General features: G+C 38.6%; 1 protein-coding gene and 1 long non-coding RNA gene across 2 annotated transcripts; one reads left to right on the forward strand and one right to left on the reverse strand.

The window, feature by feature from the left end:
• Positions 1 to 28,019: 28,019 nt before the first annotated feature.
• LOC125498297 (uncharacterized) lies at positions 28,020 to 29,036 on the forward strand. Its single transcript, XM_057395729.1, has 6 exons — positions 28,020 to 28,024; positions 28,109 to 28,292; positions 28,374 to 28,474; positions 28,567 to 28,636; positions 28,731 to 28,829; positions 28,907 to 29,036. The coding sequence occupies exons 1-6, from the start codon at positions 28,020 to 28,022 to the stop codon at positions 29,003 to 29,005; spliced, it is 558 nt and encodes a 185-aa protein (XP_057251712.1). The 3' UTR covers positions 29,006 to 29,036.
• A 5,113-nt stretch (positions 29,037 to 34,149) lies between these two features.
• LOC125498322 (uncharacterized) lies at positions 34,150 to 36,015 on the reverse strand. The gene is made up of 3 exons (XR_007275236.2): positions 35,576 to 36,015; positions 34,800 to 34,884; positions 34,150 to 34,325 (listed from the first exon to the last, which is right to left on the reverse strand). It is a non-coding gene; the product is annotated as an uncharacterized LOC125498322 (long non-coding RNA).
• Between the last annotated feature and the right edge of the window lie 36,074 nt (positions 36,016 to 72,089).

Raw genomic sequence — 72,089 nt, forward strand, 5'->3', positions numbered from 1 at the left:
GAGGAATCTGGATAGTGGAGAAGGTACCTTTCGAGAAGGTGTCCCATCAAACAACTTTGCTTGCTTAGTTTTCTTTCCGAGTCTACGAGCGGTCTTTGCAATATTCGGATCAAATGGAATGAGATTTGAGGATTTTAGTTTCCTGCTCATACACCAAAAATACTAAAATAAACGTGAGATGCTCGAAAGAACAAGTGTTCTTAAGAGTGAGTCAGTGTAATACTAGAATTCAAGTAAAATAAAAAAAAATCATCTCCTCGGCTACGATGCTAAAATTTGACAGGCTAAAGTCATATCAACTAATCAAATATAACCTAAGGTCCACTATCTAGTAGTCAAGGAAGTTAGGATCGAATCCACAGGGAGAAAGTTATACTCTTATCTCGAAATTCTAATAAACTAACTAAATGAGATGAAAATAGTTATTTTACTGAACTACGCACATAATAGAATTAAAAACGAGGGAATAAAGAACTAGAATTATGGATCACTATGCATATAATTCGGAAAAATCAGAGACGAATGATGACTACCTAATAAGTCAATTTAGCTAGGGCACATGTAATTTCTCTCGAAGATTACCTCCCTCAAAGATCACCTAGCTGCTCTCACATACTAAAGGATCAATCTACCTAATGATTGAAAGCCTCGACGACATATCTCTTCTCGCAGATTCAGTATTGCGATAGTAGAAATACAAATAAAGCCTAATTTATAAATATAGCATGAATGATTCGATCACAGAAAATGTCAATAAGGACTAATATATAAATCCCTCATTACATACATAGATCCCCACAATTCTAGAAATAAAACTACTCACTCACGTTTATAAAAACAATAACAAAATCGATATAGTAATTCATACTTGGAATGATTGCAAATAACTAAGAGATGAATCAAATCAATAATAGGGAAAACAATAAAGACGATTACCACATTGAAGAACTTGATTGAACTGGCATATGTATATGTATATGTATATGTATATGTATATGTATATGTATATGTATATGTATATGTATATGTATATGTATATGTATATGTATATGTATATGTATATGTATATGTATATGTATATGTATATGTATATGTATATGTATATGTATATGTATATGTATATGTATATGTATATGTATATGTATATGTATATGTATATGTATATGTATATGCATATGTATATGTATATGTATATGTATATGTATATGTATATGTATATGTATACGTATACGTATACGTATACGTATACGTATACGTATATGTATACGTATACGTATATGTATATGTATATGTATATGTATATGTATATGGATTAATAAAAAATCGAAGATATTGAAGATCAAAGATATATCTTGGAGAATATACAAAAAGAAACCAGGCATTATCGTATTGGGACAAAGCGAGTATATATGAAAAAAATGTATTATTTATTAATTTTTCATTTTAATATGACTGGTTTAAGGCCCGTCCCTAAGCTTGGACAGGAGGGGCACTAGCCCAAGACCTAAGAACAAAAGGCCCATGTTGTTGGTATCTAATATGGTATTTGGTGGATAGAATAAAATTTGCACTCAGTAAATTAACAGAAGATAGTGTTAGCTCCTTGGTTTATTGTTTGTTATAATTGTTAATTAATGACGCCATCTCTCCATCCATGGTTCAAATCCCACCTCCAACGTTTTATATTTTCTCCAACTTTCTTTTTTTCTTTTTTTGGTTTTCTTTTGTTTTCAATGATTATGAATTTATTTTTTTGAACTTTCTTTTTTACTTTTTTTGGTTTTCTTTTATTTTCAATGATTTAGACTTTGGAACTCATTTAGACTTCAATATTTATAGTGACAATCACAAAGAACGTGGGTGTAAAACTCGATTTCATGTTAAGTCCATTAACCCATGATGTTCCTTCCCCTAAGGAACACGTTTCTCATCATGTCCCATGATCCCATGATCTCAATATGAACGTGGATATATTTTAGCCACAACTCCTAAAGAATAGGAGTTTCTTGAGCTTTATCCGAAAATCAGTTAGCTATAAAAACAGATTCATCATTAAAACTGAATTTTTAATCTTTAAGAAAATATTATCTCTTAAACAAACTCTTTATAAAACCGGATAATTATTTTCTTATATTTTCCGAAAAACAAAATCTCTTCTTTAAACAGATTTTCTATTAAAACTGATTTTAAATTAGATAAAACTAATTTCCTATAATTTAGGCATGACTTACTCAATTGCATAATTGTACCGTTATACTTTTGCACGCCTAAGTCTAGTTCCTTTTATAAACCAAGTTCATTTAACAGATTCGTTTAGTGCCACTTAGTTTGTTCCTTACAAAGGAACAAACTCTCATTCTCAAATAAAACTGCCAATGTTCCTTACCATCCTTACTTTGTTCCTTTACAATGGAACTAGAAAATAAAACGCCTAGCTTTTATTCTTCTTGATCCAATGCTTGCTCCAGTATCAACTTAGAGAAACTTCTTTACTTAGCCTTTGAAATCCTCTCTTGACTTCTTCCTTGACTTCGTATTCTCCTAGTTCCTTTCATTGATACCTTAAACATCATATACTTAAATAACTCATTAGTTCACTACTTAGTTTGCATCTTTGTTTCTTTGTCATCATCAAAACTAGGGTTCAACAGAAGACGAATTTGTTTTAACCTTGTTTCATTGTATCTTATTTTTCTTTAATATATATTGTAAATGTTGGTTGGCCTTCTTGTATGGTCTGAGTCGGATTATGCATAATTTGGTCGAAATTCGACCCGTTGCCATTCCTAGTCTAGGGGATACCCTACCCTCCCTCTCTCTCTAAAACCCTAGCCTCCCTTACCCCTTCTTCATCAGTTAGGGGTTGTTTGAAAAGTAAGACTTTTAAGTAAGGGTATTTGAAAAGAGTTGATAAGAGTTTTGAGTATTAAGGATGAGTTGATAAGAGTTTTGAGTATTGAGGATTAAAGTATGAATCCTGAAATATCTTATATTATACATATGAAAGTGAGGCATGAACATGCACCCGAGTTAGGGCAGGTAGAGTCCCTAACTGTTGCCTTCCAAGAAGCGCGAATTCCTGGCGTTATAGGACATGTCCGATTAAGTCTTGCAAGTAGAACAATTAAAGGTGGGGTGACGACCCTTAACAGTTTGGAGACAGTTGGTACCGCGTGGTACCCCTCTCCATTCGCGTTCATGTCAAACGATTAGATTTTGTGAAACTGTAGTAATTGAGTTGAATGTGATTATTTGTTATCATAATTATGTGTTAGTTTTCAAAATACACCTAAACTTGTATTTTCTATTACACAGTGTGAACTCAGCTTTGCTGATAGTGTTGTCATTTTTGTGGCCTGTCACTTGGTGGGTGGCAGAGTCAAACTTTGTTGCAAGATTGTGTTGGGAGCCAAAATCGAGTTGAGAGCAAAGTTATGATTCAAATTGTGTACTATGGGATAAAGTCCGATATATAAGTTTGTGTATAGAAGAGTTTATTTAGAAATACTTACAATATGGATTTTTGTCATGGAATTTGAGATTGAATGACTATGTAATTGAAGTCTTATAAAAAGGATTTTGTTTTGTGGGCTATAACCCACAGGTTCAGGATCGATTTGTAAGGTTATGTTCCCGCTGCGAGTAAATATTTAATTCGAGGCTTATTAAGCATTGATTGTGATCAGGGAATCTTCAGTGTGTTTAGCTCGCACCTCGGGAATCGGGCTGTTACAGATACACTTCCTCACTAATAGTTCATTGATTCAGCAAATATAAGGGGGCTGCGCTGTATAGCTCGATCGAAGACAAATTTGTTTTAACCTTGTTTCATTGTATCTTGTTTTTCTTTAATATCTATTGTAAATGTTGTTTGGCCTTCTTGTAGGGTCGGAGTCGGATTATGCATAATTTGGTCGAAATTCGACCCGTTGCCATTCCAAGTCTAGGGGATACCCTACCCTCCTCCTTTCTCTAAAACCCTAGCCTCCCCTACCCCTTCTTCATCAGTTATGGGTTGTCATGGATGATTTCATCCATGCATGGTATGCCGCTTTTCCCCTTTTCTTTTCATTATTTAGTTCATTTTCTTGTTTTGTCGAATAAATTAGTATTTCTTTATGAGATTTCTTCAAAACCTGTTGTGCGGTTTTTAGTCTCTGTCGTGGAAATCTCCTTCTCCCCCTACGGAGTTGTGAGTGTCGTTTTTTTTTTTTTGTTTATAGGTATGAGAAATTGTTCTTATTGGTTGATGTTCGAGACTCAGCATGAAAGCATTGAAATCTCGCATGCGGTTAACATGGCTCGATCAAGAATACTCTTCCCAAACTATGTCAGAATGATAGACTTCCTCATCAATAGTTCATTGATTCAGCAAATACAAGGGGGTTGCATTGTATAGCTCGATCGAAGACGAATTTGTTTTAACCTTGTTTTAGTGTATCTTGTTTTTCTTTAATATCTATTGTAAATGTTGTTTGGCCTTCAATTAACGAAATTTCTCTTAAAAAAAGTATGTGCTCACATGGATCATCAAACTGCTAAACTGGAATGAGTTTTTCATGCAATACATCTAATGACTTGGATCCTCGTCAACAAAGTACGAAGATTGGTACCTTATTTCCGAAAGTACGGATGAGACCGTCAAATAATATTACTCGTGAGTAGGTTGTTGGAATGTACGGATGAGACCGTCAAATAATATTACTTCACCAATATTATGACAAGTGCTACATAGTTTAAAGCACTTCCATTGCATATGCATTAGGACAGTGCAGATACGTGTATCTATTATTACGGCACGTGGAATGCCGTACTTCTAGGGTCAAAGTAAGAGGCCAAATGATATATTGCAACTTTTGCCTTCTTATTATCAAGAAGATTATTAACACATTTTAAGATCCTTTAGATTTATTAAGTGTTCACCAAATTTTGCAATGCTATTAGTGATGAGTTCGTTCACCAAATTTCCTTAGTCATGTTTTGTTCATTTTATGAACAAATTTAACATCTCCACTCCACCCATGAACAAAAAAACCATCAAAATTCACTTTATCTCTCCTACTTTTCACTACCCCACCTCAACTTTCTCTCTCCTATTTCTCTTTCCTACGTCAATTAATAATATAATTTACATATTAAAAATAAAAATGGATCATCTTATGATTACTTAAAATTATAATAATTAATTACCAGAAATTAATTATCATTATTGGACAACTAGTAAAATAATAATTAATTACAAAAAATTAATTATTATTATCGCATGATGGGTAAAATAATAATTACTTACGATAAATCAATTATTATTATCCCGTATTAAATACAAAAAAAAATTATTATTGGGTAAAGGTAAAATTATCAATTTAATTATTTTATAATAAAAAAAAAGTTGTGAATATTGAACTCCATTAATTACTCATTACCAAAAACATTTACCAAGATAATTAGTTGCGAACTATCTTTTATTTGTAGATTAAATATTACTCTCATTAGTCGGTGATTAATTAATACTAATCGAAAACGCAACATCACGTCATTAACAACAATCGAAACATGATACACAAACAGAAATTAAAGCACAACTATATTGGATAATAAAAAAGGAGGCAAATCTAATTAAAGCACAACTAACGACCCCTACGTCCATAGCGGTTCCAAATATTTTCAATCAAATATAATTTTAGAGCTAGGTGAACATGTTTGTCACGTTCTGCTTCCCTTTTTTTGAAGTAGAGCTCCATGTCAAACGCGCGTTCGACATTGTATATGAAAGACTCATCTTCTTATGAAGTGGCGCTTGTACTAGCTCTTCGCTGCGGGTGATCGGCGATGAACTCGGGTAGATCAGTATAAATAAGATAATTGTGTCGTTCATCTTCGACTATCATGTTGTGCATGATGATGCAAGCCTTCATGATAATATGCATTACGTCCTCGTCCCATACGAGAGAGGGATGTCGTACAATTACGAATCGAGATGGCAAAACTCCGAATGCGCGCTCTGCGTCTTTACGAGTTGTCGGTTGATGTTGCGGAAATAGTTTATGCTTGTCGGTTTGTAGACGAGTAATACCTTGAATGAAAGCAGCCATTGTGGATATATGCCATAAGTGAGGTAGTATCCCATGTTGTATTGATGACCATTAACCGTGAAATTAACTGGTAGAGCTCGGCCTTGCATGGCATCATCAAAAACATCGGAACGATGTAGAATATTTAGGTCATGACACCGAACCGGGGATGGCAAAGAAGGCGTGCCAAATCCAAAGATCTTGTGACGCAACGGCTTCAAGGGCAAGGGTTGCTTTACCACTTCGGCCTTGGCATTGCGCTTTCTATGCTGTTTGACAGTTTTTCCACTCCCAATGCATGCAGTCAATCCTTTCGATTATTATTATTATTATTATTATTATTATTATTATTATTATTATTATTATTATTATTATTATTATTATTATTATTATTATTATTATTATTATTATTATTATTATTATTATTATTATTATTATTATTATTATTATTATTATTATTATTATTATTATTATTATTATTACTATTATTACTATTATTACTATTACTATTACTATTACTATTACTATTACTATTACTATTACTATTACTATTACTATTACTATTACTATTACTATTACTATTACTATTACTATTACTATTACTATTACTATTACTATTACTATTACTATTACTATTACTATTACTATTACTATTACTATTACTATTACTATTACTATTACTATTACTATTACTATTACTATTCTTATTCTTATTGTTGTTGTTGTTGTTGTTGTTGTTATAACGAAAAATAGAACAATACCAATAATACTAATAATAATATAAAACAACATAAACAACACCAACACCAACAACAACACCAACAACAAGAACACCAACAACAACACCACCACCAACAATAACAACAACAACAACACCAACAACAACAGCAACAACAATAACAACAACACCACCACCACCACCACCAACAACAACAACAACAACACCAACAACACCACCAACAACACCAACAACACCACCAACAACACCACCATAAACAATACCACCACCACCAACAACAACAACACCAACACCAACGCCAGCAACAGCAACAACAACAACAACACCAACAACAACACCACCACCACCACCACTGATGTGATTCTTAATGAAGAATTCACTTAGTTTGGGCTCTTGATGTAGTTTAGTGGATTTGGTTTATGAAAGTTTGTATTTTTTTTGTTGTTTTTATTTAATTAGTAACAAGATATGAAGAACTCAGGTGTATTTTCAGCTCACAGTTCAACTAGGGTTTTGGATTCTCTCCTGAAACAAGGTGGATTCTCTCCTGAAACTTGAATTAACTCAAAATCAATCTACTTTATTCATTATGGCCGAAAATCCCTTATATAGTACAAGATTTTCCTAAACCTACTTGAACTAGTAAAACAAAAAAACTTATTTATCTTTATCTTAAGGATCAAGATAAATAATTATCCTATACTTATCTATATTACTTCACACGCCTAATAAGAATATAATTAGGAAAATTAAAACTCCTACTCTGACTCAATGATAAGGAATTAGACTCCTAAATATAATAGGATTCCTTTCTCATTTAAACACTTAATTAAAATAATGCTAAAATTAAAACCCTAATTTACATAGAATCCTAACAGAATTAGAATTCTATATAATTACTACCATTTCCATATCAAACTCCCCCTCTAGAAAAAAAACTTGTCCACAAGTTTTGTTGTAGCAAGCAATCATCCATGCGCGAAATCCATGATCCATTAAAATTAGGGCACGACAGGCAGCAAACAACCGTAGAAGGCATAATACTCTTTGATATGCGTGGGCAAGACGAACCGGAGGATAACAAAATTCAGTGGAAGTAATGGCATATGGTGGTACCCAACGTTTCCTTGGCGCTTTAGTCTTACACGGGGCAGCAAAGATCGTACCTTTGGTGGTGGGACAAGCCAAAGATGCAAGCGTGAATCAATGGGAACGTCATGGAGAGTGGAGCAAGGCAAAGGTTCCTACTGGATGGGCGTGGTCTCTGACGAAGGAACAATAGCAACCTTACCATCCGAATTTACCTTCTCAGAATCACTTGCTTGACGAACAAGATATATTCTTCCTTAGTCACGTATTCGTCATTGGGACATTGATATTCTTCATGACCAAATCCTTGGCACTTCAAACATCGAATCCGTATAGCAGTTCCAAGGAGGAGAAACTCGTGTTAGAGCAGCCATCTGAGCCATGATCTTGGTGTTCGTAGCCTGAATGGCAGCGAGCATATCGGTTTGATTATCGGGCATCGTAACAGGCGAGGTGATCGAAGGGCAGCAGCACGGCTGGACGTTTAACGCTGCACAGAACTCAATACTTGTCAAAACAGTATGAAATTTGGACACAACAAATTTCAAGATGTTACGAGTCCAACGAGCCAAAAATCATTAAATTCCGATAAGTCACGCTATGTCACGCGCCTTCGCAAGATAGTCGTGTCAAACTAAGCGACGGAAATTTGACGCAGATGTATTCGATTGCTGCGACTTCGTCACAGGTCAAAATATGCTCAAATTTTAACACAATAGAGATCTCTTTGTTAGCTTTCCAACGAACCAAGAAAATCTAAATTCCAACTTGTAACGGAGGCACACGAACAGATTTACCGAACTGGTAGCAGAACTGTATCAATACGAAGGTGTGGAGGTGTTGTGCGAGGGGGTCAAGTAGCAGCAACGGATATGGGGTGAAGTTGGGCTCTTGATGTAGTTTAGTGGATTGTGTTTATGAAAGTTTGTATTTTTTGTTGTTTTTATTTAATTAGTAACAAGATATGAAGAACTCAGGTGTATTTCAGCTCACAGTTCAACTAGGGTTTTGGATTCTCTCCTAAAACAAGGTGGATTCTCTCCTGAAACTTGAATTAACTCAAAATCAATCTACTTTATTCATTATGGCCGAAAATCCCTATATAGTACAAGATTTTCCTAAACTACTTGAACTAGTAAAACAAATAAACTTATTTATTTTATCTTAAGGATCAAGATAAATAATTATCCTATACTTATCTATATTACTTCACACGCCTAATAAGAATATAATTAGGAAAATAAAAAATCCTACTCTGACTCAATGATAAGGAATTAGACTCCTAAATATAATAGGATTCCTTTCTCATTTAAACACTTAATTAAAAATGCTAAAATTAAAACCCTAATTTACATAGAATCCTAACAGAATTAGAATTCTATATAATTATACTATTTCCATATCAAACTCCCCCCTCGAAAAAAATTGTCCACAAGTTTTGTTGTAGCCAAGCAATCATCCATGCGCGAAATCCATGATCCATTAAAATTAGGGCACGACAGGCAGCAAACAACCGTAGAAGGCATGATACTCTTTGATATGCGTGGGCAAGACGAACCGGAGGATAACAAAATTCAGTGGAAGTAATGGCATATGGTGGTACCCAACGTTTCCTTGGCGCTTTAGTCTTACACGGGGCAGCAAAGATCGTACCTTTGGTGGTGGGACAAGCCAAAGATGCAAGCGTGAAATCAATGGGAACGTCATGGAGAGTGGAGCAAGGCAAAGGTTCCTACAGGATGGGCGTGGTCTCTGACGAAGGAACAATAGCAACCTTACCATCCGAATTTACCTTCTCATCGGCAATCACTTGCTTGACGAACAAGATATATTCTTCCTTAGTCACGTATTCGTCATTGGGACATTGATATTCTTCATGACCAAATCCTTGGCACTTCAAACATCGAATCCGTATAGCACGTTCCAAGGAGGAGAAACTCGTGGTTAGAGCAGCCATCTGAGCCATGATCTTGGCGTTCGTAGCCTGAATGGCAGCGAGCATATCGGTTTGATTATCGGGCATCGTAACAGGCGAGGTGATCAAAGGGCAGCAGCACGGCTGGACGTTTAACGCTGCACAGAACTCAATACATGTCAGAACAATATGAAATTTGGACACAACAAATTTCAAGATGTTACGAGTCCAACGAGCCAAAAATCATCAAATTCCGATAAGTCACGCTCTGTCACGCGCCTTCGCAAGATAGTCGTGTCAAACTGAGCGACGGAAATTTGACGCAGATGTATTCGAATGCTGCGACTTTGTCACTGGTCAAAATATGCTCAAATTTTAACACAATAGAGATCTCTTTGTTAGCTTTCCAAAGAACCAAGAAAATCTAAATTCCAACTTGTAACGGAGGCACACGAACAGATTTACCGAACTGGTAGCAGAACTGTATCAATACGAAGGTGTGCGAGGTGTTGTGCGAGGGGGTCAAGTAGCAGCAACGGATATGGGGTGAAGTTGGGCTCTTGATGTAGTTTAGTGGATTTGGTTTATGAAAGTTTGTATTTTTTTGTTGTTTTTATTTAATTAGTAACAAGATATGAAGAACTCAGGTGTATTTTCAGCTCACAGTTCAACTAGGGTTTTGGATTCTCTCCTAAAACAAGGTGGATTCTCTCCTGAAACTTGAATTAACTCAAAATCAATCTACTTTATTCATTATGGCCGAAAATCCCATATATAGTACAAGATTTTCCTAAACCTACTTGAACTAGTAAAACAAATAAACTTATTTATCTTTATCTTAAGGATCAAGATAAATAATTATCCTATACTTATCTATATTACTTCACACGCCTAATAAGAATATAATTAGGAAAATTAAAACTCCTACTCTGACTCAATGATAAGGAATTAGACTCCTAAATATAATAGGATTCCTTTCTCATTTAAACACTTAATTAAAATAATGCTAAAATTAAAACCCTAATTTACATAGAATCCTAACAGAATTAGAATTCTATATAATTACTACCATTTCCATATCAAACTCCCCCTCTAGAAAAAAAACTTGTCCACAAGTTTTGTTGTAGCCAAGCAATCATCCATGCGCGAAATCCATGATCCATTAAAATTAGGGCACGACAGGCAGCAAACAACCGTAGAAGGCATGATACTCTTTGATATGCGTGGGCAAGACGAACCGGAGGATATGTTTCAGTGGAAGTAATGGCATATGGTGGTACCCAACGTTTCCTTGGCGCTTTAGTCTTACACGGGGCAGCAAAGATCGTACCTTTGGTGGTGGGACAAGCCAAAGATGCAAGCGTGAAATCAATGGGAACGTCATGGAGAGTGGAGCAAGGCAAAGGTTCCTACTGGATGGGCGTGGTCTCTGACGAAGGAACAATAGCAACCTTACCATCCGAATTTACCTTCTCATCGGCAATCACTTGCTTGACGAACAAGATATATTCTTCCTTAGTCACGTATTCGTCATTGGGACATTGATATTCTTCATGACCAAATCCTTGGCACTTCAAACATCGAATCCGTATAGCACGTTCCAAGGAGGAGAAACTCGTGGTTAGAGCAGCCATCTGATCCATGATCTTGGCGTTCGTAGCCTGAATGGCAGCGAGCATATCGGTTTGATTATCGGGCATCGTAACAGGCGAGGTGATCGAAGGGCAGCAGCACGGCTAGACGTTTAACGCTGCACAGAACTCAATACATGTCAGAACAGTATGAAATTTGGACACAACAAATTTCAAGTTATTACGAGTCCAACGTGCCAAAAATCATTAAATTCCGATAAGTCACGCTCTGTCACGCGCCGTCGCAAGATAGTCGTGTCAAACTGAGCGACGGAAATTTGACGCAGATGTATTCGATTGCTGCGACTTCGTCACTGGTCCAAATATGCTCAAATTTTAACACAATAGAGATCTCTTTGTTAGCTTTCCAACGAACCAAGAAAATCTAAATTCCAACTTGTAACGGAGGCACACGAATAGATTTACCGAACTGGTAGCAGAACTGTATCAATACGAAGGTGTGCGAGGTGTTGTGCGAGGGGGTCAAGTAGCATCAACGGATATGGGGTGAAGTAGCAGCAGCCACACCACTTGATGTGATTCTTAATGAAGAAATCACTTAGTTTGGGCTCTTGATGTAGTTTAGTGGATTCGGTTTATGAAAGTTTGTATTTTTTTGTTGTTTTTATTTAATTAGTAACAAGATATGAAGAACTCAGGTGTATTTTCAGCTCACAGTTCAACTAGGGTTTTGGATTCTCTCCTAAAACAAGGTGGATTCTCTCCTGAAACTTGAATTAACTCAAAATCAATCTACTTTATTCATTATGGCCGAAAATCCCTTATATAGTACAAGATTTTCCTAAACCTACTTGAACTAGTAAAACAAATAAACTTATTTATCTTTATCTTAAGGATCAAGATAAATAATTATCCTATACTTATCATATTACTTCACACGCCTAATAAGAATATAATTAGGAAAATTAAAACTCCTACTCTGACTCAATGATAAGGAATTAGACTCCTAAATATAATAGGATTCCTTTCTCATTTAAACACTTAATTAAAATAATGCTAAAATTAAAACCCTAATTTACATAGAATCCTAACAGAACTAGAATTCTATATAATTACTACCATTTCCATATCAACCACCACCACCACCAACAACAACAACATACACCACCACCACCACCAACAACAACAACAACACCAACAACAACACCATCAACAACACCAACACCACCACCACCACCACCCACAACAACAACAATAACAACAAAAATTATGAACTTTGGTAATTTTGTTTAGAGAGAGGAGGATTAAAGATGTTTTTTTTAGTAAGAATGTAAATATATTTATTACAAAATATGAGTTTTTTTTTCTTCTTTTTAGGTGAGGATGAGAAGGTAAAAAATTATAGAGAAAAATGATGTATAAATATTTTTAGAGAGAGAAAGATTGATGAAGTGTTTTTTTTTTGTTCTTAATTATGTTAATATGGGTATCATTTTATAGAGGTGAAAAACATGAATTTTGGTTTTTTTTTTTTTAATTAGGGATTTTTTGGGAAATTCTGTGGACCGTGGACCCTGAACAAAGTTGTGTGTCATGCTTCCACCTTTTTGCCATAATATAAATTATAAACTCCTCATTTTCTTCAATGGACCGTGAACAAATTGTTCACATGATGAATAATGACACATTTTGTCATTTGGTGAACACTTTCTTATCACCAATGAGATCCAACTTTTTTTTGTTCATTCCAAAATTTCAAATTTTGGTGAATAAACTCATCACCAATGACATTGATCTTATCGAGAAGATTACAAAAAAAAAATTGTTAGCTCCTTTAGATTTATTTCTAAATTAGTAGCTGCCATGAAACCTTCATTTTGTGGACAAATGAAGTGGGGTGACCAACTGTCCAACCATTAGGTTAATTAATAATATTCTTTGCACGCGATGCGTGCATGGATTATTTTGGCGATCATTCTTAAATTTCTTTTAAATGTAATTTTGAAAAATGTTATTTACAATCATCATTAGTTCTAACTAAATATCATGTGGTGTAAATACATAATATAAAAATTACTTGATGAAAAAGTTGTTTTCTTGGTATTGTTATTATTTCTTAATGGATGTTGGTATTATTATTGCATTACAAAGTTTATGTACCATTAAAATTTTATGTCTATGGAAGTTTTTTTTTCTCCTAAATGCTCTCTAGGTGCACGATAAGGTGAAGTGCTATTGTGAGCCGAGTAGAGGATGGGGAGGAAAAAGAAGAGCTCCAGTGCCGGTGAAGGGTCATCGGAGACCGGAGACTCAACCAAAACCAAGAGCGTGATTAGTAAGCAAGTTATTGGAGCGGATTATGTGGAAACCAATGGAACAATAACAATGGATAAAACGAAGGTTGCTGAGGTTCCAGTGGTGGAAAAAACTCCGGTGCAAGCAACGGAATCTGAGGCTAACTTAAATGAAAAGAGTCAGCACTTTTGGAGAAGCGTAACTCAGAGTAAGATATCTGAAAAAGGTATGGGTCTTAACTATGTTACTCCTATGGTTGTTAATGGTGAAAACGTAGCTAAACTTGATAAAATGGAGGTAGATAGAGCTACGGAAAGTTGGCAAAATGCTTTGATTGTATATGTCATTGGACAAAATCCCAGTATTATGGCCATAATCAACTATTGTAAATCTCAGTGGGCGCCAAAAGTAGAACCTAAAATTTTTAAACATGATAAGGGGTATTTTGTGGTGAAAATGGAAACGGTAGAAGATAGAGATGTTGTGCTGTTCTCTGAACCTCATCTATTTTTTGGGAAAGCTATGATTGTAAAACAGTGGACATATAATTTCAGCTTCAATCAGGAGATTCTAAAAGTTATCCCAATACGGGTTACTTTTCCTAATTTACCTTTGAACTGCTGGAGTATGGATTCATTGAGTAGAATTGGAAGTACCCTTGGTGTGCCCATCTATGCTGATGAATGCACAACAAAACAATTGAGGATCTCGTTTGCTAGAATATTAATAGAAATGGATGTAACAGGGGCAGTGAAGGAGGAAACTAATGTGGAAGATCCAAATGGAAGGGTGTTTAAACAACGAGTTAGCTATGCTTGGCTACCTCCATTTTGTAATAAATGCCATAAAGTTGGGCATGTGTGTGAGGAGAAAAAAAAGCAAGCAAAAGGGAAAGTCACTCAGAAGTGGATACCAGTTAACCAAGCTAAAGATCTTCATGCTACAACTCCAGTCTTAGAGGTCGATATTGGGGATGAAAGGGTTACTGAAATTGTTCCTACAAATTCTAGTAATCCTAGTAATCCTTCTAATGTAACTCCTGTGGTTACGCCAATATCCTCTACTCAGAGACAGGAGTTAGATGAGGAGGGGGCTTGGAAATTGGTCACAAGGAAAACTAAAGACAAGGGTAAACAAGTGGCTTTTCAAGCAGCTAGAACTGCAGGAATGTCTGAATTACAGGCTGGTGGAGGAAGCTCAGCTACTGGTGCTGGGGGTGCTAAGGGACCAAACCCTTATTTGTCATAAATGAATTGCATCTCTTGGAATGTTAGGGGGATGAATGAACCCTTTAAAATAAAAGAGATTAAGAATGTACTGTTGACTCACAAAATAGCTGTGTGTGTGCTGTTAGAGACAAGAGTTAGGGAGCAGAATGCAAGCAAGGTGCAAAAGAAGCTTGGTAAAGAGTGGGTGTGGGTTAACAACTACTCTCATTCCACAAGGGGGAGAAAATGGATAGGTTGGACACCTGGTTGGGTTAATATTACAGTTACTCAAGTGCATGAGCAATTTATGGTATGCACTTTGAAGGACCAAGATCATCAGATTAACTTGGTTGCTGTTTATGGGTTACACACAATTGCTGATAGGAGAGCCTTATGGAGTGGTCTATCTCAATGTATTCAGCATCAGGACCCTATGATAATAATAGGGGATTTTAATGCTGTTTGCAATGCAAATGATAGACTTAATGGCACTTTGATCACTGATGCAGAAACTGAAGACTTTCAGAATTTCTTACTGCAATCTAGCCTTATTGAGGCTAGGAGTATTGGAGTATTTTACTATTGGTCACATAGCAGTGTGGGAAGTGATAGAGTTGTGAGTAGGATTGACAAAGCTTTTGTCAATCAAGCATGGTTGAGGATATGGTTGAGGATGTATACTACAGTAGCTGTTGAATATTTAGCTCCTGGTGTATCAGATCACTCTCCTCTAAAATTTGCTTTGATGGCTGACAATGTACAAGGGGGAAGACCATTCAAATTCTTGAATATAATGGCTGAGCAGGAAGATTTTCTAGTAACTGTTGATAAAGCCTGGTCCTCTGTACAGGGCAGGTCTAGACTTCAATCAATTTGGTTTAAACTTAAAGCTGTCAAGAGAGATTTAAAGGTGATGAAAAAGCAGAAAATGGGGATAGCACAAGACAAGGTGAAAGTGCTGAGACATCAAATAACTGAATTACAGACTCAGGGGGATTATGACAGTAATGCAGAGGTTCAACTCTATGTTAAAGGTCTGCTGAAGGACCTGAATCACTGGTCTCATGTAGAAGAAAGTATCCTTCATCAGAAATCCAGGATCAACTGGTTAAAGCAGGGTGATGGTAATACTAAACTGTTTTTTACTACTACTAAGGCCAGGCATGGGCAAAATAGAATTGAATTGATAGTAGCAGATGATGGGAGAATGGTAAAGGATGCAGGTGCTATAAGAGAGGAAATTTTAGACTTCTATAAGAAGCTTTTGGGAACAAGAGCCACAAGACTTCAGGGGGTGGATCTAAATGTTGTGAGGGAGGGACCAAGTCTCTCTAATCAGGCAAAAGAGTCACTAATGAGAGTGGTTACAAATACTGAAATTGATGATGCTCTTGCTGGAATTGGGAATGATAAGGCCCCAGGGATAGATGGTTTTAATGCCTACTTTTTCAAAAAAAGTTGGAGTAACATCAAGCATGAAGTATATGCAGGAGTTCATGAATTATTTGCTACTAGTAGAATGTATAGACCTGTGAATTGCACTGCTGTTACTTTGCTTCCCAAGATCCCAAATGCAACTAAGGTTAAAGAATACAGACCTATTGCATGTTGCACAGTAGTGTACACAATTATCTCAAAAATCTTGACAAACAGGATGAAGGGTGTGATTGGGGAGATGGTGAATGAAGCTCAATCAGGGTTTATCCCAGGGAGACATATTTCTGACAACATTTTATTAGCTACAGAGCTTATTAGAGGGTATACTAGGAAATATATGTCACCAAGATGTATTATGAAAGTGGATATTAGGAAAGCTTATGATTCTGTAGAGGGGTCTTATCTGGAAACTCTATTGAAGGAATTTGGGTTTCCTAATGTGTTTACTGGGTGGATTATGGAGTGTGTTACCACTGTATCATATAGTGTGTTGGTGAATGGTATCCCCTCACAGCCTTTTCAAGCTAGAAAAGGTCTAAGACAGGGAGAGCCACTGTCTCCTTTTCTGTTTGTATTAAGTATGGAATACCTGAGTATGTGCTTGAATGAATTGAAGAAAACACCTGAGTTTAACTTCCATCCTAAGTGTGAAAGGTTGAATATTACACATCTGATGTTTGCAGATGATTTGTTGATGCTTTGTAGAGCTGATAGGAGCTCTCTGGAATATATGGTTAATGCTTTTCGAAAGTTCTCTGAAGCTTCTGGTTTATCTGCTAGTCAAGAGAAGAGCAATGTGTATTTCTGTGGGGTCAATGATGACACAGCTAAGGATTTAGCTGAGAGAATTCAAATGCAAGTGGGGGAGCTCCCCTTCAGATATCTAGGGATTCCTCTCACTTCAAAGAAACTCACAACAGCTCAATGTAAACCTTTGGTGGAAAGGATAACTAGTAGGGCTCAAACTTGGATGGCTAATTTGTTATCTTATGCAGGGAGGCTTCAATTGATAAAGAGTATACTCAGTAGTATGCAAAACTACTGGGCTCATATATTTCCTCTTTCAAAGGCAATCATTCATGCTGTAGAGAAGGTTTGTAGGAGATTTCTTTGGACTGGTAAAACTGAAGAGTCCAAGAAAGCTCCTGTTGCTTGGGCTACCATTTAGCTTCCAAAAAGTGGAGGAGGATGGAATGTCATCAACATGGTTAATTGGAATAAGGCTGCTATGCTCAAGCTGTTGTGGGCAATTGAATTTAAGAGGGATAAGATGTGGGTGAAGTGGATTCACTCTTATTATATTAAAAGGCAGACTATCTATACAGTCAACCTTAGTAATCAGGTGTCATGGGTTCTAAGGAAGATTATAAAGTCTAGAGAGATCTTGAATGCTGGAGTTGATTGGAGTGATGTGAGTACTGGGGAAAAATTTTCTATAAACAAAGCTTACAGGAAGCTGAATGACCCTGCTACAAGAGTGAGCTGGAAGAGGCTCATTTGTAATAATCAGGCCACTCCGAGAAGCAAATTCATCCTGTGGATGATGCTGCATCAAAGACTCCCTACAGTGGATAGAGTAAGGAAGTGGGGGGTTAATTGTGATACTAGATGTAGCCTATGCAAAAATGAAGATGAATCAGCACAACATTTATTCTTCTCATGTACTTATGCTACTGGAATCTGGAGCCAAATTTGCAGACTTGTAAATGTTGCAAATGTAGGGATGAATCATTAGGAGGTGATCTCAAGAATGAGTAATCATGCTAGGAAGAAAAAAGGGAAGGTGTTTGTTATGCTTTTTACTGAATGTGTATATGCTATCTGGAGGCAGAGAAATAGCCAACTTTTCACAGGTCATTGTAAAGATGTAACAGGAGTCTTTAGGGACATTGTTTTTACAGTGGCTTCGAGGTGTATGGATAGTGACAGGAGTAAGCTGATGCTATAAATCTCCTGGTGTATGCTTTGACTTTCTGTTTCATGTGCAATGTTGTTGATGCACATGTTTTTTTTGGTTTAAATACAATTATTATTTGCCAAAAAAAATTTTTATGTCTATTGTTTTGTAATTGATTTGAAAACTACTTTATATACTTTAGAGTGACAAGTAATATTGAACTAGTATTGTAAAGTGAGAAATGATATGGAATAAGTAAAACTAGTTACATGGACAAATAATATGAAATTGAGGGAGTAGTACTGTGGCTTCTTCACTTTAGTTACTTGTTTTACGGTAATCTTTGATATGTCCATATGACTAATTTCCTACATTGAATTTTAGGCACTGTATTCGCTTATGGGCAGACAAATAGTGGGGAAACACACACAATGCATGTATCTTCTAGTGAACCAGGAGTGATTCCTCCTGCTGTTAGGGAATTTTTTGATATGATTCAGGAGGTATATCCTTAAGTTAATATCTTATGTTCTTTACACTTAATGCTCTAATTATTGGTTTTTTTCTTCTTTTGAACGTTTCTTGTTGGCAAGGGTAACAAAATGCAGTCAATTCTAGATGCTTGTGTCCATACTTCATTTGCATGGTTTTGCTACCTGTCAAATTCCTCTGATTTGATGTTTGCAATTTGTAAGGTTCTTGATCGGGAATTTCTTTTACAAATGTACCATTTGGAGATTTATAAGGAGGAGGTAAATGACATGTTAGTTCCTGAACACAGAAGACTGCAAATCCATGAAAGTCTTGAGGTATCTTTCATCTTTATATCTATTGATATAGAAAACTAATCTAATTTTATAGCATGCAATTTAGCTGACTCAAGGTACTTTTTGTTGCAGTGAGGAATATTTCTAACTGGACTGCGTGAAGAGATTGTTGTCTCACCCGAACAAGTCCTTTATCTTATGGACTTTGGAGAAAGCATGGCTTATTATCTTTAGTTGTTTCTTATCCTTGTTGCCAATCTAATTTGTCATTAAGCTAAATTTGTCTGTCTTTTGTACTGATGACAATGTTTTATTTGCTACTCATCGACACATTGGAGAAACCAACATGAATCTGCACAGTACCTGATCTCATAAAATATTTTGCATGGTACACTTTTGCAGTTTTCAATTGCTTTTATACGTTTTGTACAACTTTCCTGTCTCACTAATTTTCGCTAGATAATTGAGAGTCGTGATAAAGCAGGAGTTGAAGAGCCCGAGAATTCATGTGATGTCGTCCGCGTCTCTGTTTTGGTATGAGCAACGCCAAAAAATTATATTTCACAATCTAATTTTCCCACTCCTCTGACTGTTGTTGAAATAGATTATTGTGAAAGTAGAGGTGCTTGTCCTTTCCTTTGCATATTATGAATTCTATTTGGTTGATGGTTCCATAACCTATTTGATCTTGCTGGCTCAGAACGTGCTGCAAAAACAGGAACAAAAGGTGTACGTTTCAAAGAAGGTTCTCATATTGATAAAAGTTTGATGACGCTTGGAACTGTTATAAAAAAAGCCCAGTGAAGGTGCTGAGAGTGAAGAGTTAGGATCTTCTTGGTTGCTAATATAACTCTATGAGTAGAATCTTTTTACCTAGTGTCATATTTAAGTCTTTAGTTGATTTCTAATGCGAGGCAGTTCTCTTTACTCTTATAATTCTCATTTTCAGGAGTTTATATGTGTCAAAGGCATTGGTTTTGTACGCATTGATGGTAGTGTACTTGATTACGACTTGCAAATTGCTATAAAGTCATTCCAGTCATCAAAAGAGGTTGATGCTCTATAGCTCCCATATGTGTTTTAATTGCTTCTAGAATTCTGTTATCCCCACCTTTCAAGTTCCAATAAAATTATCTCCTTTCCTGTCTTTGTATGTCTCTTTTTCCGTCTGTTTGTCTGTCTTTGGGAGTGCGTGTATGTTTATTCTTCTTATGTTTTCTTTTGAATCTTTACTTCTTGCAGTAAGGAAAGTATTTTAATACTAGGTGATGTTGTGGCTCATCTTATTTTTCAGTCATTAGGTGAGTTCAATGTGTATGTATTCTTATAATGTCCTGCAAGCCAGTGTTCCTCCAACTTTTTCCATTCGGTCTATTCTATAATAGCTATAGATCTGAATTGGTTGATTATTCTGCTCTATAAAAGTTATGATGCCAAGTAAAGAGGGATTTACTGTTCATGACATGCTTTACATTTAGTCTACTTTGGATATATATAGACACATTATCGACCTATCTTGTTTTGGGGGAAATGTATATTCAGAGCTGGTTAACTTGTAGATAGAGATGTATATGTGAGTGAAATTATGGATGTATCCTCTCAGATATTTTTCATTATTGTTGGTACGTAAAGAGTTATTCTAGTCATGTTAGAGGTGACAATCATGATTTGATTAGCATCATCATAATTTGGCCTCTATCATGTGGACTTTAATGCTTTATGCTTTTCATTATGAAGCTATAACTTCCTATTATTTTAATTTCTGAGTCACCAGCGCACGTTATATCAGACTTTTGTGGAAGCATTTGCAATCAGTTAATGCCAGCGCAAGCTGGAAGATAAAGAATTTTGTGTTTTAAACTAAAATTACCTTTTTGTGTTATGCTTTCGTTATGTTACTTAATGTGGTCGCTGAGATAATTTCATAGATGTTGCATGATATTACATGGGGAAAATGTTCTCGTGTTGTGCTGGATGTTGGATGTGGAGTTGCAAGCTTTAGAGGTTTTCTCTTTGACAAAGATATGCTAACCATGTTATTTGCTCCAAAGGATGAACATGAGGCTCAAGTGCAGTTTGCTCTTGAACGAGGTATTCCAGCCATATTTGTTGTAATGGGAACGCAGAGGCTGCCCTTTCTTAGAACTGTTGTTGACATTGTCTATTGTGCTAGGTGTAGGGTTCCCTGGCATGTAGAAGGTAGTTTTAACATTAGTGTCTTTTTAATAATTTCCTTAAGGCAATTAGAGTCAAATTGGAAGTTTTCCTATCCATTGTACTTCAGCAATGTCCAGTCAGTGTTAATCAAGCATTTGTGCTGCAAGTGGAAAGATCTTGTTAGAACTAAATTGTGAATTGCATCCTAGAGGTTACTTTATATGGTTTGCCACTCAAATCTATCAGAATTTTGATGATGATGTTGCAATTTGGAACGGTAAGTTCTTATTCACTGCACTGATGAAATTTTTTGTTGTGTGATTTTAACATTATAATCATCACTAACTATTTATTCGTTTACTTGAATCTGATGCTGAAAATTATTTGTTTCTTATTGACAGCCATGTCTAAACTGACTCAACAAATGTGGTGAAAACATGGTAAGAAGGAAAAAGACATAGTGAATTTGGTTGGTATAACTGTATACCAGAAGCCATTTTCGAATGAGTGTTATGAACAGAGGTCACAAAATGAACCCCCCATTGTGTGAACAATCTGATGATCGTAATGCTGCCTGGTACGTTCTTCTTATAAGTCTTCTACGCTCTTTCTTCATTTGAAATTCCTTACATATACAAAGTTTATTTAGGGCTAGCGCTTACCTGACATTCATCTGACACTAATGAAAATTCTTTTTGCCAATTGACTGACAGTTAGTGGAGCAGGAGTTTAATGTTTGTTTATTTTTTAAGGCTTTGCTGTTATCAATAAATTGGCACCCATTTAGGCTTCTACTAAGGTAAATTCATCGTTTTGGTGGTTGTGTACTTGTCCTCCTTTTTGTGGTTGAATTATTAAAACAAACAAACACAAGATGATGGAGATTCAAGACGACGGGGATTCATAGCACTTATTCCCAAGAGATGATTGACGAGCTAAGAGATATGTGGGTGAATAATTTAAACAATCAAACACAAGACCATGGAGATTGAAGATGATGGGGATTCCTAGCACTTATTTCCATGAGATGATTAACGACTAAGAGATATATGGCTGAATCATTTAAACAATCAAACACAAGACGATGGAGATTGAAGACGACGGTTAAGTTTGAATTGTACATATTATTTGATTATTTTAGAATTTTAGTTTTAGTAGCTAGCCTTAGATTATATAGACTTTATTTTAAGACATTATTATAAGAAATTGATGCTTCAAATAAAATTGGTTTTGTATATCGTAACAGTCCGCTCTGCCGAGCTGCTAGCGAAACATACTTGACAACCATAAACTAGAATCCAAATCTTAATTAATGAAATCGCAGCGGAAAAGAAGTGGTTGATATTGGAGGGCTTGGAGTGGTGACTTATATAATGGATGAGGCTGGGTCAAGCTTATTCATTGTGTCCCCAAGGTGATGATTGTGTGCACATGGAATGTGATAGGGTTGAATAAACCTGCCAAGGTAGGAGAAATAAAGCACTTTGTGGATCATTATATCACTAGTAGAATAAATGCTATTTGCTGCGCTGATATTGCTGCGGTATTACCTGTACGCAGCAATATAACACGCAAAAAGAAAAAAAAAATTGAAAATTACAATATTGCTGCGGTTTCCCGCCAAAAACCGCAGCAATATTAGTCAACGGGAAAATTTTGATAACATGTGGGCCCTTAGCAGCGAATATTGCTGCGGTTTCCACGTGGCAACCGCAGCAATATATTAAAAAATTATTTTTTAATATATTGCTGCGGTTGCCACGTGGAAACCGCAGCAATATTCGCTGGCAATCCAAAAAAAAAAGGGACGCGGGTTTCTCTACCCTCACACTCTCAAACTCTCTGTCTCTCAAAACTCTCTCACAGCACGCAGTACTCTCTCAGACCCCCTCACTCTCTCTCTCTCTCCTCCGGCGACACGTTCGGTCTTCCGGCAATCTCGCAACAACATTCCGGCGTCCCCCTTTCGTTTTCCGGCGTTTCGGTCCTGCAGTACTCCTCCGCCGCCTCTCTCCTTCGTTGCTTCAGCCCTTCGTTTTCCGGTAATATTTGGCTTAAATATTCACCCCCCCTTCGTTTTCCGGTGCTTCTCCTGTGGCACTACTCCTCCGGCGCCTCTCCTCCGAATTTCCGGTGCATTCAACATTGTTCCTCGCCGTTTTGTCATCTTAGGTTAGTTTTTTTTAAATTTTTCTTAATTAGTGTTTTAATAAATTTTTGGCTTAAATTGTAGTTTAAAATGATTAGTATAAAGTATATATATGCTTAGTTATAAGATTTGAGTATTAAAAACTGATTTTGTGATAATTTTGCTTTAGTTTTTGTATGCCCTAATATGTTATACGGGATTTGTTTTTGTAATTCTTTGTTTAAATTGATATGAATGCAATGCCTTTATATTGATAGACTTACCAATGGGAGGGGAAGGGAAATCTAAGGAATGGTTTGGTATTTGTTGTTTGATGATAACTTGAAATCGCTTGAATGCGATTATTGTTTGGTGAATATTTGGAATCGCTTGAATGCGATTGTTTTTATGTACATCATATTGCCTAGATACCCGTTCAAGACTTACTCATTAGGAGTAAGTCTTGAATAGTCCCCGTTTTGGGACTGTTCTTAAACGTCACATCTCACTTAGGTGGTGAATGTGTGTTGATTCTTTGATTCTAAGTGAAATACGGTTAGTCATTTCCCTAATTTGTTCTCCGGGTACATATAAGATAAACAATTATCTTTATCGTGTACTTGGAGAACTGTAGGGAAATGCTGCCGAATTTTACTTAGAATCAAAGATGATACATGCATTCACTAGTGGGATTGGACGTTTAAGGATGGGTTAGGTTGGAGTGATAAGGACCCAATGGAAGCATTGCATTGAATATCAGTTTGTTGTATGTGTTGGAGTTATGTGAATTTTAAATTGATAATAATTTATATGTATGTGTTGGGGTTTTTAGAAATGGATCGAAGTTGGATGTATGGAAAGCGGAATACGTTGGAGTTCGTAGAAGGTGTGAATGAGTTTTGTAAACGTGCTGTAGAACATCAACAACTTACTTGCGAGGCTGAGATTTATTGTCCATGTGTTGATTGCTACAATGTGAATATGATTTCTGATATTAGGACCATAAGGGATCATCTTATTCGTCGTGGATTTAGGGCTGAGTATTATATTTGGTTATGGCATGGTGAGCAGGGAAAATATACTCAGGATAGGGTTAATGTTGATGTTGGCACTAGTAATTCATTAGAAATTGATATGTCGAATGTCGGGGTTGAGAATGAAGTTGTGTAGAAGATCATGTTAGGATTGAAGGCGATGATGTAGTAGGTGATGAAAATGACAACGGAGATAATAGTGACACTGAGGATGAAGAGTTTGGTGATCGAATAGGTGAGATGTTGGAAGGGGCTCGTGACCATTTTAATGAGCGGCCACGAGTGTTTGACAGTTTGTCTGAAGCTGCTGGGAAACCCCTTTATCCAGGGTGTACAAAATACACTCAATTGAGTGGGATTTTAACTCTTTTCAACATAAAAGCGAAACATAATTTGACTGATGTAGGCTTACAGAACTCTTAGAAGCTTTACATGATATGTTTCCTGAGGGTAATTTGTTACCAAAACTACCTATTATGCCAAAAAATTAATGTGTCCTTTGGGTTTGGAATATGAGCGCATCGATGCATGTCCGAATGATTGCATGTTGTATCGAAATGAGTATGCGGACCTTTATGAATGCCCGAGGTGTGAAGTCCCGCTACAAATTGCCGGATGGGTTGTGCCCGGACCGGGAATACTGGGCCTTCTGCGAAAGTGTTGTGGTATCTTCCAGTTGTGCCAAGGTTTAGGAGGCTCTTTTCTATTAAAGAAGATGCACAAAACCTAAGATGGCATGCTGATCGCAGAAAGAAAGATGGGATGCTTAGGCATCCAGCAGATTCTCCTCAATGGAAAGCTATCGATTCCAGATATAGAGACTTTGGTCAGGAAGCTAGGAACTTGAGACTTGCATTGTGTACGGACGGAATGAATCCTTACGGTACTTTGAGTAGTCAACATAGCACTTGGCCTGTTCTTTTAGTGATATATAATCTTCCTCCATGGTTGTGCATGAAGCGGAAGTATATTATGTTGTCTCTTTTAATTTCTGGGCCTAAGCAGCCGGGAAATGATATAGACATATATCTTGCACCTCTCATCGAAGATCTCAAAAAGATGTGGGACAAGGTGTTATGGTGTTTGATGCGTATTCTAACGAAGATTTCAGGCTTCGTGCTATGCTATTCTGTACTATAAATGATTATCCTGCTTATGGGAATTTATCGGGTATAAGGTCAAAGGGAAAAAGGCATGTCCCATTTGTGAGAATGGCATGGAGGCTACACATTTGCCACATTGTGGGAAACATGTCTATATCATTAATAGGCAATTCCTACATAGTTCTCATCCATATCGAAAGAAAAAAGCACATTTAACGGGTTTGTTGAAAATGTCCAGCTCCTATACCGTTAACTGGAAAAGAAGTTTATAATCGTGTTAAGGGGATGGGAACAATATTTGGTAAGGGGTTAAACCTTCGGAAGACGATGGTGTCGTTTGGAAAAAAGAGTCTATATTCTGGAGACTTCCTTATTGGAAATATTACCAGTTAGCATTGTCTCGACGTAATGCATATTGAAAAAAATGTTTGTGATGCAATTATCGGTACTCTGTTGAATATGCCAGGAAAGACTAAGGATGGTCTTAAGGTTCAGAGATATGGAGAAATTGAAGATTCGGCCTAATTTATGGCCAAAGGTTAAGGAAAAGGCTAAGAAAGGAAAGGGAACAACAACGTATTTGCCTCCAGCTTGCTATACATTGTCTAGGAAAGAGAAACGATTGTTCTGTGAGTGTTTATACGGTATTAAGGTTCCCACTGGATACTCATCTAACATGAGAAGACTTGTTTCCATGACTGATCTGAAATTAATTGGGTTGAAATCTCATGACTGTCATGTGATGATGCAAGTGTTTTTGCCGATTGCAATACGTGGATTCTTCCAAAAATGTCAGACTTGCTATCACGAGGTTGTGTTCATTTTTCAATACCATATGCAACAAGGTACTTGATCCTGATAGGTTGGATGCTTTGCAAAATGAGGTGGTGATCACACTTTGTCAATTTGAGATGTATTTTCCACCTTCTTTTTTTGACATTATGGTTCACTTAGTCCTTCATTTGGTAAGGGAGATTAAGCTGTGTGGTCCGTGTTTTTAAGATGGGCATACCCTTTTGAGAGACATATGGGTTCTTTGAAAAAGAAAGTGAAGAATCCAGCAAGACCAGAGGCGAGTATTATTCAAGGAACAATTGCCGAAGAGGTTGGAGGATATTGTTCTTCTTATTTTGCTAAGGCTGTGACGATAGGTCTTCCAAAGTCGAGACACGAGGGTAGATTAGAAGGCAAAGGTGGGTCGGAATGCGACATATTGCACCTTCATTGGATGAGTTGCATAAAGCTCATCTTTTGTGTTGCACCATGTTACTGAAGTTAATCCATACTTAGAAAGACATATGCGTGAATTGCGTCACAAAAATCCGTCAAAAGGGGAGAGGGCATTGATGAATGAGCATAACAGGTCGTTCATTGACTGGTTTCACAATAAAGTAATCGGTGAACTGTCTGCAAATAACCATCATGTACCTGATACAATTAAGTGGTTGGCATATGGTCCACGTGACAGTTTTAACTCCTGGGCCACCTCTTGGGCCATTTCCTGGGCCACCTCTTGGGCCATCTCCTGGGCCACCTCTTGGGCCATTTCCTGGGCCACCTCTTGGGCCATTTCCTGGGCCATATCCTGGGCCATATCCTGGGCCATCTCCTGGGCCACCTCTTGGGCCACCTCTTGGGCCACCTCCTGGGCCATCTCCTGGGCCATCTCCTGGGCCACCTCCTGGGCCACCTCCTCGGCCATCTCCTGAGGTAGCTGCTTCAGAGCCCACTCATCTATGTACTCCATTATCTGGATCAGACACTCATTCTCCTCAGCTGAAGGTACATATAATTATTATATATACATGTGCTTTATACAAAATATTATCTTATATACATGGCGCCCTATACTACGTGTTTTATTCATATAATATCAATATTACGTGTTGCTGTTAGGACGAGGTTCCGTGTCGATTGTATTTGGTAGATCCAACTAGTGGAGAGACTTGTCTAGTGGCAGATGCATATTCTTATGTTTTTGATGAGACCACTACAGTTCATGGGTCTAGAATGATGAATGATCACCTAAAAGTGAAAATTCATCGAATTATAGAGAAATATGGTCATTTGCCACTACCTGTTCCCGTCCCTGCATATGAGATCGACACTACAGCTACTGCTTTGGGTACTTGGGTGCAATGGCCAAAAAATTTAGCACAAATGTTAAGTGATGAGGTAATTTTCATATAGGCCTCTATTTTTGTAAATATAATAGCCTTCAATTTAAAATTTCATAATCTTATGCTCATTTTGAAAAATAATTATTAGGTTATACCGACACCTAAAAAACAAAAAGGGATTTCGGGGAGGCTGTTAGATCTTCTAGCCAGTTGCATTCATCAGCCGGTTCGGCTTCTCAGTTTAGTCCAGTTATCGACGATCGATCGTTCTTGGACTCCCTTACTGAGGACTGCAGGGAGTTAGCAGATACGCTTGCCCTTGCCGTCGCAGACGATGATGCTGTTGGTGTTACCTTGCAGATCCTTGTTCCATTATTTGACAGATGATGGCACCGCTTTTCTGACCAAGGGAGTATTGGTCAGTTTTGAGAGGAGAAATGATTAATATTTCTATTATCCAAGTCTACATGAGGTAACAATCATCAAAGTTATGTTTTTTTAACATTTAATTATATGGTAGTTGTATTTTATATAGTTTACTTTTGCCAATTTTAAGGGCTACGCAGTCAGACTTGGCTGGATTTGGGGATTCTATTGGACGTGTTTGTTGGATGTGTCCACAAAGCACCGTTATGGAGTCGCATTCATCATCGGAGGAGGTAACAAAGTACATTGTGCATGCTATGGTTGGATGCGTCGATGTAAATGCTAGTATCATCATTCGCGCCAATCTTTCAAGAGTAATCTTCTTTCTTAATATCTACAAATATTTTTGTTGCATGATATATGATTTTTCAAGTAATTTGTTTAATCTTCAATAGCCAACATTGTCTATATGTCCCTTGCCTGGGATAGTTTATATCTTCGATTCTGCCAGCTATCACAAACAGCGGAAGTTAAAGCTTAAATTGCCTATGATAGCGTAAGTTGATATATTTTTGGTATACTTTATATGAATTGAGATGGTAACATTCCACAATTAAGGACTAAATCAAACAATGTTGTGTTATCTAGTGCTTTTAGGAGGTTTCGGATGAGCGGCCACAAAGTTCGTCGAGAGAAGCTTTTGTGGAAATATGTTGAGGTATGTATTGATCGAATTTCTTGATTCAATTTAAAGATTACTTTATTCTCATTATGCGGTAATTTTTCTCATTTTCTTATAACTTTTGATAAAGTGCCCGCAACAACAAGGAGGCACGGAGTGCGGTTATTTTGTGATGCGGTACATTTTTGACGTACTCGCTTCATATTTTGGTTCGTTGGATATGGACAAAGTAAGTTTATATAATTATTCATTTCCTATTTAATATATTTTAACTATTTGATGCTAACTTTGATAAATTATTTTCAGGTTGCTCAAACCTTTACCAAAGATCCTTATACGGAGGATCAAATCAATGAGGTGAAGAATAAGTGGGCAAGATACTTTGTTGATGAGTGCATTGCATAGGTTAGTTAGTTTATGTTAATATCCTTCTTTTCGTTCTAGCTAACTTTAGACGAACATATAAATATTTTGTAGTGCTAACTTTAGACCAACTTGTACAACCAACTTTGTAGTGATGGATTATCATGATATATAAATATTTTTGTTGGATTATTATGGAATTGTATTTATGTTGGTTGGGTTGAATATGATGTTGGTTTGTTGGCTTGAATATTGGATGATGTATGTTGGAGATCATGGTGGTTGTTTGATGGATTTATGATTTGCTTGGATGGTGGATTCGGAGATGTTATTGGTTGTTGTACAGGTTAATTAAGTCCCTATTATGGGTTTATCCAATTTACAAACGGAGCTCTGCCGAAATTTATGCAGAAAATTTATTAGCATATTGCTGGATAGCTTCATCAAGGTTGCATATATAGCTTCCTCTTCACTAATATAAAAACAAAAAAAAAAAAAAAAAAAAAAAAAGGGAATATTGCTGCGGTTTCGGGCCAGAAACCGCAGCAATATTACTTTTTTTATTATAAAAAAATAATATTGCTGCGGTTCTTGGCCAGAAACCGCAGCAATATTAATTTTTTATAATTAAAAAAGTAATATTGCTGCGGTTTTTGGCCCTAAACCGCAGCAATATTACTTTTTGGGACACCTTATATCACCACAATTCCTAATATTGCTGCGGTTTGTATATAAAACCGCAGCAATATTACGTAATATTGCTGCGGTTTAAAACCGCAGCAATATTTTTAATACCTATTGCTGCGCCCTCATTTGCTGCGCGCCCTATTCCGCAGCAATAGGGCACTTTTTAACCGCAGCAAGTAGGCTTTTTTCTACTAGAATTATAAACTCTCTTTGTTTGCTTTACTTAAGACTAGAGTCAAGGCTCATAATAAATATATAATAATGAGTAAATTTCGTAGGCAATTGAAATGGACTCATAATTATGCTCACTCTGATAGAGGTAGAATTTGGATTGCCTGGAATCCACCTTTGGTAGGTGTCCAAGTTCAATATGCTTCTACCCAACTTGTGCACTGCTTGGTAAGTGACAAGTTAACTGGGATTGCTTGGTGGTTTTCAGTGATCTATGGGCTGCATACAGTGGAAGATAAGAATTCTATGGATTGAGTTAAGTGCTAGGGATAGCTCTATGGTGGAGCCCCGGTGTCTTATGGGGGATTTAAATGCAGTTTTATCTTCAGATGATAGGATGAATGATGCTCCTACTTCCCAATATGAAACCCAAGATTTTGCTGAGTTACTAAGAGATACTGACTTGAGTGAATACAAGATATGTGGGCGCTTCTTCTCTTGGTCAAATAAAGGGTTGGGGATGCTAGAATATGCAGTAGAATTGATAGGTGCTTAATGAATTCTTACTGGATTACTAAGTATCCTAACTTGGTGGTGGAGTATCTGAACCTAGGAGTGTCTGATCATTCCTCATTACTTCTCAGGATGGTCTGATAACACCTTGAGCAGAGGTAGACCTTTTAAGTTTTTTAGCTACATGGCTTATCATGAGGACTTCTTGGAGGTTGTGGCTAGTACTTGGAATGGTGTAGGGAGTGGAGAATATAAAATGCAGGACATATGGCAATGTCTTAAAAGAGTGAAAAAGGAGCTTAAGCACCTGCATAAGAGAGAGTATAGGAATCATGAGTATGCAAATTGATAAGGCTAGAGAGGAGCTTTAGGAGGTCCAGTACCAGCTAGCCACTACTCAAAACTGTCCTACATTACACCAAGCTGAAAAAACATGTCTTCTTCAACGTCACAAGATGTTGCAGGTTGAGGAATCTATATTGAAACAGAAGTCTAGAGTGCAGTGGCTGAAAATGGGGGATTCAAACTCTCACTTCTTCTTTCATGCTATGAAAGAGAGATATTTGCAAAACAATATTAATATACTGTATGATGACACTAGTAGAATAAATGCTTATTGCCTCGGTCATTAAGTGGCCTATTGCGGCGGTTTTGGCAGTGCATCAATTTAGGGGGCATAATAGGTAATTAATATATTGTTGCGGTTTTAAACCGCAGCAATATGTTAAAATATTGCTGCGGTTCTAGCGAAAAAAAAAACACCAACAAGTGTTGAAACTTAAAGAACATAAATTATGAGACCATAAAAAACCGAAAAAAAATAGTGTTGAAATTATGCATATGAACAGTTGAATAATCTGGCGGACAAAGTTGAAACGAGTGTTGCCGAACCAATGGTTAGATCTGGCGGACGAACCATCGAATCTGGCGGACGAGCGATCGAATCTTGGCCGTGGTTGAAGCTTTGGTGGAGGAGGGACGATCGTGGTTGAAGCTCTGGCGCAGGAATGACGGTCGTGGTTGAAGCTTTGGCGGACAAACGAACGAAACTTAAAACTCTGACGGATGAACGACCGGTCGTGGTCGAGAGGAGGATAAACATCTGGTGTATGAAGACCGGTTGTGGTCGAGAGGAGGAGAGAGATATGGCATACGAAGATCGGTCGTGGTCGAGAGGAGGAGAGAGAGAGAGGAAGAGAGGAGAGAGAGAGAGAGAGTGAGAGGCGTGAGTGAGAGGAAGAGGCGTGAGTGCGTGAAAAACCTTAGGTGTAATTCTTTTATAATTAATTTGAAAAGTCTATTGCTGCGATTTTTTGTAGGAACCGCACCAATATATTAAAATATGATTTTTTAATATATTGCTGGGGTTTTTGCCAGAAACTGCAGCAATATGTTTGGTTAAATAATTAAAAAATTTCAAAAAAAAATCGTTCAAACAATATTGTTGCGGTTTTCGGCCGAAACCGCAACAATATGGTTATTTTATATTTTTTCTTTTCTTTTTGCGTTATATATTGCTGCGTATGGGTAAAACCGCATCAATATTACAACAACAATAAGAAATTATTCTACTAGTCATGAGATTTTATTCAGGATTGTTGGGTACTGCTGTTACCCACCTTCCCTCTGTTGATATTGCTATGTTGAGATCTAGTGCTCAAGTAAGCTCAAATCATGCTGAGGCATTAATTCAACCTATTACTTATTAAGAAATTGAAGCTGCATTATGGTAAATTGATGAAGCTAAGGCCATGGTATTAATGGGTTTAATAGTATTTTCTTCAAAAAAGTATGGCCTATTATTAAAACTGAGGTGTGTGCTGCAGTAATTCAATTCTTTGAAACTAGTATCATGGAGCCTGCTATTAACTGCACCTTGATTATGTTAGTTCCTAAAGTGGCTAATCCTACCTTGATTAAGGACTATAGGCCTCTAGCATGCTATTCTATTTTGTAAAAAAACATTGCTAAGATTTTGACTAATAAAACGCAAAGTATGATCAGTAGTGTGGTTGACTTAGCTCAATATGGATTCATGCCTGGTAGAAATATCTCTGATGATGTTTTATTAGCTATAGAGCTCATTAAAGGCTATACTACTAAAAATATATCTCCCAGGTGTATGCTTAAAGTAGACCTTAAGAAAGCCTATGACTATTGAATGGACTTTTCTAGAAAGTGTGATGTGTGAGATTGGGTTCCCTACTAAGTTTGTAGGCTAGGTGATGGCTTGTGTGACCTCAGTTTCTTTCTCTATCCTTATTAATGGAGCTCCTTGTAAGCCTTTTGGTGCTAGAAAGGGGTTCAGGCAAGGGGACCCATGGAGTACTTGTCTAGTTGTCTACTGCAACTTAAGGCAAAGACAGACTTCCATTTTCATCCAAGATGTGCCAAGCTAAGCATTACTCATCTCATAGTTGCAGATGATTTGTTAATGTTTCCTAAGGCTGATGTAGGGTCTTTAAAACTCTTGTTTGATGCTTTTTACTAAGTTCTCACATGCTTCTGGGTTAGAAGCAAACTTAGATAAGAGTAACTTGTATACTGCTGGTGTTAGTGGGGATAAAAAAGATGTATTGAAACAAATTGTGAGTGTTCCTTCGGGCTCTTTCCCTCTCAAGTACTTGGTAGTCCCATTGAGCACTAGGAAGTTGTTTTACCATGAATGTAAGGCTTTGATTGATAAAACTCTGGCTAGAGTTAGGCTTTGGTTAGTGAAAAAACTCTCTTATGCTATTAGGCTCCAGCTGGTTACTTCCATTCTTCATGGGTTTCAACTTTATTTGTGTCAGATTTTTATTCTGCCTAAAAAAGTCTTCAAGGAAATCCAAAGTATTTGTAGAATATACTTATGAACTGGACAAGGTGAGAAGTCCAAGAAAGCTCCAATGGCCTGGGACACAGTCTGTCTTCCTAAGGGGTGGATGGAATATAAAAGATCTTGCTGTCTGGAATAAAGTTGCTATCGCTAAGCACCTATGGGCAGTATCTAAGAAGCAATATAAGTTGTGGATAAAGTGGATGCATGTTTATTACATCAAACAACATGTTCTCAGTATGTCTATTCCAAATAGGACCAAAGAAGATTATTAGCATTATGAAATTAATTACTGCTAATCAAGCTCTTGTGAATGTGCTTACTGGTCCTACTTTTCCTAATAAATGCTTGTACAAGGCTGCTTAAGGTGACCACCCTAGCTAAAGTGGGATGGAGGAGGATAATCAGCAACATACCAGCTACTCCCAAGGCTCTCTTCATCACTTGGCTTGCTCTTCATTGTAGGCTACCTACCAAAAATAGACTGAGCACCTGGGGCTTGCTTGATGATGCTACTTGCCTTTTTCTCAAGTTGATAGAGAAACTATGAACCATTTGTTTTTTAACTGCCTTGTGGCTAGGAAATTATGGGCTATATGTCAATAACAGCTTGGTATGCATGCTTGTCAAGAAGCTTTCAAGAGGAAGTTAAGTATGTTACTCATCGAAGCAGAAGCAAGACACCACAATCACAATTGTATTGCATTTTCTTTGTGGAAATTGTCTATCAAATTTAGCTAAATAGGAATGCTCTTGTGTTTTATAGGCCTACTATGGATGTACTAACTAGCAGTAAACAAATCCTGTTTAAAGTTGCTTATCGGAGCTCTGAGTCCATGAGGCTCTTACTTATTATTTAAGGTTGGTGTGCTTGAGCTTGTTCAGGTTCGTTGGTCAGGTTTTCTAGTCCATGTTAGGTTATGGAGCCTATTTCCTTCGTCTAGGTTGTGAAGTGTGACTATTTGTAACAACTTTGAATTGCCAAAAAAAAAAAATCACAGCAGAAAATAACCTTAATTACACCAATAACTCGACTAATATTCGCAGATATTGGATACAATGAAATATAAATAACTATTCCTGAATCAACTATCTAAATACAAACTTAATCCATAATCTACAACGACATTATAATCTAGCTCCACTTCCGATTCCGAACTCTGAATAGCAAACCTGCAAATTCAAGGAAGAAATAAAAAACAAACAAAATTCCAAAATGAGTGAAAAACTCGTAACCTTAGTTCAGCCCATTAAAAACATTTTATTTCAAATCACTTCTTTCCGTTACAACACTGGCATAGCTCACTCTCTTAAACAAATCAGTGGCAAGTACATGCTTTGGACAAATGCTGCCTCTAAGGTTCATTATGGAGCCCAGCAATACTACCTCCAAGGTTCGTTATGTGGCGTAGCCGACCGTATCAGGTCAGAAGAAGTAACCGTCCTCCACCCATACATTGCCCACTTTCTTTTTTCAGTTCATAAACTAAGCCAGCAAAACAGTTTTTGCATTCATATTCATCAAATAACATCTCATCATCACATTCATATTTATGGCCATAATAAGAACTTAATTATAAAAAACAGAATAGAGAGATCACACACACATGGGCATGAGTAAATGATTTTACTCGACATAAAAGTTACCTGAACCGCAATCCAATTCCAACAACACAATCAACTTCATCATTCCGAATGCTTCTTCACTCAAAAATCATCCTCCAACAATTACCTAAAAATTATAACGATGATCATTAATCAATCTTAACTAATCGAAGAAGATGGAACCATAATCAATTCCTAAATTAGAAATTATCAATCTTTAACACTCTAATTCCATAATCCTTAATTCATAATGAGAATTCTAATTATAGAACCAAACTAATTAACTAAACTCAACTCACAATCTTCACCTAAATCAAGAACATCAACCACGCACTGCCACAACCACAACAATGCACAAACAATGAACAATAACAATAACAACCTAACAACATCCATCACAACCACCACAACAACTCCACAACAGCCATCCCAACTACAACAACAATAACAATAGCGTAGCAATAACCAGAAACAACAACAACTCAACACCACCACTACAACAATCCTAACCACAACAGAAGAAAACTACCAAAAACAACAACGCATCACCACCACCAACAATAACATCAACAACAATACCACAACAACAACAATAGCTACAACACTGCAATAATCCCAACAACAATCAACCACTACAACAACGACAACATTAAAAGAAAATTACAACTCTTAATCTAATTTTCTTTTCAAAACTCATGAAATCATTGATCAAAATAAAAGAACAAGATAAATTTGGTTTTGATAAACATCTCAATCACTAAATTTTGGATTTCAATTTTCATAACAGAAATTAGAAATACAAACAAGAAACTTTATACCTCTGCTAAGATAGCAGCGAAGAACAGAGAGATCAAGAGGTTTTTAAAGCTTCAGCAACGGAGCTTCGGAGAGGCTGGTTACTGGTCTGGTGTTGCGCGCACTCGATGAGGCGATGGCAGTAGGCGGCGTTTTCCGGTCAAGTAGCTGCAGGAGTACTGAACAGAAGCAGGACCAGTAGCACGCAAAGCGAAGGAAACGTGAAGGGAAGACGGGAGTTAGGCGTCAGTATGGTATCAGACTCCGGTGAGCTTCGGACGCTAGCGAGATAGGGAAAACTCCGGTGACATCAGGCAAGAGGAGAGAATTGGGTTTTGGATTTCATTGGGAAACAGGGAAGGGTTTGAGGGTTTGACGGTATTTCGATGTTTGGCAGAAATGTGTTTTTGGGTTTTGAGAGTGCCACGAAATAGATGGGATAAGTTTTGCGTTTTGAATTTGATTTTGGGCAAAATACAACTCAACTAGCTCACATAAAACTCATGTTGACCCTTGAGTTTTGAAGATGCCTTAACCACAAAAGACATAGTGTATTTTATTTATGTTGTTGCAAGGTAATTCATTCTCGAGCAAAGAGAATACTTGATTGAAGATTAAAACAGAGAATTAATCAAAGATCGAAGTAAAGATGTTCGAGTCATGAAGAATCAAGCATGGAATGAAGATTAGAATACATTAGGGTGTATTTATTATCTTCATGTTAAGGTTGAGTAAAAGCTCAATTAAGTTCGTGGTGAATTCTCAAAGGAATTTGGTTCTGTTCCCATGACAGGAACAGACCTGGCACTATAGGAACAAGGTTAGGGAACAAGACTTAAAACTGGTTTAGGAACACATAAGAGTCTTTAAAGTTGTGCGCCTAACTCAATGTATGCGCCCACTATGTTAGTTAGAGTTTTTAGGGTTGTTTTTAACTAAGATCCACTATTTTAGGAATTTAGTTTAAGTTTGTTAGGAAAAGATTTTAAAAAGATTTTCTGATTTTATATAACCGATTTTCAAATCTTATTTTTCTAAAAACTAGCTAAAGTAAATAATTTATTTATTTTCTAAAAATTGGACTACACGACTAAAGCTACTGCTACACGTTTTTTGTAGTTAGTGGATTTAGTGGCTTAGTTAATTATCCTCCAAGTATTTAATTAATTTAAATAAGTTTAATTATTGATCAAGTTTTGTAATACCACGTAATATGTTACTGCTTCTCTTATGAAGTGAAGTAGTGGGTTATACTTGTCATGGAATATTCAATTTATTTAATTAATTAATTAAAATCATGGAGATCATGTGATAATGGTTTAATTAGTGGAGAAAATGTCTTGTCTTAATTGTCTATAAATAGGCGCTTAATTCATTAGAACAAAAGTGTGTCTGACTTTTATTAGTCACACCAAATGTGTGTCTGACTTAGCTAATTTGTCTTAGTTGTCTAAAAGAGTCAGTGCCTTTTCCTTGAGAGAATTCCTACTTACATTAATCGAGTTTATTACTCTTCCATTGTTTTACAAAGTGTATTTTTGAGTAAAGTGTTTGAGTGAACTCTTGTAAGTGTGAGAAGCTTTGAGTGAAGCAAGAGAAAGAGAAAGAGAAAGAGAAAGGAACTTCGAGTGAAGTTTGAGAGGAACGTTAGTTGTGCGAATTGTCGTTGGGAACTTGAGTTGAGTGACTTAAGTTGAGAATCAAGAGAAAAGTAATAGGTTGTAATCAGAGTTGTTTTGGCCTATTATAGTGGAAAGTTGTTTTAAAATCCCTTGTGGTCGAGGTTGTTTCTTCCTACTAGGCCTATGAAGTTTTTCCTTGCTAAATCTCTCGTGTTCTGACACGGTCGTTGCACGTGCCAAATTAAATACCTAACTTAGCCTAATATAGGGTAAGAAAGGATCGAATCCACAAGGAAGCAAAGATTAATCAAGGGTTGAATGTGATTTAGCGAGCTAAGACTATTTTTTTTTGGGGGGGTTTTTGAAATTAGTGAACAACTGAGAAATCAGGAACTAAGAAGCTAACAAATAGATTAAATAATCCGAATTAAACTATATTAAAAGGACACTAGGGATAGGGGATCCACGAGCTAACAGATCATCAACCAAATTGTCAAGCCAAGGGGATTCAATAGGGGAGATTAGGGGACTCGATCACTCAAATGTTTCCCAATTACTCTCTCGAGCTAATTAGAAGGACTTAATCAACCGATTTTACCTATTCTTATGGTAAAATCGATTAATCAAGTATTTCCACAACTCATAGTGATCCAAACGAGGTCCTAGGGAGTCAAACACCTATTCTCATGGTGAAGCCAACCTATCATCTAGCTAAAGGTCTATCTAAGATTTATTTCTCAATCCTTCACCTTAGATTTCCACAACAAGTTCAAATGGTGATCAATCAAATAAACAAGGCAATCAAATTAGTTAGACAACACAATCTCACCCAAAGTACACCCCCAAGCTTGACTTTTAAAGCCAACTCATGGTTAGCAAGGTCATCCCCTTCCCCTAGCTACTAATCTAGTCACTAGCCATGGAAAGGGATAAATAAAAAGCTTGAAGCAACAATGGTGAAGCAATAATGGTGAAAATCATATCTAATAAGCTAATCATCAACTAATTACTGCTAATCAATACCAAAGCAAGATAAAACAAACATAAAAGCAAATAAGAGAAAAGATAGAAGTAATACTCAAAGATGGATGATATTCAAATGCAAAACTCCATTAAAATAGCTTCAATAACCCACATTCAAAAGTTTAGATATAGTTTCTCTCTCTAAGTTCTACTTCTCTCTCTAGAAACTCTCTCTAATTAGAACTAATTAATTTTTTTCAGGAAATTAAAAAACTATTGAGAATTATTACAAAATTGGTTTTATACCCCGTAGAAATAAGGGCAAAGTTGTAAAACACGAAACAAAAAGAATCGGGATATCTGGGCGTTGGAGCGCCCGCTCCTGCCAAAATGGAGCGCCCGCTCCAGCCTCGCACCAGGGTCGCTCCAATGTTTCTGCCCATTAGTGTAAAGCTTCGACGACGGAGCGCCCGCTCCTTCTAACATGGAGCGCCCGCTCCGGCCTTGGAGCGCCAGCTCCTTGGTCGCTCCTGGGTCGCTCCATGTTACTGTCAGTTGCCTCTGTCTGATAAGGAGCGCCCGCTCCCCTGCTTGGAGCCTCTTCATTGCTTATCTTTGCTTCAAAACACTCCAAGAACATATTAGATGGGGGAGGGGGGTAGAATGCACATGCAAACGAAATGACCTATATGCAACCTAATAGTATGCAAATGAACTAAAACTAAATGCTAAACATGAGAATATGAGAAAAGATGGAAAAGGGAAAGAAAAAGGGAACTAAATGGCCTAAAATGAATCTAAATGACCTAAACTAAATGCAAATAAGTGAACCTAAAGTCCACTTATCATGTTCCCATTGTTTGTTCCCAAGTTTAATTTTAATTCCGCAACAAGTATAGCTTATTCTTTCACTATAATTCACCACCCCTCTTATAGTGCTCATATTATATAACAATTGGTATCAGAGCGGGAACTCTAAAAATCAGAAAATCCCTGTTGAGTTCAAGATCTTGAAAAATATGAATACTAGAGAGAAACTTGAAGAAGGATACTCTACGCAGAGGCCACCAATGTTCAATGGTAAGTTCTACACCTACTGGAAGAACAAAATGGAGATCTTTATCAAAGCCGACAATTACCAGGTATGGAGAGTCATAGAGGTAGGTGATTTTGAAGTCACTACCACTAATGACAAGAATGAGGTAATTCCTAAATCTATATCTGATTTTGGTAAAGGAGATTTCGAAAAGATGGAAATTAATGCTCTTGCTATCACTAGTGGAAAAAACTCCTTGTGCTACTTATCAAGTGCTTGGGTTGATTAATCAACCGGAGCACTTATTCACAAGTGCTCCGGATGACTAATCAACCCAAGCACTTGTGAAATATGTGCTCCGGTTGATTAATCAACCCAAGCACTTGATTGGACTCTGATTTTCCCTCCCAATAAGAAGTAATTAATTTTCGACTCTCTCTAATTAAGCCCACTTTTCCCTCCCTCCCAATTACTTCCCTCAATTGGAGTCTCTCAATAGAACCCTCACTCGCACCGTTCCTCTGTAATAGCCCTGTTTTTAAGCGCATTTATTTAAATATCAAATATATTTATTAAGTTAATTATGTTTCGAAAATTCTTATTTTATTTAAGTTGTGGAGTACTCCCTTTGTTTTTTTTATCTTTCTCACTTGGAATCTTGACACTATTCATGCATAGAGAGAATCTTCTCAAATGTTTTCAATTTATAAGAAAAAACATAGTCATGTGGGGTCTTGTTTGATTTGTCTCAATTAGTACTTTATTAATATTCAATCGTTATAATTTTTACTAATATATAATGAAAGATATTTAAGTTTTAAAACTTGCATTGGAAGACGCGCACAGAAAAGTAGGAATGATAAAAAAAAAACAGAGGGAGTATTATTTTAATTTGTCTTGTTGTAATATATTTGTTATATTAATTTTATATACTTCCTCCGTTTTTTTTTAAATGTTACACTTTCCTTAAATTGCATGTTTCTAAATAGATGTTACACTTTTTTTTATTTCCTAAATTGGAAAGTTTTATGCTGTAAAATTACTCACTTACCCTTACTTATAAGGATTAATCAAAATTAAACTAACTCAATTCAACCTTATTATATACTAATCCAAAATTTATTAAACCTCCTTCTTTCTCTTCCACCACCCCTCCCACACCACCTCAGCTGCCCCATCCCTTCCCCCACCTCGCAGCCTCCTTACCCACCACCACAGAGCCCGGCAAATTCCCACCACCACCCCACCACCCACCCAAAATCGCTACCCACCCACCCAGCCACCCAAAACCCCACCCCACCCACCTGAAAACAAGACCCCCACCCACGAAATCCTTCCCCACCTACCGAAATCACCACCCAGCCACCGAAATCCCCACCCCCACCTACCGAAAACCACCCAATTTTCTTCGCGCAAAATCGATGTGATGGATGCGCACGATTTTATGGTGACGATGTGAAATCCCCGCCCAATTTTCTTCGCTACCCCACCCACAAATTTTACTTTTATGGTGACGAATTTTATGGATGCGCACGAATTTTATGCTGTGAAACCGCCGAAAATGGAGGCGAGGGTTTTACGCGAAGAAAATTGGGTGGTTTTCGGTAGGTGGGGGTGGGTTTTCGGCGCGTGGTTGGGGTTTTCGGGTGGGTGGGTGGGGATTTCGGCGATGGGGTGGGGTTTTCGGGTGGGTGGGTGGGGTTTTCGGGTGGGTGGGTAGGGTTTTTGGCGGGTGGGGTGGGCTTTTCGGTGGCTGTTCGGGTGGGTGGGGTGGGGTTTTGGGTGGCTGGGTGGGTGGTTCGTATTTCAGGTGGGTGGTGGGGTGGTGGTGGGAGTTCTCTGGGCTGTTGGGGTGGTGGTGGGGAACCCAAGTTGGGTCCTCTTTTCTCTCTCCTCCCTTCCCTTAAATCCCATGTTAATTCTCTCCTAATTACTCCTCCAATTTTTGCCTAGGGAACAACAATTTTTGAAAGTGTAACACTTAAAAAAAAACGGAGGAAGTAGTTATTATTATTATTATTATTATTATTATTATTATTATTATTATTATTATTATTATTATTATTATTATTATTATTATTATTATTATTATTATTATTATTATTATTATTATTATTATTATTATTATTATTATTATTATTATTAATAATATATATTAAGGATTCTAAGTTTAAGTTGAGCGGTATTTGGCCCAAATAGAAAACCAAAACCGGTTTCATTCTCGAACCATTAGACTGCCTTGTTATTTTATCGTTTTAGTGAAACAAAACCCAAACCGAAAGAAATCCAATCAAATTTCATTTCTCCTTCCCCGTGAAAACTAATTTCTCCCAAACCGCAATTGAGGAAAACCCGAAAACCCAAACCCCGTGAAACTCTCTCGCTCACCTTCGCCTGCGCGTCGCCGGCAATTCTTCCAGGCTCGTCGGAGTTTCCCCCTTGTCGCCACCATTGATGTTCTCGTTTTCTATCTCCTCCTCTGTTTCGTCGTTGTTGTTGTTGTTTTTAGCGGTGTTGCCATTGGTCTTGCTGGTTGTTAGCGGTCGTCGCCTGGTGCTAGTTGTTGTCGCCGTCGAAGCCTCGAAACTCCTCCTCTCTGTTCTTCCGTCGCTGCTCTTGTGAGCAGAGGTAAATTTATTTCTTTTTAGACCCTTATATTTGTAAATTAAGCTAAGTTGTTGTTGTTTGTTGTTGTTGGGCTATTGTTGCTTGTTGTTGTAGTTGTGGAGTTGTTGGTGGTGGTGTTGGGTTGTTGCTGTTTATTGTTACTGCTATTATGTCGCTGTAGTATTATTGTTATTGGGTTGTCGTTGTTTAGTTGTTGTTGAGGTTGTTGGTGGTGATGATGCGTTGTTTTAGTGGTGTAGTTGGGTTGTTCAAGAACAACACAACGCACTGCCACAACAACAACAAACAAACAACGAACAATAATAACAACAACCCAATATCATCCACCACAACAATTCCACAAACAGCCACCACAACTGCAACAACCATCACAACTACGACTACAACAACAACAACATCAACCATACGCACCATCAATCATAAAGCAACAATACCACCACCACAATAGAGGGGACGAAAAATAGAACAGGACACCAACACAAGCGCAACAACGACATAACAAGAGCAACACAACCACCACAACAATAACACAACAACTAATTCCCAATTCACAAATTATCAACCTTTAACATTCTAGATACTTGGCCCTCAATTCATGACCAACTATAAGTTCAATAACACTAACTACACCATATAACTAGCATCCCACTACATAACCATAATTCCAAACTCTTAATTATAAATTCTGTAAACTAATTGTACTTATATTCGGATCATATAACTAACCACAAATAGGAACAACACTTCACAACGACGATGAATAACCTCAACCACAACAACAAAGCCACAATAACCTAACAACACTACTACAACAGAGCAACAACAACAATAACAACTCCACAACAAATTCACCATAACCACCACAACAACTCCAAAACAACAACAACATAACAACTCCAGCTCAATCATCACAATTAATCCACAACTTTGTGTACTAAACATCTTTCATTTAGAAGCATAATCGTAACAACTTAGTGTATAAGTGTTGTTTAGGTCAAATAAAACATCTCTATTGAACCTTAGCATGATATATCCATGTAATATACTCAATATACACATAATAAAATACACAACATAAATAAATTCATTTCATAAACATGCTTTACACTAGAAAGAAACCATCACTTAACTATAGGTATGGAAATCTCTAGGTTAAAACAAAACTAAGTGTGTACCTTCACTAAGGATGCTTAAGGCAACGAAACTCCTTAATCCAATTGATTAACTACTCCTACATCTTCCGTTGAATATATAAAATTCTAAATATTTATTTCAACAAGTTTATAGATATGAAAAACTAAGCTTAAATACCAGAGGTGTAATCTGTTTAACTTACAGCAACTTATGTGATCTTTCAGCACGGTTTTCTACATTTGTTTATGGTCTAAAGATTGGAACTGAAGCTTGAACTACTTTGTATGGACATCGAGAAGAGTTATATGTAAAGAAAAGTGGGTTTCCAAGAGGAATAAATAAGAGAAAAGAGACGAAAACCCAAAACAGGCTTTTATACGATGTTCTGGCGGTACCCAGGGAGGAGGGAAATGTAATTGGGCAACATCGGTTTCTTGGAGTTTTTGGGTCGTTCTTTCTTGAGGTGTTAGACTTAGGTCTTGGCTTTCATTCATACAAAGGGCTTTGAGAGATCGACACTTAAGTAGCTGCTAAGCAGCTTTCTTTGAGCATAGGTCTGAGCTGTAATTTTAGCTGGCCAGTTTTTACTATGTAAGCAACTTACCCTATTGAGCCACGTAATTCTTGGGCGAAAATGACCATGTTAACCTTAAGAAATCCCAAGTATGTCATATATCAAGTTTGGTTAGGTTCCGAGCTCGGATTCAACCCCGAAAGGCTGTTAACTAGAGGTTCATCGTTACCCGATAAAACAATCTCCATATGATTTTCACAATATTAATGTTTAAGGCTCTCAAGGACTTTCTAACTTAACTATTGGTTCTAAAAGCTTTCTTCATCACTGATAATGATATTTCTTATCCTCTTTGACCTTTCTTAACCATTAAGAATGATATTGCTTATCCACAAGCTTTCTTAACCACTAAGAATGATAGTGCTTATCCACAAGCTTTCTTAATCACTAAGAATGTTAGTGCTTATCCACAAGTTTTCTTAACCATTAATAATGACGGTTCTTATCCTCTTTTGTCCTATTATGATGTTGTAGAGAATTCTAACTACTTAATCGACCAAAGCGTGATGAAGACTTAATATAGATAACAAAATATTTGAACCTGCTTAAAAATTCAGGCTATCATAATTCCAGTCGCTTTCGTTTAGGGTATTGATGTTAACTTTATAAGTTTATCAATTGGTGGCCTTCGTCATGTGTAAACCTTAATGGGTTTTAACTTGTTGATCATTCTCCTAATAGAGGGTTTTTGTGTTTTATTGTTTTTTTATGAATATTTATTCTAGACCACCGACTTGGCCGATGGTGGGTGCCCTTAATCAAATAGCAAGGCATAACAAGTAAAGAGACAGTCATAGAATGAAAGTAAATTTGTATTATATGAATTTTGCTTGGCTGGGGGTCAAGATACATGTATATATTTCTACTTTTTCATTTATGTGCTATGACATTTTGTTATCAGGCAATTACATCTTTCAAATTACATCAGATGTAGTATTTTTTCAAAGTTTCCGAGTTCCACGTCGGAGGAATTGGACGACCGTCCATCGCTTCCAGACGGAAGGTGCCACTATGGACTTCGTGGACGATCTTGTAAGGCCCTTCCCAGTTTGGCGTGAGCTTGCCCATTTCTATAGCACGACCAAATACTTTCATTTTTCTTAAGACAAGGTCCCCTACCTTCAATGGTCGTCTGGTCACCCTCTTGTTGAACTCACGAGCCATTCCCAGTTTATACAGCTGCATTCTAAGTAGAGCATTACCCCGGACTTCTCGAACCTGGTGCAAGGCCGTGCGAAGAGCAGCCCAGTTGGCTTCTTTTGAATATAGCATAACTCGTAAGGTGGGTTCTCCTATTTCAATGGGAAGGACGGATTTTGAGCCATAGACAAGCATAAATGGAGTCTCCCCAGTTCAGTTCTTAACCTTGAATCTGATTGACCAAAGAACTAATTGTAGCTCCTTTAGCCACAGACCTTTCGCATTGTCCAGCTTTTTCTTTATGCCGTTTGAGACGATCTTGTTAAAGGCTTCCAGTTTCCCATTTCCCTGAGGATGAGTAACAATAGCAAAGTGACCTTTAATGTCCTGATTGGCCAGCCATTTTTTGAGCTTAGGCGTCTCAAACTGCGTTCATCATCAAAGAAAGTAGACTGAGGCATACCAGATCTTGTAATGATGTTCGTCCAGATAAACACCTTTACATCATTAGTGGTGATCCCTATCACAGCCTCAGCCTCGACCCATTTAGTTAAGTAGTCTGCTGCTACTATCACAAATTTCTTATGGCTAGGCACTATAGGAAATAGCCCTAAGATATCCATTACCCATTTGGCGAAGGATAGGGGAAAAAGAGTTGGAGTCAGATAATTGGACGACTTTTGATACATGTTGCCATGCCTCTGAGAGCGATCAAACACTTTTGCATAGACCAAGACGTCTTCCTTTAAGGTGGGTCAATAATACCCTGTCCTTAAGGCCTTCTCTCCTAATGCTCTTCTCCCAATGTGAGAGGCACAAGCTCCTTCATGCAATTCTTTCAAGACATCCAACCCATCCTCCCTAGTAATGCACTACAAGAGTGGTCGGTTCAATGTTTTTTTGTACAATGTTTCATCCTAAAGCTCGAACCACTTTTCCCTTGCCTTCACATACTTGGCTTCCAAGGGATATGAGGGTAGGCGTCCAGTCTTCTTATGATCTGAGCGCAGACGTCCAGTCTTCTTATGATGTCAAGTCTTCCAACATTTCCTCGACAGAGGAACATAACTTGCTCTTGATCAATACTCTTTGCCGGCTTTACCTCCCAAAAGACAGTTCGCGGTACATCCCCTTCGGTCAAACTGACTAGTTTTGAGAGAGCATCGGCTTGATGATTCTCATACCTTGGAATCCGGTCGAGTACAAATCGCTTCAATGGTTTTATTTCTTCTTGAATCAACTTTATGTAATTCGTCATGGACGCCTCTTTACATTCAAAGTCGCCAACAAGTAATCTATTTTGCCTCGATTTCCAAAGCTCCAGCCGCTTTGCACATTTTAATGCCAGGTAGCAGCGCTTCATACTCTGCTCCGTTGTTTGATGCCTGGAACTGAAATTTGATTGCATACTCAAATTTTTCCACTTCTGGTGATTGGAAGATTATACTAGCCTGCAGCCGTTCACAGTGGACGATCCATCCACCATAAGGGTCCAATGTCGTCTTCCCCTAGCTGCATCCTGGACGGATTCAACCGTAAGTCGAGTAAGCTCCACGATGAAATCAGCTAAGGTTTGACCCTTGATTGCTTTTATGGGCTTAAATGCTAGGTCAAACATGTTCAACTCCACGACCCATTTTAGCATTCGCCCAAAAGCATCCATCTTGTGCAGAACTTGCTTTAGGGGATGGTCAGTATAGATTAGGATACTATGAGCAAGAAAGTATGGCCTTAGTTTTCAGCTGGCCATGAGCAATGCTAGGCCGAATTTCTCCACCATCAAATATCTACATTCGGCATCTTTTAGCACATGGCTTTCAAAATAGACCGGAATTTGTACTGAATCTCTTTCGGCAAGGAGGACATCACTCACTACATGTGGTGATACAGCCAAATATACAAACAGCTTTTCCTCCTCGGCCAGACTTATCAATCGAGGCAACTGCCAAAGATACTCTTTAACCTACTGGAGAGCTTGCTCCGCCTCTTCCGTCCACTCAAATCTTGCTTTCTTTTTTATCGTTGCGAAGAAGTGATGACATTTATCTCCGGATTTAGAAAGAAAGCGTCCTAGGGCCCTGTCATGCTTTGAAAGCCCTGTCAGACGTTGAACTTCCTCAACTTTGGACGGGGATGTCATGCTTAGAATCGCCTGAATCTTATCAGAGTTTTCTTCAATTCCTCTCTGGTCGACTAGGAACCCCAAACACTTTTCGGCCACCACTCCAAACACACATTTCTACGGATTCAACTTCATCTTGAATTTTCTAAGTGTCAGAAATGTTTATCGAAGATCCTCAATATGATCCACCTCCTTCCGGATTTTGAAGATCATGTCATCAATATAAGCCTCCATGTTTCTTCCCAGATGTGGCTAGAAGATAGTGTTTATTAGCCGTTGGAAGGTAGTTGGCACATTTTGAAGGATGAATGGCATCCTTAACCAACCATACGACCCTATTTCAATAATGAATGAAGTCTTATCTTGATCTTCTGGCCACATTGGAATCTGATGAAAAACAGAATAAGCATCCATGAAGCTTAATAGTGCATGCCCCACAGTCGAATCAACTAACCGATCTATTTTTGGCAGAGCGAAGCTATCCTTTGGACAAGCCTTATTTCGATAAGTGTAGTCCACACACATCCTCCATGTTCCATTTGGCTTAGGGACCATACTTCTTGATCAACAGCTTGATTCCTGGCCGGACCCAGGTACCTCTTTTTCTGCCGTATTGGCTTTTGACCTGGATCTATGTTTAGCTTGTGAACGACAACTTCGGGATCAATTCCCGACATTTCTTCAACCGCATATGAAAAAACATCCTCAAATTCTTTTAACAACTTGATTAGTTCGTCTTTGATTTTGGGATCTATAACAGATCCAATTTTCAGCGTCTTCTCCAGACGTCTTTCATCAAAACAAATTTCAGCCAACATTTTTACTGGCTCCGGCCGTTCTAGTCCAATACCCATAATGGCCACTACTTCTTGTAGCGAAGCCTTTTCTTCTTTGATCGCCAGGCACTTCCTCTTCTTGCTCTGCAAGAGGGTGGACGGCTTGCTGATTTGAGGGACCTTCATCTGAGTTCTTCCACTTCATTCTTTAACTCACTTATCTGGCCCTTCATCATCTCGGCCGGTCTTTCATCTATAGCCTTTGGCTGTTCTGGTTTTTCTCCCTTCCATGATGAGTGGTGAGCTAGCATTCTCTTCACTAGGGGAGAAAAAAGGAAGGGTTGCACTGGAAGGGCTGCATTTTCTTTAAAACGCAACCCTTCTTTTATGAAGGGTTGCGGTTTTAAAGAAAATCGAAGTCCTTTTCACGAAGGGTTGCGGTTGACTTGAAAACGCACCCCTTCTAACAGTAAGAAGAGCCGTGTTTTCTAGTTAAACACAGCCCTTTGTAGTGAAGGGTTGTGGTTGAATAGAAAACGCAGCCCTTCTTACTGTAAGATGGGCTGCGGTTTTTGGGCCAACTGCATCCCTGAAATTGAAGGGATGCACTTATCTAAAAAAAACGCAGCCCTACTGTTCCGAAGAGCTGCGTTTTTTGGATAAGCGCAACCCTTCACTATCATTTTTTTTTTATTCTAATGAATTACGCGCATGTACAGTACCCACGCACATTTCTATTTCCCTCCGTTAGAAGAATTTTACGAGCAAAAAATTTTGCACTAATGATATCGGTCGAACTGCCCGTATCAATCAGGATTCTTCTTACTCTCAGGGTTGCAATTTTCATTTCCACAACCAAAGGGTCATCACGGGGGGTTCTGATCTTCCCACGATCCACCTCGCCCGACGACTACCTTAGGGAATGGATCAGACTCTGCCTGATTGGTGAGCATGATCTAACCGAGTTCCCTTAAGTAATTCTTATGTCCCCGATTGGTTGAACCTCCTACTGCAAACCCTCCAAATATGACAAGACCTACATATTCGTCAATGTTTTCACTATGTAACATTTGGCGCCGTCTGTGGGGAGACACAACAATGATGAATGACTCATAAATAATACTACTATCCCTAATAGTAGGTTCACTAATAAGAGACTTGTGCAACAATGTCCGAACTCAAAACCCAAAAATGAGCTCCGCCTTCAGACCTGCAAAAAGAGACCCACCATGGAGGTTTTGGTGGTATTTCCCCCTCCGAAGCTTAAGTCAGGTATCATTACTAGAAAGGAAACTTTTAGAGAGAGAAAGTAGAGAGAGAATTTATGGTAGAATAATAATACACTGCTCTGAAAAACATACCTTTCCCCTGATTTGAAGGACTATTTATAGTGTCTGTAATGACTTATGTACCTTGATGCCACCCTAATTTGGGAGTATCTGATTGGATAAGCAATAATGTTATGACACGTGACGATCATTGATTGGAGAGTACACATCATCTATTGCAAAAAGATGCTCTTTGTTTTTATTGGGCCTAAGTACATATTAGGCCATAAAAAGGGCTGGTATAACTTTCTTTATTCCGAAAAATGTACTCTAGTCCATATAAGCTTCTGGTCCATGTACTTACCTGCAGCAGCAAAGTGCCACGTGTAGGGATATGATGGGGCCATGTGTCTCATTTATAGCCGTTGATTTTTACAACACCCAAGTGTCAATAGACTAAAGAGGCCAACAATCATGCAAGGGCTGAAACATTCGCAACACAAGGAAGCAAAAATACAAAAGTACTTTTGCCTAAAATAAAAGCTACTGGCTTGGCGGCCAACTACAGATAAAAAATGGTGGCGGCCAATAAAAAAAGAATTTCAATTGGAATCAGTTGAGCAGGCCCTTACAAGTCTGCAGTGAAGCCTTATAACTGTCCGCCAGCTTCTGGTACTCAACGTACTGCTGAATCAGCTCAATAGCAGCATTATTGGCCTGCAAAAATGGAGAAAACGTCGATGAGGTTACGGGAACAAATGAGAATAAAAACAAATCAAGTAAGAAAGCGTACCACAAGTTGATCATAAGCCAGCCGGGCAGCAGGAGTTACCAAGGACCCTGCCGGCCTGTCTAAGGGCAGCTGCATGCCCTTTAGAATATGGTAGGCAAAAATACCACCGTTGTCGGGTATGTTGGCATACAGCGACTCATCTTCCCGGATGTCCCAGTCGGGATGGTAAATTTTTCAAGGAGTGACAGGCCGGTGAGCGAAAGTGGCCGTCATAGAATCACTTAGCAGCACCTCTTTCTTCTCAATCCACTCCTGGTACAGAGAGAAGATGCCGGGGGACAGGTTGGACAAATTGATTGGTGTGGTAATCAACTCCCTTATCTTCTCCCCGATGAAGGAATAAGAGCCTGACAACCAAGAAGTGTCGCTAGCATGTCTAGGACCAGCAGCTGCGACAGTGTGCCCCCAGATCTCTAGAGGAGCATCCACGTTCAGGTCTTCCACATGAAAAATATCATTAGCGGCTGAAGTTCCAGGATCCCCCACAACTTGCCTTTTGTTAGCGGTAGTATCTGCCGGTACCTGCTCACAAGGTCGTCTCCTGTTAACACCACCCTTAGCTACATGCCCAGTGGTAGGTGATCTGAGAGGAACGGCAGGAGATGGCGGAACGCTAATACTAGCAGCAGCAGTAGCGCCCTGAACGGGGACGCGAGCCAAAGTCGCCTCGTCGCGACGATGGCGGACGTTCGAGGGGGTATTACGGTTCCCCCCTCGACGGCAGTTAGTAATGACATGCATTGTCTCGTAATCGTTGGAAGGAGCAGTCGGTAAGTGAGTTAACGACCGAAAGTCCTCGTCGAAGCCGAGCACGTCGAGATCAAGATTGCCAAAACCTGCAAACAAACATGGAATAGTCAAACAAAAAAAAAAAACAAGCATATAACAATGTTTATCATGTTCGACCCATCCCGTAACAACACTTACCATTTTCATGAGTGGGCGACAGCCAAACGGCCGATAAAGGCTTATTCCAGAATGTACTTCGAATGAGGAATCCAATATTTGGGCTTCTTAAATCCAACCGTCATCCCATCGTCTTAGGTGATGTCATAATCTTCCGTGTCAAAATAATCAAAGGCCGCTAACTCTTCCCCAGTTAACGGTGTAGATGCTCCATATAAGGACGAGGCTTAGTGATGTGGGGAAGCACAGGGTATTTCTCAGGCACTCGTAACCAGAAGAAGGCATCCTACCAACCCTTTAAACCTGTCATCTTAGGCTGAACCGCCATCTTCTTGTCAGCTGTAGTAAGCGACCTCCAACCCACCTGCCTAGAAGATCCGTTCTTTTTCAACCAATGGATGTGACGAAATAAGTTTATCGTTTGCGGGAAGTCAAAAAAGGCGTAGAACCCAAATGTACGCGATCAAGTTTCAGACCGCCACGGGTGTCAGTTGCGCCAGGCATACTTTGAACGCATTCAGAATGTCCACCAAGAAAGAATCCAGAGGAAGGCGAAGGCCAAACTTGAAGTGGTGGGTGAATACGACCACATGACCGGGAGGAAATTCCGTCACAATGGCTCTTCACGAACCATGACGGTAGCAATCGAATCATTGTCGTCACCTAAATCAATAATAGGAGGATTAGGAGCCGCAAACCCCTGTGAGCGGTCGTAAAAATCGGCCGACACCTTAACCCCGGCATCCGCCAAGCTATCCAACCAGGCGTGCTCTCTAATAGGGGTTACATCAAGGCCGAGAACATCATCGACTGGTGGATGCCTAAGAGAGCGTCTAGCAAGAATTTGGTCCCTAAGTTCCCTAAGCGTTTGCTTGTCACCGCTCTAACTAGCGGACAGATATCTCATAGTCAAGTTATGCTCCTCAGGATTGGAAGCGTCGTTAAGAAATTTTGACCTCAATTCATTTTCTCTCTCGCACGTAAGGGGTATGTCCGCTAAGAACAAATCCCAAAAGAACGCCGGGAAAGCATGAAACCCAAAGAGCAGAGAAAACCAGAAAATGTGCGTCGGGAAATAATGAAATTTCGTGCACACCTGATCCGGAAAGTAAAAACTCGAAGATTGAGAACCTTTTCGTAGTGATTTGAGCACAGGAAGGTGATTTCTCGAGAAATGCAAGTTTTGGTTATGGAGGAGTTTGTTAGAAAACTGAAGAAAGGAGATAGAGAGTTTTGAGCATAGGATGTAAAACTCAAAAAAAGGCAACTGCTCTGGATGTAAAACGCACATAAACAGTTTGTTGAACCCCAGTTTTGATGATGACAAAGAAACAAAGATGCAAACTAAGTAGTGAACTAATGAGTTTCTATGAGTGTATGATGTTTAAGGTATTAATGAAAGGAACTGGGAGAATACGAAGTCAGGGAAGAAATCAAGAGATGATTTCAAAGGCTAAGTAAAGAGTTTCTATAAGTTGATACTGGAGCAAGCATTGGATCAAGAAGAATAAAGCTAGGCGTTTTATTTTCTAGTTCTAGTGTAAAGGAACAAAGTAAGGATGGTAAGGAACATTGGCTGTTTAATTTGAGAATAAGAGTTTGTTCCTTTGTGAGGAACAAACTAAGTGGCACTAAATGAATCTGTTAAAGGAACTTCGTTTATAAAAGGAACTAGACTTAGGCGTGCAAAAGTGTAACGGTTAATTGTGTAATTGAGTAAGTCATGCCTAAATTATAGGAAATTATTTTTATCTAATTTCAAATGATAAAATCAGTTTTAAAAAGAAAATCGTTTAAGAAAGATATTTTTTTTCGGAAAAATAAGAAAATAAATATCCGGTTTTTAGAAAGATTTGTTTTAAAAGATATTATTTTCTTAAAGATTAAAAATTCAGTTTTAAAGATAAAAAGTGTTTTATAAAACTGATTTTCGGAAAGCTAAGGAACTCCTATTACTTAGGAGTAGTGGCTAAATATATCCACGTTCATATTAGATCATGGGATCATGGGACATGATGAGAAACGTGTTCCTTAGGGGAAGGAACATCATGGGTTAATGGACTTAACATGTAATCAGTTTTAATCCCACGTCTTTGTTGATTACACTATAAATATTGAAGTCTAGATAAGTTCCAAAGTGTGTCTGACTAAGTAATTAAGTGAGTTTAACTAATTAAGTGTCAGTGCCTTCATTCTCTCATAATAGCCATTTGTTCTTTGCCTTCTTACTCTAATTCCACTAAGCTTATTTCGATCAATTGTATTTTGGTTTTTGGGGTAAGGGAACTTTGAGTGAAGTTCTGTAAGGAAAGGCTTTGAGTAAGCTTGTATGAGTGAGAAAACTTCGAGTGAAGTTGAGAGGAACTACTGTTAAGGGAACAGTGGCTCAGGAACTTGAGTTTAGGAACTCAAGGTGTGGCTCGAGTTAGAATTAGGTTGTAACAAAGTTGTTTGGCCTAATTAGTGAAAGAGTTAGTTGAGTTTAAAATCCCTAGTGGTCGAGGTTGTTTCTTCTTGTTGGGCCCAAGAAGTTTTTCCTCGTAAAAATCCCTTGTGTTCCTCTAGCTTGTTTATTCTAAGCTTTAATTTCCGCAAAAAGTTACATTTATTTCTACACCTACAATTCACTCCCCTCTTGTAGTGTTCCTAGGGAAATAACAATTGGTATCAGAGCAGAACTCACGTAAGATAGGAAACCCTATTGAAAAAGATCCAAGGAACAATGAATACCACCGAGAAACTTGAAGAAGGTTATTCCACTCAAAGGCCTCCTATGTTCAATGGGAAGTACTACAACTATTGGAAGAACCGCATGGAGATATTCATCAAAGCTGAAAACTATCAGGTATGGAGAGTCATTGAAGTTGGTGATTTCGAAGTCACAACTACAAATGACAAAAATGAGGTAACTCTAAAACCCCTCTCTGATTATGAAAAATCTGATTTTGAAAAAATGGAAGTAAATGCCATGGCTATTAAACTGTTGCATTGTGGACTTGGACCCCATGAACATAATAGGATCATGGGATGCAAATCCGCAAAGCAAATATGGGATTTACTAGAAGTAACCCAGAAGGAACTAATGAAGTTAAAAGATCGAAAATTGATTTACTTATGAATCAATATGAACTGTTCTGCATGAAATCTAAGAAAGCATCCGAGACATGTTTACTCGTTTTACTAACATTTTATGAGTTGGCTTCTCTTGGAAAGTTTATTTCATCTGAGGAACAGGTTCGAAAGGTTCTTAGGAGTCTTCCTAAGGACAGATGGATGGCTAAAGTCACTGCTCTTCAAGAAACAAAAGACTTCACTAAGTTCAACTTAGAACAGCTGGCAGGGTCACTTATGACTCATGAGCTTCACCTTGATACTGATATGGTGAAAGCTCCAAATCAAAATCAATTGCTCTCAAAGCAGATGATGAAGATGATTCGGATCCAGAAGAAAGAAGCAGCCCTCATGGTTCGAAAATTTCGAAAGATGTACAGGAACATGAAGAATGGAAACTTCAAAGGTAAAACTAAGAAATTTTCTAACAAAGCTGCTTGTCATAAATGTGGTAGTACAGATCACTTCATCAAGGAATGTCCTCTTTGGGAAAATGACAAAACCAAAGAAAGGAACAAGGAACGCTTTGCTGAAAGGAACAAAGAATCAAAGCACCTTTCTCTAAGGCAAATGTGCGCAAAGCTATGATAGCTGCTTGGGGAGATTCAGAGACGGAAGAAGAAGAGGAACAACCAACTGAAGAAACAGCAAACCTTTGCCTCATGGCAAACACTGACGAAAAAGAAGATGAAGAAAAAGTTGAGGTAAGTCAACATGGTCTTGAGTCAACTTAGATGGTAAAACTAGGCTGAAATATATGATCTTCTTTATGATGCAATTCTTGAATGTAGAGATGAACGTGAAAAACGTAAACAAACGGAACAAGCCTTAAAAGTCCGCAAGGAACACATAGAATGGCTTAAGAAAATGAGAACAGATGTCGAAACAAGATTCTTTGATTTATTTGATAAAAACTTAAAAATCAAAGAATATTATGAAAGTTTGAAAAATGAAAATTATCTAATTAATTTAGAGATTTCACACTTGAAGGAGTTGTCCCTGTTCTGAGTTCCTTTGATATAAGATCAACCCCTTTGAAAGGATACAGATCTGAGATTGAAAATTGAATAAAGAGAAAAATATTTTAAAGGAACAGATCTGTAATCTTAAAAAGGAACTGGTTGTCGCAAGGAACAGAGGCAAAATCATGAAAGTTCCTAAGTGGATTGAGAAACCACAGACCAAGAGGAAGGAAGGTCTTGGTTTTGAAAACTACAAGAAAAGGAACAAGACAAAGAAATATGTTGATCTACCTAGTGAAAGTTCTGTATGTATTGTGGCAAGGTAGGTCATTACATAAATCAATGTCAACTAAAATCTGAGATGATTGGGAAAAATGTGACAATAAGTAAGAAAAAATGGGTTGTCAAAACAAATCCTAGTCAAGAACAGGAACCCACGAAAGATGGGGTTCCTACAACTAACACCTAGTTGATTTTTGCAGGTTGGAGTGAGGGGGAACAACACATGGTATCTCGATAGTGGTTGTTCCAAGCACATGACAGGAGACAAAACAAGTTTCTCTCACTCACAACCTATGAAGGTGGAAGTGTAACATTTGGTGATAATAAGAAAGGTAACATGTTGCATGGGTAAGGTGGTAAGTCACCACTACACTCCATTGAAAATGTATTTTTAGTTGAAGGTCTAAAACATAATCTATTAAGCATTTCTCAATTCCGTGACAAGGGAAATACTGTAAAATTTGATAAAGAAAAATGCTTGATCATCAACATTAAAACTATAGTTTTTTCACCAAATGCCCCCCAGTTTTCACGAAATTCACCGGATACCCTCGCACTTTTGAAAATACACGGGGTACCCCTCAGTTTTACTATAATACACCCAAATGCCCTTAATGACTAACGGTGTTAACCACTGCTAGTCATTAACCCTAATTATCTAATTTAAAACCTAATTAACCCTAATCCTAAAAACTAACCCTAACCTCTCAACCTAAACCCTAACCCTAACCCACCCACCACCCTCCCACCACCCCCACCCTAGCAGCTCCCCCCTCCCCCACCCCCGTTGACCCTCCACGACACCCCCACCCCCGTCGACCCTCCACGACGGCCCCACCCCCGTCGACTCTCCACGACGCCCCCACCTCGTCGGCTCTCCACAACGCCCCCACCATGTCGAATCCCCCACCCTTCCCTTCCCTGATCAAATCCCCCCACCCTCCCCTGATCCGGTGGAATCTCCCCCTCCCCACTACCTTTTTCTGAGTTCTTCGCTTCCACGAAAAACACCCACCCCATCAGCTCTAGAGTGACGAAAAACAACCAAGCTGAGAAGAGGGTGAAACGCCGACGAGGGGAGGGCATCTGCGCGGCTACGTGGGCTGCGAGGGTGGCACAAAAATCTAGGAGTGTGCCAATGTGAGTGTAGGGGTGTGAGGATGGGGCGGCCGGTGGTTGGGGAAGGGGTCTGCTGGGGTGGTGGGTAGGGTGGGGTTGGAGAGGGGGGGTTGCTGGGGTGGTGGGTGGATGGGGTGGTGGGGAGGGTGGTTAGGGTTTAGGGTTAAGGTTTAGAGTTAGGATTAGGGTTAGGGTTTAGAGTTAGGATTAGGGTTAGGGTTAGGTTAGTAGTTAATTAGGGTTGAAAACAAAAAAAAAGGGTTAATGACTAACGGCAGTTAACGCCGTTAGTCATTAAGGGTATCCTGGTGTATTTTGTTGAAACTGAAGGGTACCCTGTGTATTTTCAAAAGTACGGGGGTACCCGGTGAATTTCATGAAAACTCGGGGGCATTTGGAGAAAAAACCGTTAAAACTAAGAAGGTTATATTGGAAGGAACAAGGAAAGGGAACACATACATTGTGGATCTGGATCTTGTTCCTCAAATCAATTTAACTTGTCTTAGTGTTATTGAAGATGATTCACTTCTTTGGCACAAGCGTCTAGGACATGCTAGCTTTTCATTACTTGAGAAAGTTAGATCAAGAGATCTTGTTTTAGGATTACCATCCATTAAATTTTATATTGATCAAGTTTGTGATGCATGTGCACGAGGTAAGCAAGTAAGATCCTCTTTCAAATCTAAAACGATTGTAAGTACCACCAAACCATTAGAATTAATTCATATGGACTTATGTGGACCCATGAGAATTCAAAGCAGAAGTGGAAAGAGGTATGTACTGGTGATTGTAGATGACTACTCTAGGTATACTTGGGTTATTTTTCTCACTAGTAAAGACGAAACTTATGATGAGTTCCTCGTCTTTGCTAGAAGAGTTCAAAACTTAAGTGGTCATAAAATAATGCACATTAGATCAGATCATGGCAAAGAATTCGAGAATTATAAATTTGATGACTTAAGCAGAGATAATGGCCTAGATCATAATTTTTCTGCCCCTAGGACACCACAACAAAATGGTGTTGTAGAAAGGAAAAATAGAACTTTGGAGGAAATGTCTAGAACCATGTTAATTGCTAGTGAACTTCCAAGGAACTTTTGGGCTGAAGCTGTTAAAACTGCTTGTCACATAATTAATCGTGCCATGATGAGACCTATCATTAATAAGACTCCTTATGAACTTTATTTTGGAAAGAAACCAAATATCACCTATTTTAGAACATTTGGTTGCAAATGTTATGTGCATAATAATGGAAAAGATAATCTTGGAAAATTTGATGCAAGGAGTGATGAAGCAATATTTTTAGGATACTCCTCACATAGTAAAGCTTATAGAGTATATAACAAGAGAACTATGTGTGTTGAAGAAAGCATTCAGTAATCTTTGATGAATCTGACAAACATAATCCAAGCATACAGGTTGATGACTATGAGATGGGTTAGACAACCAAGTGAAAGGAAGCAGATTCACAAGAAGAAGAAGAAGTGAAAGAGGAAAGGAACGAGGAATTTGAAAAAATGACATCAATGATGTTCCTGTTCCTCAAGGAGGAGAAGATGTTCCTGTTCCTCAAATGAAGGAACTGAGTCCACCGAGGCTAACAGAGGAACAACTGACAGAGTTCCTCATCTACTCAAGGAACTCATGAGGAACAACATGTTCCTATAAGAGAGTTTCAACCAAAACCTTGGAGATTACAAAAAGTCACATCCATGGAACTCATAATCAGCGACATATCCAAAGGTACGCAAACTAGATCTCAGTTAAGGAACTTTTGTGCATTTCATGCGTTCCTATCAATGATGGAACCAAGAAATCATGAAGAAGCCTTAACTGACTCTGATTGGATTACTGCAATGCAAGCTGAATTAAATGAGTTTGAAAGAAACAAGGTATGGCATCTAGTTCCTCATCTAAACAACAAAAAGTAATTGGCTTAAAATGGGTGTTTAGAAACAAACTAGATGAATATGGAACCATTGTAAGAAACAAAGCTAGACTTGTAGTAAAAGGTTATAATCAACAAGAAGGAATAGATTATGAAGAAACCTTTGCTCCTGTAGCTAGATTAGAAGCCATTAGAATTTTAATTGCATTTGCTGCTTACATGGGATTTAAATATATCAAATGGATGTTAAGTGTGCATTTTTAAATGGCTATCTAAACGAAGATGTATATGTTGAACAACCCCCTGGTTTGAAAATAATAATCTCCCAAATCATGTCTACAAGCTTGATAAAGCTCTTTATGGGTTAAAACAAGCACCTAGATCATGGTATGAGAGATTATCAAAGTTCCTTTTAGAAAACAATTTAAAAGAGGAAAGGTTGATAAAACCTTGTTCCTAAAATCTAAAGGAACTGAATTTTGCTTGTTCAAATATATGTTGATGACATCATATTCGGAGCTACTAATGAAACATTGTGCAAAGAATTCTCAAGTCTCATGAGCAATGAATTTGAAATGAGTATGATGGGTGAGTTAAATTTCTTTCTTGGATACAAATCAAACAAACTGAAAAGGATAAATTGTTCACCAACAAAAATACATAAAGGAACTATTAAAGAAATATGGCCTCAAAATTCAAAGATAAATCACACTCCTATGGGAACTTCAACTAGATTAGATGAAGACTCCATAGGAACAAGTGTTGATCAAACAAAATATAGAGGAATGATTGGTTCACTTTTGTATCTAACTGCTAGTCGTCCAGACATAGCTTTCAGTGTTGGTTTGTGTGCTAGATTTCAAGCAAATCCAAAGGAGTCTCACCTACTGCTGTAAGAGAATTCTTAGATATCTTAAAGGAACAGATGATCTTGGACTCTACTATCCAAGAAGTGATACATTCGAACTAAAAGGATATGCAGATGCAGATTATGCTGGAGATCTTGTAAATAGGAAAAGCACCTCAGGTATGGCACAATTCCTTTGTCATAGTTTAGTTTCTTGGAGTACCAAGAAACAAAACACAGTTGCTTTATCCACTGCTGAAGCAGAATATGTAGCAGCTGCTGCATGTTGCTCTCAAATGCTTTGGATAAAACAACAACTTAGTGACTATGGAATAAACTTTGAATGTGTTCCTATTTATTGTGACAATACAAGTGCTATAGTATTCTAAAGATCCAGTGCATCATTCTAGAGTAAAGCATATACATATCAGACATCACTTTTTAAGAGAAAATGTTGAAAAAGGTTTGATTAAACTTGAGTTTTGTCAAACTGAGAATCAGATTGCTGATATCTAACTAAGCCTTTGCAAAGGATAGATATGAAAAATTAAGGCTTGAGTTAGGGTTAATAAAAATTAAGTGATTGTTCCTATGTCATTCCCCCATGTTTGAATCAATTTGAGTGACTTTGTGTGCTAAAAATAATTGTGTTTAATTGCCTAAGACCATTGCAAATTGGAATGTTGAAAACATAAACATGAATTCAAAGAAATTAAACAACTCACAAATGTCACATAATACTCCCCTTACTGTTCCTAAGGTAAGAAACATGCATGATATGAAGGATATTGATATGTAGCATTAGTTGTTCCTATAGCACAAGTTCCTTAGTATTTATTTTGTTTCAAAAATGTAAAACTCATAAAAATCCGAAAAATCCGAAAAAATCCCAAAATAAAAGAAATCAGATTTAATTAAATCTTGATTCTTATTTATCATCTTTTCGTTTTTTTTTTTTTTTATTTTTATTTGCTTTATTTTTTCCCGCGTGTCATAATACTATTACATGCAAAACCCTCCTTCAATTCATCATTATAGAAACCGTGTTCCTCAACTCTTCATCTTCACCATAGCCGAAACCTCATCACACCTCTTGATACTCCATAAAAACCTCAAACCTTCAAAATCATGGCAAAAACTTCGAAACTCCCTTTTCCAACATCAAAAACTACCAACACTTCAAAAATGGAAAATTCTTCATCTCCAACCAAAACCCTTGAAACCGACTCAATTCAAGAAACCCCCATAGAGGAACAACAATTAGAATCTCCCAGAAGGAGTATGCGTAGAAGAAATTAATTGGGGAAGATGATGAAGAAGAAACCCCGGAACAAACTCAGGGGGAAGAAGAAGAAATCACCTGTTCCTTCCAAAGGAACTGTTTCTTCTCTTCCAAGAAACGGGTCGAACGAAGTGAATCTAGGTATGTTTGGGTTTTTGCGTCGATTTAGAATGGGCAAATAAAGTTGAATTTCAGAATTAACTCCATTCTAAAGGAACAAGGCATGGAATTCTTGTTTGAATTCGCCTTTAATAATGCTCTTGTTCCTTAGCTGGATGAATTTGTGCAAATTTTGTAAACTAATGGCTTGCACAACTGAGGTTAGAGGAAAGAAAATAAGGTTTAATCAAGCCACTTTGGCAAAGTTGGGAAGTTCCTTGCAAAGGAACTGATTTGTATTTAAACGGAAAGGAACTGTTTCTTTTCCGAATTTTCCTCAGGACAAAATCTTAGAATATTTTGGAGGAACTGCTGGCCAAAACAAACTAAACCATAACCTACTTTCTCCCCTTCACAAAGTACTATTTAACTTGGTATGGAAAGCACTCATTCCTCGGACTGAAAAGAGGAATGAAGTGGGTCTCTTGGATATGTGTTACATGTTTTGCTTGGACCACCACATTCAAATCAATTCCCTTCCCTCTTCATTCAACATCTTAACTCACTGTATTGAAAACAATTGTGTATTGGTACGGTGCTTGATAACTTCTTACTTCATCACTTTGAAGTAAGACTTACTGGTTGGACCACATAGGAGTAAACAAGGGAACATTTGAATGAAAGACTCTAAATGGACTTGGTCTTCTGTCCAAGAAGGAGTCTCATTCAAGGAGAAATGCTCCAGTTCCTCAGAAAAGAAAACTCCTAACTTGATTAGAAGAAGATAATGATGTTATCTTGGAGGAACCTGTTCCTAACCGGAGGAACCAAAACCTAAGAGGCGCAAACACATTCCTACAGCCTAAATTCTGTTCCTCAGAGAGTGAGGAAGAGCATCGTTAAAATTGCTCACTGTTTCTGTTCCTTCCAACAAGGACTCTCCTTTAGTCCTTTCGGATATGAGGAACAGGAACCCTCACTCTCAAGGAACCATCCACCCCATCTCCAAACTCTCTGTTCCTTTCACAAAACTCCTCCATTTCACCCTCATCCTTCTCTGTTCCTTCAGTTTTGAGCAGTTGAAGGATGAAATAAAAGGCCAAATCCTTTTGCTTCCACCTCCACAACTCTTCCACCACACCACCATTTCTTCCTCCATTTATCACCCTTCACCTTCTGTTTCCATTCCGGAACAGATGACCTTCCATCTAACACCTCCAGTTCCTTCACAAATCCCCATCTGCCTCAGTTCCAAGGGTAAGGAACAGGAAACTCCGGATGATGCTACTGGGTTAATGATGTTGTCTTCCTGCTCAACATATGATAAATTTTAAATCATCTTCATTGGACTTTGGATGCCAAAACTGATAAATGTAAGTCTTATGAAGACTTGAGTGATACGTGTTGCGCACAAAAGAAGATGGACTCTATGGCCGTGCCTTGGAGGAGTGAAGGAACAGTTGGACTCAACCATGGGGTGGTGATGAAGAAATTGAGGATGTGGTTGAAGAAGAAGTTGTAGAGGAACACCATTCCCCTTCCCTTCTTAGTTTTTTTTTTTTTGTTGTTTCTGTTTCCTTTTTAAGGAACACAACTTTTGTTTATTCCTTTTTCTTTTCTTTCTTTGTTTTGTTATGGAACAAGTGCTATATAATCAATGACTTTTGCTATTATGTCTGTTGTTTCAAATGATTTGCATAATTTCTTCCTTGGAATGGCTAGTATTATGTGATTGATGTTTGAGCAAGTTTACTCTTTGATTTCTAACTTAACCACAATGGTGCTTGTATATTGGTCTTAAGGTGTTAAATCAATTCATCAATACATGCAGAGTCTGTTCTTTTTGAGGATGACAAAGGGGGAAATGATTTAAGGAACAAACTGTACATAACTTGAAAAAAAATTGAAAAATGAAAAAATTAAAAAATTGGATAAGGTAAATGAAAAATCAAAAATAGGTTAAGGTAAATGAAAAATCAAAATTCAGTTACTCACATAATTGTGTTTTATTTTTCATTTTCTTCTTTATGTTTTTATTATTTCATTCACTTATATTATTTGTTATTTTCCTTAGTTTGTACCTTTGTTGTCATCATCAAAAAGGGGGAAATTGTTGAACCCTAGTTTTGAATGACAAAGAAACAAAGACAAACTAAGTAGTGAACTAATGAGTTATTTAAGTGTATGTGTTTAAGGTATCAATGAAAGGAACTGGGAGAATACGAAGTCAAGAAGAAGTCAAGAGAGGATTTCAAAGGCTAAGTAAAGAAGTTTCTATAGTTGATACTGGAGCAAGCATTGGATCAAGAAGAATAAGAAGCTAGGCGTTTTATTTTCTAGTTCCAATGTAAAGGAACAAAGAAGAATGGTAAGGAACAGTGGCAGTTATTTGAGAATGAGAGTTTGTTCCTTTGTAAGGAACAAACTAAGTGGCACTAAAGAATTGTTAAAGGAACTTGTTATAAAGGAACTAGACTTAGGCGTGCAAAGTGTAACGGTTAAAATGTAATTGAGTAAGTCATGCCTAAATTATAGGAAATTAGTTTTATCTAATTTCAAATGATAAAATCAGTTTTAAAAAGAAAATCGTTTAGAAAAGATTTTTTTTCGGAAAATAAGAAAATAAATATCCGGTTTTAGAAAGATTTTTTTAAAAGATATTATTTTCTTAAAGATTAAAAATTCAGTTTTAAAGATAAAAATGTTTTATAAAACTGATTTTCGGATAAAGCTCAAGGAACTCCTATTACTTAGGAGTAATGGCTAAATATATCCACGTTCATATAGTCATGGGATCATGGGACATGATGAGAAACGTGTTCCTTAGGGGAAGGAACATCATGGGTTAATGGACTTAACATGTAATCAAGTTTTAATCCCACGTTCTTATGATTACACTATAAATATGAAGTCTAGATAAGTTCCAAATGTGTCTGACTAAGTAATTAAGTGAGTTTAACTAATTAAGTGTCAGTGCCTTCATTCTCTCATAATAGCCATTTGTTCTTTGCTTCTTACTCTAATTCCACTAAGCTTATTTCGATCAATTGTATTTTGGTTTTTGGGGTAAGGGAACTTTGAGTGAAGTTCTGTAAGAAAAGGCTTTGAGTGAAGCTTGTATGGTGAGAAAACTTCGAGTGAAGTTGAGAGGAACTGTGTTAAGGGAACAGTGGCTCAGGAACTTGAGTTTAGGAACTCAAGGTGTGGCTCGAGTTAGAATTAGGTTGTAACAAAGTTGTTTGGCCTAATTAGTGAAAGAGTTGAGTTTAAAATCCCTAGTGGTCGAGGTTGTTTCTTCTTGTTGGGCCCAAGAAGTTTTTCCTCGTAAAAATCCCTTGTGTTCCTCTAGCTTGTTTATTCGTTTAAGTTTTAATTTCCGCAAAAAGTTAAGTTTATTTCTACACCTACAATTCACCCCCCCTCTTGTAGTATTCCTAGGGAAATAACACAGTTGAGATCAAAATAACTCTCCAACTCCTCTCCAGATGCCTGCCAAGTTTCATGAACGAAATTAAGACCTAATAAATATTGGGCGGGATTTTCGAAAAGGTAATCATTAACTTTTCAAAATGCTTCAACTCCTTGCAGGAACACCTGGCATCCAACAAATTAATCTCATCGAGAAATAAAACACGGCAAAAGTAGCTCGCGTCCACCAACAACATCCTTAGCAGTCAAGACCCCAAATGATGTTGGGGGCTAGTTGTATGGGTATAACCCAAGTATGCTAGCGGACCAACATGGCAAGTCCACGAACATTAATGAGGACGCGCGCGCGACGAACGTTGTCCACAGCTCTAACAAGTCAGTTCACCAGCGGGGTCCGACAACGTTGGCAGTCGCCTAATAAGACAAAGGTATGGGAATCTTCCACCTATCAAGTGTGTCATAGCCCTACATGTGTCAAAGGATTACACACCCTGTCAGAGGAATAATACTTTTATAAATACCCCACTAGTACTATTCTGCAGGTACATTCTCTCTTATACTAAAAATAACTTATATTTCTCTCTCTAAATCCTAGTTGACAAACACTGACTTTCGCATCCCCCTTGTGGGTAGCTCACGTCTGCTTATTGTGCAGCTATTCACCAAAGGACAGTATTCCTCAGATCTTTGGCAGACTTCTCTTGAGACCGTCAATAGTTTCAACACCGAAACACATACATAAAGAATTGTTCCCTTAATTATTAAAGATGTTCAGGCAGGTCCTTTAGTTTGAACGAGATTTTCAATTGTGTGGTGGCTTCGACCTTGTAGTATGTGGTTCCTTTGCTGTTTACTTGAACTAACTAGAAAATAACATTAATCTCCTAAGCGGGATGGGAGGGAATGGATTCTAGTCAAGGCCTGATGATGCGCCAAGACCCAAACTAGACAGAGAAACAAAGCAGGAGATGCTAGCGGAGGATACGGCAAGAACAGTTGCTGTCGGAACAGACATGGACCCAAAGCTCAGGATCAACCTAGTAACCCACCTAAGAGGAAACACGAACGTCTTTGCGTTCTCGGCGAATGAGATGCCGGCAATATATACGGTCGTGATGGTACATTGCCTCTGTCCGACCCTATTAAGCAAAAGAAGAGGAACTTCTCCGCTGAAAAGAACAAAGCCGTCAAAGAGGAAGTTGATAAGCTGCTGGCGGCAGACTTCATTGAGCCACGTGATTACCTAGAGTGGTTGGCCAACGTAGTCATGGTAAAAAGCTAGTGGTCCATGGAGACTGTGCGTGGATTTCACAGATCTTAACAGAGCTTGTCCAAAGGATTGTTATCCACTAACGAGAATAGACTAGCTGGTAGATTCTACTAGAGGTCATGCACTATTAAGTTTTATGATTACATTCTCGGGCTATCATCAGATAAGCTTGCTGGAGGTCGAAAGAAAGAAGACGACATTCATCACGGATGTGTACAATTATAAGGCGATGTCGTTTGGGCTTCGCAATGTTGGGGCAACTTATCAGAAATTGGTTAATAAGGTATTCGCGGATCACAGGGGGAGAAGTATTGAAGCTTATGTTGACGACTCCATCGTCAAGAGTAAATGTGATCGCGGACATCTGGATGATTTGGAAGAAACCTTCAGAACATTAAGAAAGTACAAGATGAAACTTAACCCAAAAAAGAGTGTCTTTGGGGTATGAGCCGGAAAATTCCTAGGCTTTCTCGTAAGCAAGAGAGGGATTGATGGAAATCCAAATAAAATTCAAGTCATTATCAACCTACCTAAGCCAAGAAGCATTAAGAATATACAAAGGTTGACAGGGAGGATGACGGCTATCACTCAATTTATTTCAAAATCAGCAGATAAAGCTTTGCCTTTCTTTACCCTTTTTAGAGGAAACAAGAAGTTCGTGTGGAGAGAGGAGCAAAGCAAGGCATTCTTGGCGGTAAAGGAGCATTTGAAGAGCCTGCTCACCATCACAAGGCCAGAAACCGGAGACGTGTTGCAATCGTATATCTCAGCCTCGCCCAGAATGGCCGTGGTCGTGTTGTTCCTAGAAAAGGAGAAGAGACAGCAACCAATTTACTTCATCAGCCACATCCTTAACGGTCCTGAGAGCTGTTATTAGTTGGTGGAAAAAATATCTTTGGCTGTGATAATCACTGCCAGGAATCTCATACCATACTTTGACTGCCATCCCATCCAAGTTTTAACACATCAGCCGTTGGAGAAAGCCCTACAGAAGATGGATAGTTCAGGCCGCCTACTGAAATGGGTCGTCGAACTATCTAAGTATGATATACAGTACAAGCCTAAGACCGCCATGAAAGCACAAGCCTTGGCAGATTTCAGTGTGGAAGCATCGTATGATGATTAGCCCTGAAGGGAATTCATACCATTACGCCATCAAGTTTGCCTTCCTGGCATCGAAAAATGAAGCAAAACATGAAGCGACAATTGTTGGCTTAAGAATGTGTTTGGCGGTGGGTGCTAAAAGTATACTCTTGAAGACGAATTCACTGATGGTTAGCGGCCAGCTGACGGGAGAATTCGAAGTCAGAGATGCGAACATGGTTAAGTATGTAGAAAAGGCCAAATAGTTGATTACCGAGTTGAACCATTTCGAGATCTAGACAATACCTAGGGCCGAGAACACAAAAGCGGACGCCTTGTCCAAGTTGGCTAGTTCTGATTCATTCAGCATAGAAAAAAACCATCACGATAGATATACTAAAAGAGAACATACATGCATAAACAACCATGGGGACAGGTCCATATGGCCAGAGGCTGACAGATTTCTTTTTCCTACTGCTGCGGAAAGGATAAAGAAACACACTCTTCCTCGCATGATGTTAGATGGGTTATAGCTTTTATTCCAGGTATAGTCGCTCAACTCTAATTAAGGACTTTACGACATTTCGACAATAGATTATAACTATCAACTGACATGCATTCTCTTTTTGTCATGCAGTTATCCCAACATCTCCTTATGGCGAAGAGGGAGATTTCGACACTGATGAAGGGTGTTCAGTCAATGAGGCAGAGAGTCGAAAAGGCTGAAACGGATATAAAGTCCAAGGAATCTGAGGTGGAATCTTACAAGTCGACTATAAAAAAGATGGAGGAGACTCTGAAGAAAAATGGAGAAGAACTTGAGCAAATAAGGGAGAAGGCGACTAAGTTGGAAGAGTCGTCGCGTCAAGAGATCCATACTCTCTAGGCGACCGTTGACGGACAAAAGAACGAGTTGGACTTGCTCGAGGCTGAGGTGACTACCAGGGTCAGGGCCAAGCTTATGTACCGGTTCTTAAACAAAAAGACGGCGTCGTGTACCAATTCTCCTTTGACTTGGCTCACTATCAACAATGAATCGATGAAGACTTTTAACGCCTTTGCTCCCATGTCTTCAGCTAACGTCATTCCAGCTATAAGTGCTTCGTACTCGGCTTCATTGTTCGTCGCTCTAAACTCGCAGCAAATGGCTCGTACTACCTTGCCCCCTTGTGGCGACTTTAGCACAACACCTAAACCTGCGCCACGAAAATTAGAAGATCCTTCAACAAATAATACCCAAGGTTCGTGGTCTACATGCTTAAATTGTGCGATTTCGTCGTTTGAGAGCTTCTCTAGCTCTAGGCTAAAGTCCGCAACGAAATCTGCCAATGCTTGCGACTTAATGGCTGTTCTGGGACGAAACTGAATATCGTACCCACTGAGCGTTATTGTCTACTTACTCATGTGTCCTGTTAATTCGGGGCGTCGTAAGACAGACTTGACAGGATAGTTAGCCATAATAACAACATTATGCGTCTCAAAATAGTGCCTAAGTTTTTTAACAGCAACAACTATAGCTAAAATGGATTTTTCCAATGAGGAATACATGGTCTCTACGTCAAGCAGAGACTTACTGACGTAATAGATTGGGAGCTGCTGACTTTCTGCTTCTCGCGTCAGGATAGCACTAACGGACACATTGCTCACAGTGAGATAAAGATGCAACGTCTCACCGTCGCTAGGTTTTGACAGTAGTGGTGGTGACGCTAGGTATTTTTTGAGTTCTTGTAGCGCGTCTTCATGCTGCTGCGACCAATCGAAGCCTTTGTTCTTCCTCGGGACGTCATAGAATAAATGACACCTCTCGGACGACCGGGATATGAAGCGATTCAACGCGGCCACGCGACCGGTTAATTTCTGCACCTCTTTGACGTGCCTTGGAGATTGGATATTGATAAAGGCCTGTATTTGATCCGGGCTAGCTTCGATCCCTCGTTGTGTAAGGACATACCCTAGGAACTTTCCTGCAGACACTCCAAATGTACACTTAGTAGGATTTACTTTAAGGCCATACCTTCGCAGGACGTCGAAAGCTTCCAACAAATGTTGGACGTGATCGCTTGCTTGTTTGGAGTTGACGAGCATATCGTCTATATATACATCCATGGTGTCACCCAACTGGTCTTTGAACATCTGGTTGACCAATCATTGGTAGGTGGCACCTGCATTTTTGAAACCAAAAGGCATAACCTTATAACAATATATACCTTTGTCAGTGACGAACGATGTCTTTTCCTGATCGTCCGAATGCATCAATATTTGATTATACCCAGAATATGCGTCCATGAACGTCAAGAGCTTGTGCCCTGCCGTCGCATCGACCATTGCGTCAATATGAGGGAGAGGGAACGGATCCTTGGGACACGCTTTTTTCAAGTCTGTGAAGTCTATGCAGACTCTCCACTTCCCGTACTTCTTGCTTACGACCGCGACATTGGCTAGCTAGTCTGGGTATTTTACTTCATGGATTTTTCCAGTGTCGATCAGCTTTTGGACTTCGTCATGGATGATTTGGTTCCTCTCAGGCGCGAATTTGCGTCTTTTTTGCTTTATTGGCTTGTCATCGGGATCGACGTTGAGTTTATGTGTTATGACGTCGGGACTGATTCCTGTGATATCCTCATGGGACCAAGCAAAACAATCTTGATTAGCCTTTAAAAAATCTATTAACTGACCTCGTATTTCTTGCGACAGCGTCGCTCCGATTCGAACGACATAATCGGGGATGGAGGGGTCGAGCATCACTTCATCCACGTCCTACTCACTAGGCGTGTCGGGCGCTGATCCATCCTTTAATTGCTTGATGGCTGCCTTTGGAGGTTTGAACGACGAGCTACAACATTCTCTTGCGGATTTCTGCTCGCCCTTTATTTCTTGGACGCGCCACTTGGTTGGGAAGTTCAACGTCTGATGATAAGTCGACGGGACGGCCTTCATCTTGTGTATCCATGGGGTGCCGAGGATGATGCTATACGCTGACGGGCAATCCACGACGTTGAATCTGGTTGGCAGGTTGACGCCTTTGGCTAACGCTGGCAACGTGATCTCTCCGACAGTGTGTTGGACTTCTCCGCTGAAACCAACTAAAATAGTAGATTTTTAGTAATATCTTCATCATACAATCCCATACCTTCGAGGTAGCTTTTGAATATGATATTAGCTGAGCTGCCCCCATCAACCAATACTCGCTTCAACAGGCAATTAATGATAGTCAAGGATATGACTACTCCATCATGGTGCTATACGTCGCATAAGTCATCGTCGTCGAAGGTAATTGCCATTGCTTCCTGTTTGCGTTCTTCTGTTGACCTGTAATATTTAAAAACGGCGGACGAGGGGGTGGCCTATCTTGCTAGCCTTTTGGCTGCGGAGTATGTTAGTCCACACACATCAGATCCACCAGAAATGACATTAAATACCTTTACGTGCGTCGGTGACGCAGGTGGGACGGACTGCGCAGGGTTTCTCTCGAAGGACGCTTTGCCTTTGTCTCTTAGGAGTTCTTTGAGATGTCCCTTGTTGAGCATGAATGCAACCTCTCGCAACGCAATACACTCCTCTGTCTTATGGTCGTGATCATGATGGAACTGACACCACTTTTTTTGATCTTTTTGCGCCTCTGGTCGGTCACTTTTTCTTGGCCAACGGACGGGTTCCCCGATCTTGGTTAAGGCATTTACGACGCCTCTGACATCAACGGATAATCCATAAGAGTCGAGGTCTGAGTAGGATGGTGGCTCCGTCCTCACATCATTACCTGCATCATCGACAACGTCAATAACATTGTTTACCTGATTCGAGCAATTGTATGGATGGTTTCGCCAACTGTTCTTTCTGGGGACAAAAGCTTTCCGGTCCTTGGGATTTTCTGGTGCACGACGCGTCGATATAGTGTTAAGGATGGCATCATCTTCTTCCAACCTCATCTGCGCTAATTCTCGCGATTTAACTTCCTCGAACGTCTGACACGGATACTTCGTCAGGCGGTTGTAGAGTTTCGATCGCAGAATTATACCTTTCCTGAAACATTCAATAGCAGGTTTAGTGTCAATGTCTTTAATGCTAATCAACTCTTTATTAAAGCGATTATAATAATCGCGAACAGATTTTTTTTGTCCTTGGACGACGCCATATAGGTCGTTCGTCTGCTTCTCTAGGCTGCAACTGCCTTCAAATTTCTCGTAGAACTTGTTGACGAGGGTGGAAAAATTGTCGATGCTATTGGGCTTCAGGGATCCAAGCCATTTGAGGGCAGGACCGGTAAGCGTGGCTCCGACAGACTTGCACATACAGGCTTCCACCAGGTGCCAGGGGATTGATGCTTGCCACATCCGCTGCTTGTACTGGGCGACATGCTCGCCTGGATCAGTCGAACCATCATAATTAGCAACATGGACGGGCAGATTCAGCTTCTTGGGGAGTACGGCTTTCGAGATCCTCTCTACGAACGGAGAATCTGTATAACCGTTAGGATGCTCTACGATGCTTGGCGTTGGAGCTCCAGGGAGCTGGGACATGAGCTTCATGAGACGCCTATTCTGCCTTTCGATCAGGATCATGCGCTTCACCATGGGATCTGCTTCTCCCCCACCATGATTCTCTTTTGCGTCATTGGAGGGTTCTTCGTTTTCGAGCTCTGTGTCATTTTTGGATTCGGCATTACCTGAATCAGAGAAATCCCGCATGAGGGGGATGTCATTCATATTGGCACGACGTCGGACCTTCGAGGCTTTGGAAGACGCTAGCTCTTCTTGTAGCTTTTGAATCTTTTCTTGTGACGATGAGAAGTCAGTGGCTAACCGCTCATTAGCTTGCTTCATTTCGAGCATCTCTATCCTGATTTGGTCGTATAACCTCTGCATTTCGTCAAGAATTGGTGTTTCTCCCGTTTGATGAGCTTAAAATGTAGTTGATCTCGTTCTGCCCCACGGTGGGCGCCAAACTATATATGCTAAAATTTGCCTCTTACGACAGAATTAAAGTTAGGGACACTTTAACCAGATTATGTATATGTCAATGCAAGGAATAAATGCAAAAAGGGGATCAAAGGGATGAACACACAAATATGGTGACGCGGGAAACCCCAATGAAGGTGGGTAAAAACCGCGGGTGAAGATGGTTCCACTAATCTACTATCAATGACCGTCGTTACAGATGAGTGATGATCGTTTACAGCTTAAGGTTGTTCTTCTCTAAGTATCAAATGTCCAGTATTTTATTCTAATGATATTGATTTTCCTTTTGTATGTCCTTTGCCGTATCTTTTTTCCTTTGGCTTTTTCTGAATAAATGCGCTATTGAATTCCTAGATAATTACAATGGTAACGGTCCCTTGATTATAGGACATCTTCCTAACCAAGCTCCAACGACAAGATCTTCTTTACGCACTTTATTTCCATCAGCGATTATCTTGGCTGAATAAGTGCCTCGTTGAACTCCTTCCTTTTTCGGACAATCAGTTACAGGTTTTAGACGTCTTGGTCTTCGTATCCTCTCGTCGCGTCATAGTGTCAAAGTCACTATGTCATCATGTCAATGTCATCCTGCAAAAATCAGCCATAACACGGTCGGCAAGAATACACCTGTTCTCGGGTATGTCAGTGTACATCGACTCATCTTCCCGGACGTCCCAGTCAGGCTGGTAAATTTTTCAAGGAGTGAAGGGCCGGCGAGCGAAAGTGGCCGTCATAGAATCACTTAGCGGCGCCTCTTTCTTCTCAATCCACTCCTGGTACCAAGAAAAGACTTCGGGAGACAGGTTGGACAAAAAGCTTGGAATGGTAATCAACTCCCTTATCTTCTCCCTGATGGAGGAATAAGAGCCCGACAACCAAGAAATGCCGCTAGCATGTCCAAGACCAGCGGCTGCGACAATGTGCTCCTGGATCTCCGGAGCACCATCCACGTTCAGGTTTTTCACCTGAACAATCTCATTAGCGGCAGAATTTCCAGGGTCTTCCACAACTTGCCTCTTATTTGCGGCAGTATCTGCTGGGACCTGCTCACGAGGTCCTCTCCTGTTAACACCACCCCTGGTTACATGCCAATAGGTGGATGATCTGAGAGGAACAACGGGAGATGGAGGAACACTAATGATAGCAGCAACAGTAGCGCCCTAAACGGGGACGCGAGCCAAAGTTACACCGTCGCGACGTCGAATGATGTTCGGGGGTAATTATCCCCCTCGACGGTCGTTAGTAATG

Source organism: Beta vulgaris, chromosome 6, assembly GCF_026745355.1.
Source record: "Beta vulgaris subsp. vulgaris cultivar EL10 chromosome 6, EL10.2, whole genome shotgun sequence".
Taxonomy (NCBI): Eukaryota; Viridiplantae; Streptophyta; class Magnoliopsida; order Caryophyllales; family Amaranthaceae; genus Beta; species Beta vulgaris.

Excerpts from the sequence above, each read along its gene's own strand:
- LOC125498297 (XM_057395729.1), top strand. Across the intron at positions 28,637-28,730 it reads TTTTGTGGAAATATGTTGAG|TGCCCGCAACAACAAGGAGG; the intron begins GTATGTATTGAT and ends CTTTTGATAAAG. Across the intron at positions 28,830-28,906 it reads GTTCGTTGGATATGGACAAA|GTTGCTCAAACCTTTACCAA; the intron begins GTAAGTTTATAT and ends AATTATTTTCAG.